Source organism: Osmerus mordax, chromosome 10, assembly GCF_038355195.1.
Source record: "Osmerus mordax isolate fOsmMor3 chromosome 10, fOsmMor3.pri, whole genome shotgun sequence".
NCBI classification, from domain to species: domain Eukaryota; kingdom Metazoa; phylum Chordata; class Actinopteri; order Osmeriformes; family Osmeridae; genus Osmerus; species Osmerus mordax.
This window is the reverse complement of record NC_090059.1, coordinates 752,470-803,263: the sequence shown is the minus strand read 5'-3', so window position 1 is coordinate 803,263 and position 50,794 is coordinate 752,470. Positions and strand designations below refer to the sequence as shown.

General features: G+C 42.0%; 1 protein-coding gene across 1 annotated transcript; it reads left to right on the top strand.

The window, feature by feature from the left end:
- The first annotated feature begins 1,091 nt into the window (after positions 1-1,091).
- On the top strand, positions 1,092-50,051 carry LOC136950532 (G protein-activated inward rectifier potassium channel 1-like). Its single transcript, XM_067244927.1, has 3 exons — positions 1,092-1,751; positions 49,008-49,224; positions 49,423-50,051. The coding sequence occupies exons 1-3, from the start codon at positions 1,092-1,094 to the stop codon at positions 50,049-50,051; spliced, it is 1,506 nt and encodes a 501-aa protein (XP_067101028.1).
- The last annotated feature ends 743 nt before the right edge of the window (positions 50,052-50,794 follow it).

Below are 50,794 nucleotides of genomic sequence, written 5' to 3'. Positions count from 1 at the left end.
AACATCAGCAACAAAGTCAAACATCGAAGGATCTCAGCCTGTTCAGGAAGTAGCCTCCATTTAGCTAGTTCCTTCCAGCCTGTTGTCCAGGTGGACTCCCAGGTGTTTGTATGACTGGACCACCTCTAAATCAGGTTCCTGACACATCCCCCCACATCAGCACACCTGTGACACGTCGCCCCACATCAGCACACCTGTAACATGAAGATGGCAAAATTCCTGATGTGAAATAATGTTTCAGTCTTGAATGAAGTCAAAGGAGTGGCTGTTATTTTACATAGAGATTAAGAAGGCCTAACCTTTTTCATTGGTTTACAGCGTAAAGAAACGTTGTAGTTCAAAAACTCGAAAATTCTAAATTCAACTTTTTGTAGTTAACATATGGATATGGAACAAATGAATAAAGGATCTTATGTTTGATCACATGCTGTTTCATGAGTCTGGCTAAAGTATGCCTCGTTTGTTGAGCTGTCTATCTAACATATATACTGTTGAATATAACAAATACTTTTGTCAGTGTTCAGCTGTACTTTGACAGTGTTTTCACTAGAGGGAACTAAAACACAAAATCGCTGGTCACTGGAATACACCTTAACATGAATGAATTGTATATATTGTTCACTTCAGATCTATTAATGCGTGTTTAAAACCAGTGTATTTTAACGTATTAATTCTATTCAATTTTTTCACTTGAAGGACTTGAAGAGTGAGATAATATTGTTGAACAAAACAGTTAGGTGTTTTAATTAGAAACCTAACTGTTTTGAGCAACATCGCTGGCCATTGAGTGTCGCAGTTTCCCTCACGTCTTTTATCTGAACATTATGCTTGTTCAGGCAGAAATCCATAGTTCTTGCTCTATGCACACCATTTGCACGGGGAATCGAAAAAGATGGCATTTTGTCTTAAACTCATGTGGATAGGACAGGTTTTCCGTCTTCAGAGAGCCGTTTTAACAGGCAACAAATATTGCTTTTGATGGGACACTACAAAATAAAACTAATTGGAAACGGATACATCACGGAGTGCGCAAAACTATTTTTGAAGCCTTAGGTGAAGTCAATTTGGTTTGGTGCAATTATTCTGTAGAAATGTCTATGATACGAAGGAAATTTGGCGATGATTACCAGGTAGTGAACACCAACATGACTTTCTCAGCGCCCGTGAGGAAAAAACGGCAACGATTTGTAGACAAGAACGGGCGGTGCAACGTCCAGCATGGTAACCTTGGTGGGGAAACTAGCCGATATATCTCCGACATTTTCACCACACTAGTGGACCTAAAGTGGCGATGGAACTTACTCATATTTATCTTAACCTACACTATCGCATGGCTTGTTATGGCATCTATGTGGTGGATAATTGCCTATATACGCGGTGACCTAAACCACGGCCACGACTCATCCTACACCCCGTGCGTCGCTAATGTCTACAACTTTCCTTCTGCTTTTCTGTTCTTTATTGAAACCGAGGCAACAATCGGATATGGCTACCGCTACATCACTGAAAAGTGTCCAGAGGGCATTATTCTTTTTCTTTTTCAGTCGCTACTCGGTTCCATCGTGGATGCGTTTCTCATTGGCTGCATGTTTATTAAGATGTCCCAGCCAAAGAAGCGTGCGGAGACGCTCATGTTTAGCCAAGATGCAGTCATATCGCAAAGGGACGGGAAATTGTGCCTCATGTTTCGAGTGGGAAATCTACGGAACAGCCACATGGTATCAGCCCAGATAAGGTGCAAACTCATTAAGGTAAATGTTTAGACAGTTGTGAGATACCCACATATAATCTCACAAGCAAAGCGAAAGCAATTAACAAAATAATAACAATGATATGAAAACTTGTTGATGAAATGAAATTGTTGGCAAATCCCAGCCATTGTCTCAAAGCCTAGTGTATGGGTTTGGATTTGGTTCCTAATGGAAATCAGTAAAATGCTGGCTGAAGAATTCCACAAAACATTTTTTCAATTTTGTCAATGGTTTGTTGAGTCAGACAAAAGATGCAGTGGAGGTCATCACTAAGGTAACCCCTTTATCCCTCAGTCAGAACTGTGGTGTTCAGTGGGCCATATATCCTCAGGAAACTGTTGTCAGGAAACCACACTTATTGATTTGAAGTTAAACTGTCATTGATCTCACTGAATTGCAACCTATTGAGAAGTCAACAGTAAGGCATCATTTCTTTGGGAGTTATTCTTTAGGGGACCAAATCAAATATATAAGTCTATGCTCTCCAAATTTAATTTGTTAGATTGCAGAACCTGCTGAAAGTTCTGTAACACCAACACAAAGAGAACATCCACATTTGAGTGCATTAAATGACAGAATCTTCCACAGATTACATGGATGTTTGGAGCGTTTGGACAGTCTAATAAATATCTTCATAGTCACCGTCATGCAAGTTGCCAGAGCTGACTCCAGAGATTAGGATACTTCTAAATACAATTACATACTTACACTTTACAAAAAATATACTGCAACACGGCAACCCACACCTGGGAAAAAGTTCTGTATGGTCGTAATGATTTCCTATACATACAATAATACAAAATTACAGATATTTCTGCAGCCATTAAATACATTCATTGAAATAGTAGAGTATGTGTTTCATGTGAAACATAATCCTTTGTGGATACATTGAAGATTTGAGTGAGTTAGGTGAACAAAAAGCACATATATTGTTTGTGGCCAAACTGATAAGCAGGTCATTGGATTGTATTTACACCTTGCTCCAAATTTGTTCTTTGCCAAATAATGCAAGTTGTCACAAGGTATATGGATATACCACATTATGATAAACAGTATATTAAAACATTGAGACTATGTAGGCATGTATGCATGGAAAAGAAAAACACAAGCGCTTCTCAGCAGGGCAGACGCAATGCAGAGAGAAATCCACGAAAGATGGCCAGGCACACTGTCAGTTACTCATGCCCCCTCACTGGTGTCTTTTATACAGGTAATGAGCTGAGATTAGGAGTACATTCTTAAAGGGGTGATTGACTGTTTTTTGAGGGGTATTTCACACTGTTCCTTAAGGTCTCCGAATAGGGTATGTAACATTGGCTGGGCTGAAAATGGCCCAAGTGCTGTTCTATGCCCCCTGATACATCCAGTGACATTTTCCCAGGAAAAAACGCTAGGTTTTCTCCTTTTATGGTATGCTCATGAATATATAGATGAGCTGCGCGCTGATTGGTTGGTTTACAACGAGTGAAGCTGCAGAGCAAAGACGCAACACGGCCACAGCACTCACTGTCTAGTTTAGTACTACTGTTGCACCAATGTTGCCTTGTCTGTTTCTCACCTGCCTGTATCCTCTGTTCATTCCTGCCAGTCAGTCTATGTCTTGATTGTGGTTGTTGTCTGGTGTAAATAGTCTGTCTTGCTTTGTGTTCTTGTGCTTTTACATTTTTTATCCTCTCTGATTCCCTATGTACAAATGCCCTGCTTGTTTTTCTTCTGTATGTTGTACTGCTGGGGTTGTGTGCCGTTATGCTTTTAACCAGATTTTTATTCCATAGCCCCCTTCCCCTCTCCCTCAAAAAGCTTTTGCTTTTTGCCAGGCCATCTTTGTAAATAAGAATTAGTTTTTAAATGATTCTGCCTGGTTAAATAAAAAATAAACTGAAACAACGAAGGTGGAGACTTGAAATAAAAACGTACAAATAAATCTATTGTGTCTACACAACACTGTTTTCAACAGGTTGACTAGATATCATTTCAAACGATTACGTTAGTTGTTTCCACTTCTGTTGTTGAAGCCAACAGGATCGCCTTAGGTGGGTAACGTTAGCACTAGGGATGCACGATATTGAACTTTAGCCGATATGCCGATATTTACAAGCTCATTTTGGCCGATTGTCGATGCCGATATATACACTTCTGCTTTTTAATTATTGAAAAGTCTCTCCGGTACTAGAATTAATCTGTTATTATGATAGGGTACTTGCTGTAGATAAGGGGCATTAAAAACTTGATTTGTATCATTTTAGAAATAGACATTCACTCATGAAAACTATTGAAATGATTTCAAATATGGCAGATTTATTTATATTTTCACATCACAATTCTCATACTTGAACAGTACCTCATTGAACTTGAACAACTACAGTTTCCTTAAAACTGTGTTGTTGACAATGACACATTCTTGACACAAATGCACAGAAATGCAGCTGTAACTCTGTAAACTTAAAATGTACAGTAAAGTTAATGAAAATTAATGAGACCTTCAAAAACTTCAGCTAGGCCTTAAAACTGTAAAAAAAAAAAAAAAACTTCAGCTGGGTAGGCCTAACTTAGAATTTTCTAAACCTAAAAATCAAATCAAACAGAGTTATGCAGTGGTTTCATTATTAGTGGGAACTTTAGTCACCACCCCTGTGGGACAAGTGAACAAGGCAGACATACTTGTTATGGTCTAGCATTCAGATAGATTTAACATCAGAGGTAGGTTTTTCTGAACAAATAGAAGCATCTCTGCCTTTTCACAGGCTATTCTATTCCTCTTTTCATCTATCACGTGGGAGGCAACGTTAAATAACCGTTCGCTGTCAACACTTGTGCTGGGTGCACACAGGTACTTGCGTGCAGCACACGCAAGAGCAGGGAATTGGGCCTGGTTGCTTCTCTAGTATTCCAAAGGGCTGGCAGTCCTAGGAATTGTGGGTTCAGCTAGGTACATGTGTACCTACAAAATAAAATAAATAGCAGACTGAGTTTTGGCAATGATAAAGCCTAAATTAAATTCATAAATGTACAGCCCAATAGTTTAATAGCCTAGTGTATAAGTTAAGGCCTTAAGCCTACCTGTGACGTGATTTCGGTTTTGGCTTCTGAATCAGAATCAGAATCAGAAAGGGATTTATTCGCCATGAAAGTTTGCACAGACAAGGAATTTGCTTTGGCAGGAAGGTGCATACAATAAACATATACCTAAAATTTAAATATGTGGACTAACTATACTAAGGGTACATAAACTAGCAGTACTAAGTGGGATAAATATAAGTTGCCGTAAATTACAATATAAAAATACAAAAATACAAATATTACAAAAAATACAAATGTACAAGATACCATGTTGTGGTGCAGTGCAAAAGCAGTGTGTTTTAAGCAATAAGTCATTTGAGTCAGTGTGGTCCCTTGGCCTTGTTGAAGAGGCCAACAGCGGAAGGGAAGAAACTGTTTTTGTGGCGTGAGGTATTGGTCCTGATAGACCGCAGCCTTCTGCCGGAGGGGAGTGACTGAAACAGGGAGTGTCCAGGGTGGGAGGAGTCGGCCACAATCTTCCTCGCTCGCCTCAGGGTCCTCGAGGTGTGCAGGTCCTCGAGGGTAGGCAGATTGCAGCCAATCACCTTCTCAGCAGTACGGATGATACGCTGCAGTCTGCTCTTGTCCTTGGCAGTGGCAGCAGCGTACCAGACGGTGATGGAGGAGGTGAGGATGGACTCAATGATGGCTGAGTAGAAGTGCACCATCATTGTCTTTGGCAGGTTGAACTTCTTCAGCTGCCGAAGGAAGTACATCCTCTGTTGTGCTTTCTTGATGAGGGAGCTGATGTTCAATTCCCACTTGAGGTCCTGGGAGAGGATAGTGCCCAGGAAGCGGAAGGACTCCACAGTGTTGACTGGGGAGTCACACAGGGTGATGGGGGTGAGTGGGGCTGTGTTCCTCCTGAAGTCCACAACCATCTCCACTGTCTTAAGAGCATTGAGCTCTAAGTTGTTCTGGCTGCACCAGGTCACCAGGTTGGCCGCTTCCCACCTATAATCAGACTCGTCTCCACCAGAGATGAGCCCAATAAGGGTGGTGTCGTCCGCAAACTTCAGGAGTTTGACGGACGGATGACTGGAGGTGCAACTGTTGGTGTACAGGGAGAAGAGCAGAGGAGAAAGGACGCAGCCCTGAGGTGATCCGGTGCTGATGGACCGGGAGTCAGAGACTTGTGTTCCCAGCTTAACGCACTGCTTCCTGTCAGACAGGAAGTCTGTGATCCACCTGCAGGTGGAATCAGGCACGTTCAGCTGGGAGAGCTTGTCCTGAAGCAGGGCAGGGATGATGGTGTTGAAGGCAGAGCTGAAGTCCACAAACAGGATCCTGGCATAGGATGCTGGGGAGTCCAGGTGCTGTAGGGTGAAGTGGAGGGCCATGTTAACTGCATCGTCCACAGACCTGTTGGCTCTGTAGGCAAACTGCAGGGGGTCCAGTAGAGGGTCAGTGATGGATTTAAGGTGTGCCAGCACCAGGCGCTCGAAAGACTTCATTACCACAGAGGTCAGGGCGACCTTGCCCTTCAAACACCATGTTCTCCAGAATTTCGTCATATACATCCAGCAGCGATCCTGTTCGGGTCTTCTTCTCTGGAGGATTCCCTGTACCGCTATCTCCACTGCTATCCATTTCATTCAAGACTTTCAGAAGCAGGTCGCGAACACTGCTCTTCTCCTCCAAATCGAAGTAGCGATCTTTGTAACGAGCGTCAAGCATTGTTGCAACCGAATAAAGTGCTTCACGTTGCACACTGTTAAAGCGCTTACTGAGAGCTTCCAACAGGGTACGTTTGTCTGTCTGTACGCCCCTGTCTGTGTCACTGGGCCGGCGAAGTAGTCACGTAAAGGCCGATTTATACTTCTCCGTTTTTACGGAGACGGACACAGGGAACGCCCCCTCCGACGAGGAACTCCCTCTCCGTGCCCTCTCCGAGCCCCTCGGAAAGCTCTACGTGCACCTCCTGATTTTCCTGACTATCCGTCCGTCATTTTACGGATACCCCTTGGCTGTGATTGGTCTGTATTAAGAACCGCTTGCGTCAGGGGCGGGGTTGCCGTGACCAACAAGACGGAACAGAATCCTTTGACCGCCATTGCTGTAAGTTTACAATTCATATTTCAGCTACACAGTACATGTAAATCAGCATCTGAATTAAAATGTGACGAGAAATGGGCAGTGTAGTTTCTGAAAATGTGCTTATTTTATTGATGAAACGGCTAATTTGTCAATTTGCTCCGACTTTTCGATAACCTAGCAAGCATTGCCGTGCAGCACCACCTACTCTTCTGGCAGTGAAGTGTTTTCAGCACCCACAGCCTTTGGAGTACTATAAATTCAACCAACCCGTCCGACTCTGTCCGTCCGTCTGTCCGTAACGGAGTCGGAGAAGTAGAATTCGGCCTTAAGGGCCACAACAGCGGGGATCACACCAGCAGCAGAGGCCTCTGCAGAACATATCTCTCTGGTCAGCTGCTCAAAGGGAGCGAGAAGAGTGATCATGTTTTCAAGAATTCCCCACTGATTTTTTCGTCAAAGTTGCAGGGAGCTCGAAATCCGCGGCATATGCACCCAATGCCCTCTTCTGTTTGACTAGGCTCTGCATCATGTAGTATGTAAGGGAGTCAGATGGCTGAGCGGTGAGGGAGTCGGGCTAGTAATCTGAAGGTTGCCAGTTCGATTCCCGGCCGTGCCAAATGACGTTGTGTCCTTGGGCAAGGCACTTCACCCTACTTGCTTCGGGGGGAATGTCCCTGTACTTACTGTAAGTCGCTCTGGATAAGAGCGTCTGCTAAATGACTAAATGTAAATGTATGTCAAATTCCATCTAGTCACAACATCCTGTTGAAGTCGTTTTATTGGCATTCCGAGCTCCCTCTGTACATCTTCTAAGCGACTGAATGCAACCTGAGAGTGCTTAAAATGTCCCACTATTCTCCTTCCCACGGCCACAACATCCGCAATGCTACGCTGAGACAGGACACCTTCATGCACAACCAACTGCAGCGTGTTAGCCATGCATGGGAGACTTGCCACACCATGATCCACCATTGCTTTTGCCATGTTGCGCACATTGTCACGTAGCACTACATGCAGTCTCTTTAGCTATTTTCCATTTCCCAAACATGTCGTCAAAAGCGGATGCTATTGCAGCTGCTGTGTGAGAACCTGAGCACTCCTGAGATTGTAGTACAGCCTTTTTAAGTATGAAGTCTTCATCGAACCATTGAGCTGTGAGACTCAACATGCTGACAGGGCTCACACTAGATGTACAGATGTCCGTAGTAAAACTAATATGGGTGGCATCAGTGAGGAGCTTCTCTATGTAATTGGAGACCGCACTTTGGAGTTCGGGTAAGGCCACATCAGAAAAATAACGACGGCTAGGCATGGCGTAATGTGGCTTCAAGTGTATCAATAACCTGCTGAAGCCAACATTTTCCACCACACTGAACGGTTGATTGTCAAGAGCAATAAACTCAAAGATTTTTTTGTTCAGCGCTTTCACCTTTGTATATGTTACTTTTAAGATGCATGTTTAAAGTTGTTTTCTCTCTTGAACAGAGATCTTATTGGGATTTTTATTTTTGTTTATCACTTGTATTATTGTTTTTATTGATTTTATGTAAAGCACCTTGAGCTACAATTCTTGTATGAAATGTGCTATATAAATAAAGTCTTACTTACTTACTTACCTTTGGGTGGTCGTTGCTAAATTTCTTAGCTTTGTCAAATGACTAAATTAGAGGCTGCTGGCAGGTCTTAGCTGGCGCCGGTTTTTCTGGCTTAGCTTTCAGAAAAGCTTCGTGTAGGTCAGCATGATGGGCTTTGAGATGTGAAATTAAGTTGGTAGTGTTAAGCGAGTGTCGTCTCGCCCCTCCTTGCATCACTGAGACTTTACAAACTCTGCAAATAGCCATTTTGTCATCATCCTTTCATACTGTGAAGTACTGCCACACAGCCGACATTGAACGTTGAATTACGTTGTTGGCGCTCATAGTAACTTAAACATTTGCTTCGCGTGCGCATAATTTGCACGTCACCTTATCGGCCAAGTACATCGGCAGAAAGTTTCATATCTGCAGATGCCAATAATTAAGTTTTGAAGCTTTTATCTGCCGATACCGATGTCGTGCAGATATTATCGTGCATCCCTAGTTAGCACTACAGCTTAGCAAACAAACTATCGTGATTCAACTCAGCTTCATCTAGCTCTAGCTATCTTGCTGAAAAATAGATCTGGACAAACATGCATCTTGAATTGTAGATTTACATGACCACGGGTTATTAGTGATGTGTCGTTCGTGAATGATTCGTTCATTTTGAACGAATCCTTACAAGGACTCGGGAGTAAACCGTCCTCTCAAAGAGAGATTCGTTAATTTTCTTGTGGCCGTGCATCGGGAGAGGTAACTGTTTCCTCTACTAAACCAATGCAGGTCACGTGAAAAGGATCCAAAGACTCGTACAAAGACCCAGTCGGGAAATGAACGAATCATTTCTGTTTCCTCTAGCTACCAGTACTGAGCCTATGCAGGTTACGTGAAAAAGGATCCAAAGACTCGTACCCGGCAGAGGAACGAAACATTAGGTGCGTTCGACATCGACTGCGGCTGCATGAAACGACCGGCGAGAGTTGCCGCTTGCAGTCGGGGAGGAGTTAAAAACGCCTCCTTAAAGTCGGAAATTCCTGCTTCTCGTGGTTTGCTGCGTTGACGTCAGTCATGGCCAATCAAGCGCTTTTTGCTTACTTTACTTTGTTTATAATTAAACTTAGTATTTCCGTTAATGAAGAGGAAGACTAAAACCATTTTTTCAACAAATATTTTATTCAATTAAACTGTTTGGTCCGGATTTGAGCATTGGTGAAACTGAAGGTGTCAGAATAATTACAAAACACGCGTCAAAATTGTCGTGTGTGAGTCTGGCCAATCATGAAATAGCTGTGTCGTCATTAGAACCCGTGCAGTTGCTCTTGAGAAAATGCGCTCGGCTACACAGCCGGCAGTTCTCGAATCGATCTCACAGTACTTTGATGGCTACGTCACAGTGACCTAGAAGGCACCTATTGATCCGAGGACTCGGTTGGCAGAGGAACGAAACATTAGGTGCGTTCGACATGGACTGACTTCATGCAGCGCCGCAGCCGGCGCACTTGAAACAGTGAATTCTGGTTAGACTTTTTGTCCGACTTGAGACGGCGCAGAGGCTAGGTCAAAATCGGTACGTAACTGAGATCCTGGGCCAGAACACCAGAGGGCTGGTCTGTATAAATGTTGGGGCGTGACAAAGGTGTAGTCTGGTTAGGACCAGGCTAGCGACCATGGTCACCAAGAAAACAATCGGTAACACACTACGCCATGAAATACTGAAATCCTGCAGCGCCCGCAAGGTCCCCCTACTCAAGAAAGCACATGTACAGGCCCGTCTGAAGTTTGTCAATGAACATCTGAATGATTCAGAGGAGAACTGGGTGAAAGTGTTGTGGACAGATGAGACCAAAATCGAGCTCTTTGGCATCAACTCCACTCACTGTGTTTGGAGGAGGAGGAATAATGCCTATGATCCCAAGAACACCATCCCCACCGTCAAACACGGAGGTGGAAACATTATGCTTTGGGGTGTTTTTCTGTTCAGGGGACAGGACAACTTCACCGCATCAAAGGGTATATAGAAAATCTGTGGAGGGAGCAGAAGGTTCGAGTTGCCAAACAACAGCATCGAAACCTTAATGACTGAGAAGACCTGTGGGACAAAATTCCTCCTGAGATGTGTGCAAACCTGGTGGCCAACTACAAGAAACGTCTGACCTCTGTGATTGCCAACAAGGGTTTTGCCACCAAGTACAAAGTCATATTTTTCAGTGGGTCAAACACTTATTTCACTACTTAAAATGCAAATCAATTTATGTAACAATTTTGAAATGCTTTTGTTGTTGTTATTCTGTCTCTCACTACTCACTGTTCAAATAAACCTACCATTTAAATGATAGACTGATCATTTCATGTCAGTGGGCAAGCGTACAAAATCAGCAGGGGATCACCAAAAAAATTCCCTCACTGTAGGTAAAATGTTTGTGCATTGTCTGTGATTGTGTTTTATGTCTTAATGAGTGTGTTTTAATTATTTGGTATTGTACAGCACTTTGGCTAACAGCTGTTACTTTTAAATGTGCTTCATAAATAAATATGACTGACTGACAAAAAATAGCCAAAGTAAAATGTAATTAGTTTTAATTAGTCCCATTTTCACATTGATGTTTAAAAAGAAAAAAACGTTGCTTTTTAGCTTATCTACTATTACTACTACTACTGGACTACTGTCAGTTGGAAGGAAAAACCGACCCAGAGATTTGAGGTTTTGGAGCTATAAATATGTCGGTCTGTACTGGGCTTTAATTTGGGCCATAGAGGGACATTGTTGAATACTTACTAGAAATAAGGATATGTCTCATTTATCAATTTGTTTTGCTTAATGGTCCACATTTTTCTTACAACCAATCCTGCTTTATCAATCATTCAAACTCCAATCTTTCACATATCACTTAGGCTCCGTCTCCAAAACTGTCATTTCCCTCCTTATTTTACTGGACAATTTTTTTATCCAGTCCACTTTCCTAACCTTCTAAATATACATAACCATAACCACCATATCCAAATACAAATTATTTTACCTTTTCCAATTAAAGCAGCATGGCTGCCTTGGTGCTTGTATCAAACCAATATGCGTAGAGAGTGGAAAACTGATCCAATACAGTCTCCTTCTTGTGAAATGTCACACCCCTGTGTCCTTGACACCACTATGAATATCAATGTCAATCTGCTCACCATCTGTGGTATTACTGGCAGCCCAGTCTAAGGCAATCATTAGCAGAGCATGAGGAGACTAGAAGTATGGTAGAGGTTGTTATCACAAATAATTGTTACATTCCTACCTAATTGAGTGGATAGGAAATGTAACCCAGTGTCATGAGTTCCAACCCACATCTCTATATCCCTGTTGGTATTTTCAGAGAGTTGATGCCTGAGTCAGTACATGTTATGAACCCTACTGCCAGGGGAGTGACAGGTTAACCCAAGTGCAGGACTCAGATGCTGATGTGATGTTAAGCAGGTTTATTACAGACACAGAGGGTGATGATGGTAAGGTCCGTGGGTGCCAGACAGGAGGGAGTGAGCTGTAGATAACAGATTATGGAATTAGGTAGTCGTTGATGTCTGTAGTACACAGGGGCAGAGGCGGATTAGTAAATTTGAAGGCAAGGCAACGACCAACTACCGTCAAAGTAGCGTCGAACTGGCAACGAGTCTGTGGGAAGCCAGGGTAGATGAACTGTGCAGGTAATGATAAATGGGTAACAGGTGTGTCTGGTTTGGAGGTGAACTGGAATATGTGGACCGGAGTATTGGGGTATGTGACCTGGAACACAGACTGGACAGACACACACAAAACCAGGACTGAACAAGACAGAAACGTAACAGTACACTCAGTTCCCACAGCATTTTAATTACCAATTAACAACAATTACAACGTTTGTTGTCCAATTTGACATACAGTCATGGCCAAAAGTATTGGCAGTGACAAATTTTGTGTTTTGCAAAGTTTGCTGGTTTAGTATTTGTGGATTCTTTTGGGGAAAACAATAATACACATTTCATAGATTTTAATAGCATTTATGGGCGAAAACATTCAATATATGCAAATAGTCCAATCTTTCACAGCAATCAATCTGCTCTTAAAATGCAATCAGAATGATAGTGGTTTCACCTGAGTAGAACTAGTTCACACTTTGAATGTAAAGATGTACACTTCAGACCTAAGACCCCTTGATTACGCGCACTTTTACATACTTCCTTGCTTAACTTTCTAATATCTACAGCAAACTTTATTTCATTAACAGATATGGCAAAAATCTCCACATAGTTGACATTGCACTTAAGCCCAAACTAACCAACCCAGTTAAAACTACAAGATTGCGACTGACTGCTCCGGATCTCTTTGGTGGCCAAATGTAATTGGGTGTGCTTTGCCTTCGGCAAGGGCACAACCTTTGTTCTCTCACATATATATTATTGGGTGTGCTCAAGCCTTCGGCGAGAGCACAACCTTTGTTCTCTCACATATATATTTATTATTTTTATTATTATTTATTTTTGCCCCCCTAAAACTCAGTCAATATTTGGCCTACATAGACAACTTAGGTGTCAAAAGTTTCGTCTTGGTAGCGATTGAGTTTGTAGGTTAAAGAGGATATCGTAAGGCCGGAGACGCTTGGTGTTTGTCCCCGGCTTGGGAAACACAATTCAATTCTGGTTAGATGTTCAGGGAGATAATTGACTCCAATTTTAGAAATGTGCACAAGTGCGTTACCTGTGACCTTGAGCGCTAAACAGTTAATGACATGAAACTCTGGCGTAGGTAAAAATAGTCTGCTTGATCAGAGCATCGACCCTAAAGTATGCGTGTTCACTAATCAGTCGTTTATCATTACTATAATATGGATTTTAACCATAGTAGACCTAGTATGTAAACCAATCACTCAGAGGCTCCGGTAAATTCTTTTGGAGCGTGGAGATCCACCGTAAGTGACTCAGAGGCCTTAAGTTAAAACCTACTTCTAAAGTCTATGTTTATAATCAGTATTAGCCGCATCAACCAGACTAGATCAAAGTTTTCACCGCCGTAGCGTGATAGATACGTTTCAAGGAGAACAAGTAACTTCAAATGCACAATAATAGTATCTAAATAGTAAGATAATCAATACAATGATAATGAAATATCATCAAATACAAAACATACCTTCAGAGCAATGGTTAACAAAGGTATTCACAATGAAGACTAGGCGCCTAATGCACCAGAGCTGTATCGTAAACAGAACTCAAAGTTAGTGGTAAAAACTTCTTCCTATATACACCCAAACCTGACTAAAATGGGGACACCGGTCATATGACTGAAAAGTTGTCTAACGCATACAAATTCAAATTGGATCATTAATCAAGGCTGCAGTAGACCAAGTGGTGCCCTTGCAAGACAAGAGAACATGTTAAACACATGTTGGTCTGCTGCAAGCCCAAACTCTGTAAACCCTGTACATGTACATGTTACAGTATTAAAATTATGACTAGAATGTAATACGTAAAATAAGAAACAAAATCATATCAAACATGACATTAAAAGCTGTTTAGAACTATATTTACAAGAACACAACTTTTAATGATAATTTCAGAGTCTTCCTCGGTCCACCTTCGTCTTCAACTGTTGAGAGGTGTGTCATTAAGGTGTGATTGTCATTTTAGCATTCATGCAAATCAACGACTGTCCCAGACGAGTGTCTGGGTGACCAGTGACAAAGGGGCTGCCAAAACAGCCCTACAAGTTGCTTGTATTTTTATTTACACTCCCTTGCACAGTTTAGGAGGTTACAACGTTTTTGTGGCAAAAAGTGTCTTCTGTCAACGAAGGGTACCAGTGCTAACCTACGTCACTACGTCAGCACACGTTAGCAACGACGCATGGATACAACGTGAAAGAGACGCTATAGCACGCAAATTGGAGCTTGGATTCTGAGTGAAAAATGCCAACCCCCAAAAGTACCAACCATTGGGTTTTGTTGAGAAAGCAATTTCGAGTGGAACTGCCATCTCGGATTTTTTATGTAGGTCGTGAAAGTCTTTGTAATTTGAGCGAGTGCGGGTCGCCCGTGAGACTGCCTAGGCGGCAGCCATGCAAGCGTCATAGTAGTTTAGTATTTTCGTAATTTTATAGTTCGGTCAATTCTACACAAAAAAAACAGAAGGAGGGCAATGTTATGACGATATGACTATTGTGAAGGCAGACAGGTTGCTGTAAAAACGTTGATTGGTTTGCTACGTGAGAGCCCCGTCAGCCTCCGTTGACGATTGCGTCAGCTGTTGTCGATCTCTGATGAGTATTTTCTTAATTTCGTACCAGGGTCAATTCTACATCAAAAATCAGAAGGAGGGCAAATATATGGAGATTGCGAAGATAGCCAGCGGGTCATCATATTTTTGTGATTTGTGTCAAACTTGGAATTAGAGTGACACCGCGGCTGGTTTTGACGTTAACCTCAGTCAGACTCGGCTCGCCCACTGGCAGTGTGTAGTACTGTCTTCAATGCCACAGCTAAACTTTACGTCAAAAGAAACGTTCTCATTTCCGACGCTTTCAAACAATCAGTGAAATGTGGAGCAACAGCAGCTAGCTTGCCTCTAGCAAACTTATTTTGAATTAGCCATTTCCCCCTACATTAATGTCAAACTTATTTACGTTTTGGGGGGCATATTTTCAGTTAGCAGACGGTACTGTTTGAATCGCGATTCCATACTGCCAGTGACAACGTTGTTACAGTAGCTTGTTTCAAAGGGGGTTCGCAGCTGTTTCAAAGGGTGTTCTTAATGAAATATGCAATATGAGTAGGCTAAATGCTTGAAAATATCACTAGAAGGGAAAAACTTAGAGGACGGACACACCTGCAACCGACGCAAGCAAGCACACCCTACAATTTCCCCAGAAATTGTACCCTCTCTAGTTATTGTGAGATTGCTGTTAAGCATTCTCACTATTGTTTTCCTGTTTCTCTTTATTATTATTATTATTGTTGGAATGCTGCTTCAGCATTCCAAGTATTATTCTTTGAATCTTTATTCAACTTCTTCATTAGCCTGGCTGCCAGCCCAACTTCGTCCCGCCCACAAAAGAATTTGGTCGGGAAGTTGGGTCTGGAGGGTCTCGTATTGGGGACAACTACAGAAAACCAGAATCTGGGCGGACCAATGAAATTGCCAGAGCGGGCTTTATACGATGATGGACAGATGATCAACAGTAACGTAATCACCCACGTCACAAAAGACCGCTTAAGTTGAATTCGTTTTGAACAAACATGGCTACCGCTGGAGATCTGGGATGTTATGATTCTGCCATCGAGTCTGTTTTAGAAGACATCGACAGCGCATTAATTTTGAAAGAGGAACAGAGAAACGCAATCAAGGCATTTGTCGATGGAAAATATGTTTTTGCCGTCCTTCCTACGGGATTCGGTAAAAGTTTAATTTATCAGCTGGCCCCGATGGTCGCGAAGAAGATGGGACACAATGAAAACCCCGTGGCCATTGTGGTTTCTCCTTTGGTTGCTCTCATGGAGGACCAAGTGAAAGAGGCGACCGAATTGGGAATCACGGCGATGCAACTCGGCGTGCACGACGAGGTGGATATTACCAGTGGTCGTTGCCAGCTCCTTTTCGGAAGCCCGGAATCCTGGCTGCTGAACAAGAAGTGGAGGGACATGCTAGGCTCCGATGTTTTTCAAGCCAACGTAATGGGTATCGTCGTGGATGAAGTTCATCTAACTTACAAATGGTAATAGATAGTCTGAGTGAATGTGAATCAAATGTTGTAAACATTGTACCATAGGTGTCAATGTACGTTCGCTAACTCAGACTTAGTACAATCATAACGTTAGTCTCATTGTAGCTCAATAACTAACAGTTCAAAAAATTTAATGTGCGCTTTTATTTCTATCAGGGGTCAGGTTGCAAAAGGGCAGACGGCATTTCGCGAGAGCTTTCGCAAGTACTCCCCGTACCCTTAAATTATTTTTACAACACCGGAAAGAATCGTTTGTATTCATTCTTCAAGCATACTTCTTCAAGTCTGCTTGCAGTTTAGTTCTGTTGACAACAACTATGCGGCGCTTAACATTCATTTCATTTATTTTCATTTACATTTTTTAGCAGACGCTCTTATCCAGAGCGACTTACAGTAAGTACAGGGACATTCCCCCCGAGGCAAGTAGGGTGAAGTGCCTTGCCCAAGGACACAACGTCATTTGGCACGGCCGGGAAGCGAACTGACAACCTTCAGATTACTAGCCTGATTCCCTAACCGCTCAGCCACCTGACTCCCAACATACGTCACATACTACGTTGCTCTGATTGGTTGTAGATCTATCCAATTGAGCAAAGAGGCATTTGTTTTCCAGGTTCGTTTGAAACACGCCCAATAGTCACAGCCCAACGGAGAGTTCTCAGACTCATATTATGACTAGAATTATGAGTATGACAACGTCAGGCTACTTCTTCATATTCTTCTTATTCTTTTTCTTCCGTGGCATGTTTCAGCGCCTTCAAATCTTCAGCTATTAAAACCGTTCAGCTATCAAAACATTCAGCAGTTTCAGGCCATTCCTGCTATGACTTTTCAGCTTTGTACCTCTTATGCTTGAATTAATATAAATCAATATTCATAATCTTTTTTACATGGGTTTCCACAGACATATAAAGGACATCTCTAGTTTCGACAGAGTCTTGCTTCTCGGAAAATATCCTTATTTGTTGGATTGGACGTATAGTTGTGCGTCTAGGTTAACTTGTTTGAGGTGTGGATTCTAGCTACATTTGTTATTCTCTGTCCATAGCACGTTAGCAATCATAGCAGCACCATCACCGTGGCAACGACAGACACGCACCACTCAGTCTCTCACGCAGGTGATTGGTATTGGCTGATTAGCGGAGTCACAAGACAGAGTTTGATAGTATTTCAACCTAATACAATTTACAAGAGGTGACTGCAAAGTGCTGCTAATATCTCTTTTACTACTATTGCTAATGGAACTGTTTTATTCTATTATTTACGCCACTGAGTGCGTTTACCTGACCATGAGAAACCTGATTACTAGCAATTGTCGGTTTATGCCAATAATACGATTACTCTGTTTACATGTGTAATTAGTCGTGGTGGGCCGTTATCGGCGTTAACACGCTGCGACTCTTATCGGCGATAAAAAAAATATAGCCGTTAATCTATTCTCAAAGTTGGGTTGGGAGCTGGGTCTATACTACGCAAGCTATGATGACTTTCACCTTGATATTTTAGCGCGGATGTATACCTAGCCGAATTGCACTGTAGGGGGCGAGAACGAGTCTTCGAACCTGTGTGTATGCCTTGTGTATGAAATTATCACATCAAACGTGACGTGCTAACATGGATGCAGCTATGAAGCCACCTGGTTTGCTTCAGGGAAAATGGATTTTTAAGAAGCTTCCCAATGGAAACCTCGACAAGACTAAGGTTGTTTGCACCTTGTGCTATGCGGGATTAGTTTACTGTAGGAGTTCTTCCAGTCTCAAATACCACCTAAACGCAAAGCATCCCTTAGCTAATGCGGAAGATGCCGGGCCAAGCACTGATGTAGCGCAGGGGAAGAGTCGTCGTCAAACTACGATGTTTGAGTGCAACCGAGGCAAGCCCGTCAGCACAGCTCTATCAGCCAAGCTAACTAATCTAATAAACAATTAATAAACATAAGTACATCTTATTGGACATAATTTATTTTCATCACCAATTATCATAGTAGAACAACTTTCTCAAGCAGTTTGTGATGCATTTTGGAAACAGGAGATGAGCTCCTGGTCTAATGCGCCACCTGGCTTGAGAAACCCGTTCTCAAAGACTTACTTTTAGTCATTATTTGGGTAGCACACATATTCTGAATGCTTTCGGCGGAATTCAAATGAGCCATTTTAATCTAAATTAATCTAGATTAACGCCAAGATTACAGTGAGATTAATCTAGATAAAATAAAAAAAAATCTATGCCCACCACTAGTAATTAGTTATGCGATTACTCAATAAACGTGTCTACAAGATTATTTTTATCGTTGTATGCTCCACGGACAAAACTTGCACCATCATCCTTCTGCAACAAAGTGCCGCCGTGTCTTCCTGTATCGGCCCTACTGCTGTATGTTTCATTCAATCAACACATTGAATCCTACTAAGAAAGCCGAGTAAACGCACTCAATGATAGGCTACATCTGCTACTGCTCTTACTATCCCAACTATAATTTCAGCTGTTAAGACTATAATATTCTTTTTATGACTAGCTAGCCTAGGCCTACTTCTTCTTCTGTTTAACAGTTAAGCTTTAAGCTTCTCCCGCATTGTATTTCAGCTCTTAGCATTGTTAGATGATGCAGTTCAGTTTCCACACTGCCTCTTTTGTGTGACTCACACATTTTTGAAATTCATTTCAGCTTGCGGGTATTTTCTCATTTCTGTATTTTCTGCAATAAAAAAAAAACTAGAAACGGCTGTTCCTGCGAAACAGCAGTGAGAATGCTGAAAACCTGAATGGGGATAGCTGACCATGCAAAAAAAGCAGAAAATTGTGAAAATTTAGTAGAAAGTTATAAGCCGAAGCGCCTGAAAGGTATTTTTGAAAGGGGCTGGAGCTGGACGAAGGTATAAAACTACAGAAAAGAGAAGAAAAATGCAAAAAGAGAAATTATTCTGAAGAATTTGAAAATTTTGCTGAAAGTTTTTGCTGGAGTTTCAAAAGGCCTGAAATGTATGTTAGAAAGGACCTGCAGCAAGATGAAGGCAGAAAAGTACAGAAAAGAGAAGAAAAATGCAAAAGTACTGGCAGTTGGAAGGTACTGCTGTGAAAGGTGTATTTTTGAAAGGACCTGGAGCAAGATGAAGGCAGAAAACAGAAGAAAAGAGAAGAAAAGAAGAAGAAAAATACAAAACGATAAGGGCAAAAATTCAGAAAGACGAGCTGCAGGAAAATGTGAATATTTAGCAGAAAATCCAGTTGCTGAAGTCTGGGTTGAACGAATTTGAAGATAAAAGGACAACACTGGAATGACTTGAACTTGCTGGAAAAAACGTAGCAACCGTTGGTCATTGGCAACAGACTGGAAACATTTCTAACCTAGAATCTGAAGGATTCATATATCTTTGTGTCTATTCCAAGATGTAATGATGTCGCAGAGGTCCGATAATATCAGCTTTAATGCAGCAGTTGGAAATCAACAAGTACAGAGCTCTGGGGCTGTCTACGTTTCCCTACCCGCAACAGAGTTTTGGGCTGGTTCACGAAGTCCAACTGGCTATGTTTCCCTGCCCCAGCATATCATATACAATGCAATTGAAAACACAAGTATCAAAAAAGGGTTGAGCTTGTTCTCTCGTGCATCAGGGAGTTGTTCTTGCCTACGGGTCCCACCTGCTCGGGTGCCATCTCCACCCAGTTTCAAGGTTGTTTCTGAAAATGAAGAGATAGAGACACAAAGAACAGCCTGCTTCCCACACTCAGTGTGAGACCCAATGTTTAAGCCTGAGCACACTTCTAAGTTCATAACTTTAATAAGCACAATGCATAACTTTAATAAGCACAATATATTCTTTAAATCTAGCTTTCAGGTTCAAGAACTCAGGATAAACTAATCATGTGTGCCTGCACACCCAGTCCTGTTCAGACACTTAATTTAAGATGACATCAAAATAATAATTCATAGTGTAGGGTTGCCAATGTTGTCGTTGTCCCTGGTGAGTGTTTTATACTTAAATAATAAGATTATGCTACATCTAACCAGCGGATCATTTCTTGCAAGTGTGTCAAAGTGGTATTTTTACAGACTGTATTAACACCGTCGGCTTGAATAATAACTGAAGGCGTGAAGCTAGAGAGAGGATGCAATGGAAAATTTCCTACATAAGCTAGCGTCACTGTGTCCAATCCCGACCGGTTTTTAGCTAACATTCTGATAAAATGCCACTTCAAATATGGATAAAAATAATTGTATCACGTTTTCAGCTGATTTACTGATTTCACGTTAAGCTTTAACTTCTTACCTTTCGAGCTAAATATTGTTTAAAAATTTAGACTTAGCTTAGCCTTTACTAGAGCCGGTCAAAAGACGCTGGCGCCGGTAATTTATTGTATATTGAATTCTATTCTAATCCCACTTAGTACTGCTAGTTTATGTACCCTTAGTATAGTTAGTCCACATATTTAAATTTTAGGTATATGTTTATTGTATGCACCTTCCTGCCAAAGCAAATTCCTTGTCTGTGCAAACTTTCATGGCGAATAAATCTGATTCTGAAATTAGCCGTGCGCTACCCTTGTCCAAACCCGACCGCACTTCTAAACACTGGCCGCTGCTGTTTTTCTGGGGATATTAACTTGATCCAGGGTCACCAAACTGACCATCAATGCTGTCAACATATCCGGGGACGCAGGCCCGTAACGGAAACACATGAGGCCCCCCCGCAGAATAAGCCTGAGAGCCCCCCCCCCCCCCCCCCCACCACCACATATGTAACGGATAATGTAATACAAATACCGATGAGCTGACAGGACGCCGACGCGAAGGTCATCAACTGAACTTTTTGGAATATTCTGAAGAGCCGTGTAATAAATGCAAGATATCAAAACTCAAGCTTGTCTTGTGAGGGAAATGTATTCAATAAGAAAAAAACGCTTAAACGGTTTGCAGGTGAATAGCCTACACAGGTGCGCGTCTTTTAGCAAATATGTGTGCAAAGTCTTTTACCAGACTCTTTACATCTAAACTGCGCGCACATTCATTTTCTATGCTAAGGATGGCCAGACCTGACAGCCTCTCTTCTGAGATATGTTTTGATCAGTTTCAGCTTGGAAAATGACCTTTCAGCGCTTGCGACAGTCACGGGTATTGTCAGAAATAATTTGATGGCCGTGGCTACATCAGGCACACTTGATAGTATAGTTTATTATTAGCGTGTTCGCTAAATCATAAATGGAGCAATTTTTTGACTGTACGTTTTACATGATCATAATATGTATATAACTGAAATACAATGACTTATTGTAACTTTGATTATGTTTTTTGTATGTTTAAATAGTCAAACGCAATCTCTGCAACTGCACGATACTACTGTCGCATACGTTATCATGTTTGCTAATAATGTCAGTTATGTAATATATTTTATAATGAAGCACTTTTTCTACTTTCTCTTTTTTTTGTAGTTTCACTCCATTTCAATGTTGTCAGCTTGATAGGAAGTCAATAAAGGAGAAAGGCTAATTTTCCTGGCTCTTGGAAAGGAGGCTCTGTTAACGCTAGGAAGCACAACACAGACAGCAGTACAGCTGTCAAAGTATAGGCTAACGTTAGCTACGTGGTACAGTAATGTTAGCTATAGCAAACAGTACAATACCTGTCTCTTCTGGCAGATGAGTGCATCCTTCACCGGCTGGTCGAAAAAGAAATATGTAATTTTGGGAAGTTTGGCATTTAATTCCGAAATTTTCTGTTTTGAATGCCGCTTTTGGGCACCTCTTTTAAATGTGCGTTTCATTTTTCCTACGCTACGCTACAATTAGCTACCTATTTGCAGCGGGCTCGCCGGTCTGTGTGACCATCTGACCTACTTTGTCACTTACCTAGCTAACAAAGAAAGCACAATTAAATATACTTTACTTTATTTTCATATCAACTCTGGAAACACAGACAAGACAATATGACATCCCATGTAATTCAAATTGGATAAAAAAAAAAAAAAAAACGAGGCCCCCCCGCGGTGCGGGGGCTGCGAGGGTATTCTTTACGGGCCTGCGGGGACGTAGTTATGTCCTCCACAATAAGATATCACGCTTCAACATCTCCAAACTATGCGATAAAATCTAAATTTGACTGTATACCACCACCTTCTGGATGTTTTGTTGAACTCTTCTCAAAGTTTGCTAACCCCCATCGCTTCCTCCCCTCGACTACAGATCACGTCATACATGATCGTGTATTTTCATTGGCAAGACAAAGTAGTGTTAAGCTAGCATTGAAATACACTCATATGCTAACCCATAGTAGCAGTACGATGACAACACAGACACACTTGTCAGAGTAAAGATCGTCGCCCAAGCGTCGCCGAGTGGTCTTTCGGCCAAAGTAACTTTCCTATATTATTTAGACATGTAAACGTCCATATATGTTCATGAAATTTTACACGTAGATTGTTTGGTATGCCTAAAATAATACTACTTACACTTTGCTGGCGATAGCAAAAGGAAATGCTGGCAAAAGACCGGAAACTAAGTGTCCAAACCCCGTTCGGGTTTGGACAATAGTAGTTTACAGCGGTCGGGATTGGACACAGTGACGTTAGATCTACTGCTTCAAATTGAAAACGGAGACCATCTCTTGATTAAAGACAAGTTCCTTAACCTCTATTGTCAATATCGCAAATAAAAAGTAAATACTCTTCAGTTACGAAGCATTTGTTTGTAGCTAGGTAATGAATGATAGTTATTAGACCGTATGTGACCTGGTTTCACCGTTCTATTAGCAGCCTCACTAGAATGGCCATAACTAACAAAAGATAAAATATCGAATCTGTCCGCTTTTCTACATTGCCCACATAATTACATATATTTCATTCCAAGACTGCCGAAACCATAGTGTCTGTGCGGTCAGAAATACAACTCCTTTGGCAGTTTCAAAAACGTTCATGGTGCGTGTCTGATTGGTTGCCACGGTGATGGCGCAGCTGTGATAGCTAACGATCTAGGCAGAGAGAAAAACGAACATTTACCTAGCATCCACATCTCAAACAAGTTGACCTAGACGCAAAACTACACGTCCAATCAATACAATGAGGATATTTTCCCAGACCAAAGACTCTGCCGAAACTAGAAATGTCCTTTATATGTCTGTGCGGTCAGAAATATGTCTCTACCGGCAGTTTCGAAATCGTCTTCCTTCTTGCTTTCTCTGACGGTGAGCTCTTTAGTAGTTATATTGTCCGAAAGAGGACAATCTTTCCTACATTTTAAGGTATAACTTGTTTCTGTAAATTATACCATATGAAAGTTAGAGGAATGTGTTTGACAATTTAGTTGAATATCAGAAAGAGCAGGCAGCTTGCTGCTCATTCATAAAAATCAAGAAGGAGCAAACATTTGAATGTATTTCAAACTGTCAAAATTCAAAATTGGCTGTACATTTGAAAAAGCTGAATCATTTGGGAATAGCTGAATGTCTTGTGAACATTTTAAATGTTGAATGGTGTCTCTAGCTGAAAGTATGCTGAAGTAGTTATGTAAGAAAGGCTGGCGGGTATCAGCCAATAAGAGACCGTCTTAGTAAATGTATCAGTTAGAATCAGTTGGAATCAGAGAATGACGGTTGGGTTTATTTCTTGCACTCGTTGGCTGGGTTGCACCAACAAGGATTAACTCTTAAACTAGGTTTAAACCAGGTTTGTCTTTTAATCCAGTTGCACCAAACTTTAAACCTAGTTTAACCTTAGTTTACAATTAATCCTGGGTAAATCTAACCCTTTGGCAATCTCTGTTTAATTTCCATTTAAATCTAGATTAAATTTAAATCTGTTGCACCAGTCATTTTAAACCTAGTCTAAACCTGGATTAGCAGTTATATTTAAACCACCCCTGGAGGACGTTTATCTCAGTTTTATTGACAACATGGCTGCATATCTTCGCTGGATGGGGTTAGAGGAAAGAGTTCCTCGCAGGAAAATTAGAGATAGGTTAAACCCAATTGAATTCTATGACAACAGCGAGTTTTCACAGCGGTACAGATTTACAAAGGAGTCTGTCATATACCTGAATGGGAAGGTTGGACCAGCAATCAAGCATGGAAGTGAGAGGAATTTTGCTGTGCCACCGCTTCTCCCAGTAGCTTTGCGATTTTATGCTACAGGGTGTTTTCAGATGGTTGATGGGGATTTTTTTCGGAGTTCATAAATCCAGAGTCTGCAGAATTGTCAGCAGAGTGTCCAAGGCAATTGCAAGTTTAAAGGCTCAGTACATTCACTTTGAACCAAGGAGAGAGACAACAGCTGGATTTTATGGGAGAGCAGGTTTTCCAGGAGTAATTGGGGCTATCGACTGCACCCACATTCCCATTACCAACCCAGGTGGTGAGAATGGGGAACTGTTTCGGAATCGAAAGGGCTACTGCTCAATTAATGTCCAAGTTGTGTGTGATGACCAGGCCCAGATCACACACGTTGCAAGATGGCCAGAATCCACACATGACAGCCGAATCTTTGACAACAGTCAACTTTGTGCACTGCTGGAGAGAGGGGAGATCCGTGGACACCTAGTGGGGGACAATGGCTATGCATGTCGCCCATACCTGATGACTCCACTTTTGAACCCTCAGACCCAGGCAGAAAAAAACTACAACTACTCTCACATTCAAACAAGAGGGGTAATAGAGAGAGTGTTTGGGGTGTGGAAGCGGAGATTCCCATGTATACAGGAGGGACTCCGCACAAAATTGGACACTACCCTGACCATTGTTGCAGTAGCTGTTTTGTACAACTTTGGGAAGAGAGTAGGAGATGAGCTACCCGAGGAGGATGAACATCCACTTGAGGATGATCTGGAAGATGCTCAAGTGCAGAATGCTGAAAACGCAAATGGCAATGCTGTCAGGAGAACACTGATTGAAAACCACTTTGCAGCGTAATGAAGGTCAGTATTGGCAGAATATTGTTATATTTTGATTGATATGTGCACTTATACAATAGATGACCTTAACCCATACTTATTAACTAATATGCTTCTTACTTTCTTATCCATACAGGGAGGAACTAATAAGAACAGCAAGACAAGGGGACTGCCAATTTGATTGAAAGAAACATTTTACTCCAATAAATTACACAATTTCAGTTTCAGAATTCATTCAAAAATCTTTCTATTTCTTGTGACTGGCTTAGATCCAGTAGCCTCTGCTTCTGAAGAGTTAGGACCTCTTTCTGTAGCAACAGGACATCTTTTTTTGTTGTTGAATTTTTGCATTTTCAATGTCGAGCATGCATCTCTCCTTCTCTAATGTGAGAAGCTCCTGGTGAGAGCTAAGCTTAGGGTGCTTAGCAGGTGGTTTCACAGGTGATGCTGCTGCTTTGATGTTTCCATGAGGCTCCACTTGCTCCAGTACGATGATAGTGTCAGCTAGACAAAACAAAAAAACATATAAAACAGTAGGAGGCTACCTACAACTGTATATGCACAATGCTCTTTACTCTTGAGGTCTCTTGAGGTCCAATGACATAGGAAATAACTAATTTAATAAATTACCATAGGCTACTAAAGAAAACATGGAACTGTTATTTCTGTAGTATGATGTGCTATTCAATTTGAAAATGATTAACATCTGAGGGGTATGTACAGTAATACATAGGCTCTAACAAATGCTTTGTAGGCAAAATTATAGCCTATTTTCGTAATTTTTGTCACGTTATTGCTGCAACCAACGGCGTTGAAGTTTGTAGTTACTTACTTGCAGCTTCTGTGGCTGTACTGTCATCTAATGCGCCGTCATCGTCGTAGGGGTTGGGGAGGGGGGAAATCTTATGCAGGATCATGTCAATTATCTTCTTTGACAGAAGATCCTTAGCATTGATTGGTGGTCCTCCGCCGGTTTGAAATTGGCTACACCTCTCTTCCGCCGCATCTTTTTTGGCTTTAGACTTGAGGTTTTTCCAGCAGGCTTTAAGTTGCGCCCTGTCCCTTGTCTCTTTAATACCGGTAGAGCCATTGAAGCGCTCAGCTAACCGGACCCAGTTCCGCTCCTTCGTTTCTAGAGTACTGCTGTCAGTCCTCTTGTCCTCAATTATTACCCCAAACTCCTCCATCAATTCAGTCAGCAACATCTTTTCAAATGTTGAAAAGTTTGACCCTCTTTGACGTGCCATAGCTAGCTAGCTCGCTATTTGTAACAGAGTTTATTATAGCCGCTGTAGTGGTAGCCTAGGCTATAAACTGTAACTAACGGTATCAGTAACGGCATTTATTCAAAAAGCAGCTAGTTTAGGAAAGAGCGCATGCATTCATTAAGGGCTATTTAGTTCCGTAGGCTATTTGTTAAACATACGTTGTGAATTTGTTTACATTTCATCGGAATCCATCATGGCGGACATTGAACATAAACTAATCCTGTTTTAACCCTTGTTTAAACTAGTTTAACTAATCCAGGGTTAAAATTAAGATGTGCAACACATCTCTGATGAATTATAAACCAGTTTAAACATAGATTTACTAACCCTAGATTAACTCTAAACCAGGATTAATTTAATCCATGTTGGTGCAACCCAGCCGTAGTTTATAATCTTTGGTTCGGTAGAGTGCGTTCATGATGAAAGTAAGTTGTTTGTTTTGTTGTTTGTTTGTTGTCCTCTGATTGTTTAAACATATTTCAATCTGTATAGTTTATAAATAGTCTCGGTAATTCGGATCATTGTATGTGGAATGTTTAGTTTTGTTTTCAACAGCGATCGGAATTCATTGATATAATGTCAATAGACTATAATATTTGTTTAATAATAATAGGTAACGTATTAGTCTTTATATTTTGTCATATGCTGTGTCGGGAGCATGATGGTAATTGTTTTACGTTCTGTGTTGTTTCAGCACCACTCTCATTTCACTGTCATGTAAGAAACTCCGCTAGCAATAAATCAGCAAAAGGAAAGCCGTTTGAAGAGTTGTGTTCTGACAGACACACCGGGAGCTAACACAACGCACCCACCAGCTGCACATACACCCTATCTTAGTTTCTCACCTACAATTTTGGTCCTTCGAGCCGGATAAGGTGTTTACTCCCGGATTAATATGTGGAATAGCGAGCAGAACGACCCAGTCGTCAGACCGAAGCGCCAGACACGTCTGCCTCAACGACTAGCGGATTTCCAGGTGGAGCATACGAACCTGAGACGTCCTGACCCAACACCTCTGCTTACGGAACATAATCAAGAAGGAAAGTGTCTTTCTACCATGGAGGGAGCTGCCAAGATGACACCCCTCACCCCTCTATGTGACTCTCACACCAGTCAGATAAGATGGGATGCTACGTTAGATGAGTGGAATCATTTCTATGAAGAAACATCTGACCTCCATTCGGGCCCCAGTCAGAAATCCCCAGAACCCGAACCACAGCTAGCTCACAGTCTACAGCTGGAGAGAGAGCCCTTGAAGACTGCATACAGACAGTTCACTCCAACCAACCCACATAGAGAGCCTGCAGTGCAGCTATATGCAGAAATGGATGCTATTCGTTGGGAGAACGAACAGCTGCGCCGGGCCCAAAGAGCTATCCATGCAGACTTCACAGAGCTACGGGAGGTCAAGGAGGAGATGCAGAAGCTGGTTAAAACCATCCATAGCCTTCAGAAACCTACGCTACCTGCTACCTCCTTAGCCAACCAAGTTCCTGTCCTTCCACCAAACCCTACGCCTGTGCTACAAGCATGCGCCTTCTCTCCCCCTCTGTCAGGAACCAGAGGAGGAGGACATTGAGGAGGATTTGGATTCACAGCCCTCAGGTCCTGATCCAGATGAGGTGGAGCAACCCACCCCACCTCACGATCCAGTTGCAGACTTCGTAGAGAGGATGATAAAGGAACTTCAAACCTTAAAAGGGCACACAAAATCTGCAGCCGACTCTAGAAAACCACCCTCAGTGAGGTCAGCTACCTCACCCCCAGATCCATCACCACTGAGGACCACCAGTGCGCCCTTCGAACCTTCGTGCAAGCAACCAGGCTCTCTCACTCCACAACGTATCACTGAGATGCCTGCATACGGCTACCCCAGCCCAGTGCAAGCCTATCAGTCTAGAGCAGTCACTGGTCATGCCCAGCCAGAGAATCGGCCAGTTGACAGTGGTTGGTTCTCACAGCAGCAACCATGAAAGCCTGCACTCAGCGTTCCTATGCTTCAGCAGAACAGTACTACAGGGGGCCGAGACCATCCATCCCCAAATTCAGCCATTGCGACCCTGAAGTTTGCCAGATTGAAAATGGCTTTGGATAATCTCCTGCCAGCCAATGGTTCAGAGCTCTTCAAGTACCAGATCCTAGTGGACCACTTGCAGTTGGAGAAGGCCAAGCTGATGGCGGACTCATACCTCAACTCACCCACACCCTACTCTGACACCATGGCAGCCCTCAATGGACGATTCGGTCAGCCACACCAGATTGCTCTTTCAAGGATAGCCAGTGCAATGGACTCGCCTGATATAAGACGGGGAGATACAGTTGCTTTCGACAGATCATTGGTAGGCATGCTCCAAACTTTAGGACCAGAGGGAGAAGCAGAGTTGAACTGCGGATCACATGTAGCCCGCCTGCTGAGCAAATTACCTCAGGAGAAGAGAGCAGATTTCAGGCGAGCTATGTTCCAGAAACCAGGCTCTATCCACACACTCCTGGACTTTTCACAGTGGCTGCAGTATGAGTCCTGGTGCCAAGATGTGGGTGGTCAAGTTGAGTTCAAGATTAAGAAAGAGGGACCACAGAAGAAAAGGGCCACCACCATTCTTCATTGGGCCAAAGACAGCTCAGAGGCCAAGATGCAAAGCAGTGCTGCGCTAAGTAATATCATAGAGAAGAAGGGAAAGCCTACGCCTTACTGTCCCTACTGTAATAAGGCTGAACACTACCTCAGCCAGTGCGTAGCCATTAAGGAACTGACCAAAGACCAGGTCGTAGATTGGATTAGATCCAACAGAAGGTGCTGGCGTTGTGCCAGGACCCACCAAGCAGCACAGTGTAACCTGAAGAAGCCCTGTGGTCTTTGCCAGGGTAAGCACTTAAGCATTCTTCACGAGGTCAACACAAGGTTTCCAAAGGAAACAACAAGAACAGAGAACAGTCCGGTCAGCCCAACAACAGAGGTGCTGTACCTGGACAAACCATCTTCCAGTGACCGCGTCCTGCTGAAGGTTGTTCAAGTCACTCTGACCCATGGGGAACGCAGCCTTGATACTTATGCCATACTGGATGATGGTTCAGAACGAACAATGCTTCTGCCAGCAGCTGCTCGTAAACTTGGACTGCAGGGAAGACCAGAAGACATGGCACTGAGGACTATCCGCCATGACGTTCAGACTCTACATGGTGCCTCTGTGTCATTTCACGTATGCCCAGCCTTCAATAATAGAAGGTACATCATTAATGAGGCCTTCGCTGCAGCTCGCCTAGGGCTAGCTGACCATACCTACCCCATTGACAGTCTACAGAAAAGGTGCAAGCATCTGTCTGGACTCCCTCTGCAACAGTTTGTTGGCATTAGACCTCTGCTTCTCATTGGTGCTGATCATCCACACCTGATCACTCCTGTCGAACCTGTACGCTTAGGTCCTCCAGGGGGTCCCGCAGCTGTCAGGACCAGGTTGGGTTGGACTTTACAGGGCCCTACGCGGTTAGTTAAGCAGTGTCTGCGGCCACAACAGTGTCTCTACACATCAGTGACCGCGCCCAGGGGGAAGAGCTAAGGCGAAATGTCGAAAAGCTCTGGCAGATGGACATCTTGCCCTATCGGAGTGAAAAGTTGGTGACCCGCTCTCGGCAGGACCAATACGCCATTGACCTGCTGGAGACTAAAACCACCCGAGTCGAAGTAGATGGTGTCCTCCGGTACGCTACCCCCTTACTATGCAAGAAGGACATCTTCTTCTTTGGCTCTCGACGAAGGCGGTCGCATTTTTCTCTCCTCCCCTCCCTGACCTTCCCTGCTTGGCTGTGTCTTGTGTCTTGTCTTGTCTCAAAATACTCTCTCATCATCACTCTCCGAAACTAGAAGCATTGAATTAATTAGCTGGTCTCTCAATGCTATTGACACCATCTTCTCGAAGAGAAGCTCGGGTGCGGGGGAACCCAACTGTCCGGACGGGACGTTCGCAGCTGGCTACACGATGGACGTGTGGGAGAATTGGCGTGTCGTGTGTCTAGCGGCGCTTTCCGTGGAGGACGTTGAAGACATCTTCATATTCGGAACCATGATTACAGCGGCGCTGGCTTTGTATATCGGAAAATCAAGGAAACAGCTGCAGCCATCAAAAGCTGCCCGATATGATTGATGCGGTGGGCAGAGTTGTTGGAGCTCAGACTGTGAACTTACAACGCAGCATTGATTACAACAGGGATAAGTTTGCGGCTCTGCAAAGGAAGATGGAGGACATGGAGACCTTCCTGAAGGGTGGACGTGAAAATTGAGTTGCGGCTACTCGTCAAAACAAATACCCCAATCTTATCCACTTTCGGCCCCGTAACCAGCACAGGCCCTGGCCAAGGTCGTCGCTGGAAAACAACTCCCCTGGAGAGCGCTGAAGCGAGACTATCTTGCTCCTCCCTTCCCCCCCCCCCCCCCCCCCCCCACCGACATCTGTGGTTTGGTCTCTTCCCGGGTCATGACCAAGGATGTCTCCTGGCCAACACAATCTGCATAGGGAGAATCGGACTGATTGTGGCCTAGGTCGAGGGCGCCAACCCAGACCTACTCACACATTAACTTTCACCTACTACAGATATCACCACCCCCCCACCCCCATCCAACGCTTTCGCCTGCTTGTTTCCCCAGGGTGGCTGGCGGGTCTGTGTCCAGCGCCTACCATGGCTGCAGGTCCAGATGCTGCTTGTCTACCCCCCCCCACTCCCCGTTGCAAGTCACATGTTTTTGTAAATGTTGTTGTGCTTATGTGCTGAGGTTTTTGTCCCCACACTGTACTCCTCTAGGAGCATTGTCTGGGTGTTGCCTTTTTCTCTCCTCCTCTCTCCTCATGTTATGCTGTAACTTTCTAGTTGGCGCCGAAAATGGCTGCCTAGGTAGGCTCTCCTGCCAAAGTAAATTCCTTGTCTGTGCAAACTTTCATGGCGAATAAAAACCCATTCTGATTCTGATTCTGATGCCCTCCTTCCATGCCTCAAAAGAGTCGGTCATGCCAAACCTGAGGAGCATTGAGAGAAGACTCAATAAAGACCCTGAGCGTGCCACGGCTTAATGTGAGGAGATCCAGAAGTTCCAAGCCGGTTCCGTGGCCCGGTTCAACCCAGATGAACGTGACGATGACACCAAATCGTGGTTTATTCCTCACCATATGGTACACCACAATGGAAAGAACAGAATTGTCTTCAATTTTTCTCACCAGTATCAAGGCCTGAACTTGAATGAGTCTTTGCTGCCCGGACCTACCCTTGGTGCTTCACTCCTGGGAGTGCTACTGCGGTTCCGGGAGCACGCTGTGGCCATAAGTGGGGATATCAAGGGAATGTTCCATCACTCAGGCACTCATCAACTTGCTCACTATGATTGCCTCAATGCACTTCATTAAAACGTACAACAGAGCTGAAAGCAGTAATTTAGGTGGGGGGAGGGAGAGTTGGGGAGGGTTTCTTGCACGGGTGTGATTGTCTTTTTCAACTGATACCGTCTGGCACTTTTGGCCTTGTTTGAACACAGAAAAGAGAAGCAGAAAAGTGCAACACCCTCCCATTACCATTATCTCTAATTCACTCTCCTGAGTCTCATCTGTGTTGTATGTCTACAAACTGCTATAGTATGGGCCTACACGAAAGTTATTAAGTCATTGGACTTGTGTGGGGAGGGTTTGACAAGTGTGATGACTGTATTCCTCCACAGATACCATGGGCTTGGACATGGAGTTGGACCAGTTACTATTCACTTTGACTTGATGGGTGTGACCTGTGAAGAATGAATAGCACCATGCAATGGTGAAGGGCTATAACCCAGGGTTGATTGCAACTGGTGTTGGAAAACACATGTAGTAGGGCAGAATAGAGGAACTGGGCACAAGTTACTGGTTTGGTCCCTGGTTAGTCCCCAAAAACGTGGCAGAAACAGCAGAAACTATTTGATGGCATTGCATCAAGGCCCAATTGGAGCAGAAGTCATAGGATATTTACAATTGTAGTAGGCCAAGAGATCTGTTTTAAAAGTTCAGGGGTGTAATTTGTTGGATATAAAAGGTGAAGCACAGACAAAAGGGAAATCAGATTTTCCTGGGAACCCTCTCGTTGCTGCTCCGTGCTGTTTTTGGACTTTGAAGAAGTTGAATTTGGAATATGATCAGAACTTTGAAAAAAGTATCCACAACAGTGCCTCTGTCAGTTGTGTGTCTATGTAAACTGCAAAGGTATCCCACATGACCTCAACTTTCTTACTATGATTGCCTCAATGCACTTCATTAAGACGTACAACAGAACTGAATGCGTCATTTAGGTGGGGGGAGGGAGGGTTACTTGCACGGGTGTGATTGATACCGTCTGGCACTTTTGGCCTTGTTTGAACACACACTGGAGCCCCGTCTTGTAATGTTTCTAATATATATTAAAGAAACTTAATATATATTAAAGAAACTGGGGTTCATCAAAGAGTTATTAACTAAGTAGCAACTAGCAAACGCGGTCAACATGTGCCTTCAGTTTGGTGTGTGTGTCTTCTACTAAAGAACCTGCTGCTGAAGGATTTAAAATCTTTGTGTCTATTCCAATAAGTAATGATGGTATTCTATGACACAAATCTGTGTTCTAGAAAGAGTGGTCTGGAGTCGCAGAGGTCCGATAATATCAGCTTTAATGCAGCAGTTGGAAATCAACAAGTACAGAGCTCTGGGGCTGTCTACGTTTCCCTACCCGCAACAGAGTTTGGGCTGGTTCACGAAGTCCAACTGGCTATCTGTCCCTCCCCAGCATATAATATACAGTGCAATTAAAACAGAAAGATGAAAAGAGGGTTGAGCTTGTTCTCTCGTGCATCAGGGAGTTGTTCTTGCCTCCGCGTCCCACCTGCTCGGGTGCCATCTCCACCCAGATTCAAGGTTGTTTCTGAAAATGAAAAGATAGAGACACAAAGAACAGCCTGCTTCCCACACTCAGTGTGAGACCCAATGTTTAAGCCTGAGCACACTTCTAAGTTCATAACTTTAATAAGCACAATGCATAACTTTAATAAGCACAATATATTCTTTAAGACATGCCTCCTTCATAAATCCTGTTGTTATATTCACTCGTGCACAGTGCCCGTGATGCATTCAGTGATTAAAATGCCACACATATTAATAACTGGGATCATAGTTAGTGTCGTGCCTGATATGCAGCTGGTGATTACAGTTCTAGAATATGTGTTGTAATGTATTATACATTCTTTAATCCCTCTTTTGATCTCTGAAAACACCAGAGATCAATCAACATAGCCCGGACCAACCACCGTCTCCTCGTCCTGGTCAGCCAGCCCCAGCAACGGCATTTGGAACCCCGTCTTTGGGTTCTCCACAGCCGAGACAATGATTCGGTTTCACAGGGATCTGATACACGGGATACAGCAACAATCATGTTGATATTGATATAGCACACTCTTAAGTAAAATAGCGGAAACCTTCTTAGTCCAGTACAATTCTAGTGTGGTCAAGCAGTATCACTCTTGACCTAGTCGTAACCCTCTTTTCCGGACTCTCACATTCGTAGCAATAGCAAACGGTTCACTGGCCCTCCTGGCCCTTCTCCACCAACTCCTGCAACGTACAACTGGATTCTGGAGCAGCACAACACATGCTCCAGTGGTACCACGTACTTCCTTTCCCCAGCACCCTTAGGGCGTGCGAGGTTCTCTCGATGACCTTGAATGGTCCTGTCCATAAACGTACAACAGGCTTCCCCGAACATCTGATGATATATTGGGGCAGGTGGGACAGGGTCTTCAAGGGGAAGGGGTATATCATCCAGTGAGAAAGGGGGGGACATGGTCTCCAGGGGAATGGGGCCTTAGAACAGGGGTTAGGTAGTCAGACCCGCCGGTCTGACTCATCCTGAAGCAGAAAAGAGTTACAGTCCCAGCATCACCTTATCTCCCATGATCAAGCAGTAACTGAGTCAAATGAGATGCGAACAGTCGAACACCAATGATTAAACACAGATATTGAAATCAAGAACCCATTTAAGGATTTAAAGTGGATATTTTTAAAGTTCAAATAAATCCCTCCTTTCACACCCTTTTAGGGTGTGACAACAAACACAAATTTAAAAATATCCCATTACTGATTACACAATGTTGGCATACAAATCAACAATAATGATGAGACTATGCAGCGTTATGGCCAAGTGGTGAGGACACACTGGACACAGTGGGAAAACCCTAATGATGTTATAGGGGAAAACCCACCGTCACTCCACAGAGTGGACATTCGACATCCATGTATCCACGGCAGACCTGGACATGCTCACAGGCCCCCTTCACCACATACATACAACTTCAGCCAAGCTTTTAGAATTGTAATAAAATAAAATAAATTCGAAACAAATAGAAAAACCAGAAATTAGACAGGATATTTTAAAGATTTCATAAGATCCCTCCTTTCATTGATAACTTTAATCAATACCCAATCTCCTCGTTTGACTCCTCCACTCTTTGGTTTACTGCTTCACCTGGAACAGAATTTAGCAGAAGACATCTCTTTTCTAGTTAGCATTTTTTATAAAATTGGTTAACCATTTGATTCGCCTCTTCATCATGCTATGTGAAAGGTTTAAGTTGTGGTATTACATATGATCTCCAATAAATCAATTCAAATGGTGTTATGCATCTGGTATAGGACTGGGAAATATTTCAATTCACATAGTAAACATACTGTATCTATAATTACCAGGCAGTATTGACCCTTCAGTTTTCTTATTGTTGAGCAAACACATGTAACAGCATCTAATAAGACCATACATCATCATTTGATATTCAACTCCTATTAGTCATGCCTAGAAATGACAATCTGTTTCTTTGTTCCCTTCTTTAGAAAATCAACTGTTAGTCTAATTTCTTTCACTTCAAAAAACCTTTTCTGTCTTTTAAAACAGCTAAGTTTAAGACCAATATTGTTTTAGATTCTCTGTTTTACCAAATCACAGCTCTTTTTATCAAAGATATGATCAAAGCAATTTTCATTATGCCAAACCAGAATCCGTATGCTTCTTAAATGAAATATAAACCAAATCATGTTCTTAATGTAGCTATTAACCAAACATTTTTCCCAACTATATTTTCTATAAAGGTCAGATAGGTAGAACTTCATAACTCGTTTTGCTGCAGTTCAAAACGAGCCAATTAGCTCAAACCATCATAACCACAATTTATCAGACTTGATGAGTCTTCCCAAATTATTTCAGAACTTAATGTTATAATAACCCTCTTCATAATACAACATTATCACAGCCTAACTGTTTATCCCAAACAGTATGCCAGGCTCTGATAAAACTCTCAAATAAAACTTAAAACCAAATTACAATTAAACTCCAAATAAAAGTACATTTAGTTATTTTCTCTTTCTCATTTTTAACCAAATTATATCTAATACCTTTATCAAAACTCTTAAAAACCCTAGATTTTACTATTTTGACTTAAAATGTTATCCATATACCTTTCCAATTGCTTCCTCATAATTTTTCACATACATTTCCTCAAACCATTCTTTGACCAACACAGCTGGTTTGCTCTAGTATAACTCTTCCAATTGTATTAGGACCAATTTATAAACCAGGGGTTCAATTTCTGCATTTTTACTGAATACCATCACACATCACAGATTTTCCGCCTATAAATGCAAGTTCTGGTCGGAAAGGCTTCAAAAAACCTCCCTGTTTGGCTAGGAATTATAACAAATGTTTATCACGCATTTGTTAACCACCAAACTTGGGATTCATCTAAACGAACACATCTATCAGCATTAATACTCACATAATTATGCAGAACCATACCCTCTGGGATCACCTTTGTAAGATCTAAAGTGACAGGGCTCTTTTAGCCCCCACCTTTCTCCAACTCTCCTCTGGATTTCTTTAACTTCTTGGTCAAAGAAAAAAAGCACGAGATTGATAAAAGTGAGTGATCTCACAATTTGACAACTTGTTAGATTTTGCACTGAAGGCAATTATGGTCCTTGGAGGACACCTAGTGGATCTTTTTTTTGTTTTGTTTTTTTTTTTTTTTTTTTTTAAGAACGACAGATCTGTTTAAAATACCGTTCAACTCAACCCGACTCCACACAAATATTACTTTTTCACATCAATTCAATTCTGTAACCCTCTTGTACCGGAGAGGACAAAAAAAAGACACACCACACTCCTCTCTATTTTTATTACACTCAATCTGACTCCACACAAATAGACAGTATTCAGAGATTCTAACCCTTGGAGAGGACTCTAACCTCCCTCTGGACAAAGACAACGAATTTAGGGACTCTAACCCCTGGAGAGGACTCCAACCTCCCCTTGGACAAGACAACGAGTTTAGGGACTCTAACCCCTGGAGAGGACTCTAACCTCCCCTTGGACAAGACAACGAATTTAGGGACTCTAACCCCTGGAGAGGACTCTAACCTCCCCTTGGACAAGACAACGAATTTAGGGACTCTAACCCCTGGAGAGGACTCTAACCTCCCCTTGGACAAGACAACGAATTTAGGGACTCTAACCCCTGGAGAGGACTCTAACCTCCCCTTGGACAAGACAACGAATTTAGGGACTCTAACCCCTGGAGAGGACTCTAACCTCCCCTTGGACAAGACAACAAGTTTAGGGACTCTAACCCCTGGAGAGGACTCTAACCTCCCCTTGGACAAGACAACGAATTTAGGGACTCTAACCCCTGGAGAGGACTCTAACCTCCCCTTGGACAAGACAACGAATTTAGGGACTCTAACCCCTGGAGAGGACTCTAACCTCCCCTTGGACAAGACAACGAATTTAGGGACTCTAACCCCTGGAGAGGACTCTAACCTCCCCTTGGACAAGACAACGAATTTAGGGACTCTAACCCCTGGAGAGGACTCTAACCTCCCCTTGGACAAGACAACAAGTTTAGGGACTCTAACCCCTGGAGAGGACTCTAACCTCCCCTTGGACAAGACAACGAATTTAGGGACTCTAACCCCTGGAGAGGACTCTAACCTCCCCTTGGACAAGACAACGAATTTAGGGACTCTAACCCCTGGAGAGGACTCTAACCTCCCCTTGGACAAGACAACGAATTTAGGGACTCTAACCCCTGGAGAGGACTCTAACCTCCCCTTGGACAAGACAACGAGTTTAGGGACTCTAACCCCTGGAGAGGACTCTAACCTCCCCTTGGACAAGACAACGAATTTAGGGACTCTAACCCCTGGAGAGGACTCTAACCTCCCCTTGGACAAGGACAACGAATTTAGGGACTCTAACCCCTGGAGAGGACTCTAACCTCCCCTTGGACAAGACAACGAATTTAGGGACTCTAACCCCTGGAGAGGACTCTAACCTCCCCTTGGACAAGGACAATGAATTTAGGGACTCTAACCCCTGGAGAGGACTCTAACCTCCCCTTGGACAAGACAACGAATTTAGGGACTCTAACCCCTGGAGAGGACTCTAACCTCCCCTTGGACAAGGACAACGAATTTAGGGACTCTAACCCCTGGAGAGGACTCTAACCTCCCCTTGGACAAGACAACGAATTTAGGGACTCTAACCCCTGGAGAGGACTCTAACCTCCCCTTGGACAAGGACAACGAGTTTAGGGACTCTAACCCCTGGAGAGGACTCTAACCTCCCCTTGGACAAGACAACGAATTTAGGGACTCTAACCCCTGGAGAGGACTCTAACCTCCCCTTGGACAAGGACAACGAATTTAGGGACTCTAACCCCTGGAGAGGACTCTAACCTCCCCTTGGACAAGACAAAACACAAAAACGGTTGATTTCCCACCACTGTTGGTTTGACTAGGTACGATGAAACATAGTAATCGTCTAAATTTGGTTCTCAGTTCCGAATAGCAGTACTTTGAATTAACAGGTGTCTGCTTACCTTTTTTTTTATGTGGAGGCCTCTGACGATTACGTCTGTCTCCTCGCACCGGTGTATGGGTCTCTCCCCCGATCCGTCGGTCGGGCCGGAACCCTCTGGACTCCCTCTTTTCAGCGTCGGGGTCACCAGTTGAAGGATTTAAAATCTTTGTGTCTATTCCAATAAGTAATGATGGTATTCTATGACACAAATCTGTGTTCTAGAAAGAGTGGTCTGGAGTCGCAGAGGTCCGATAATATCAGCTTTAATGCAGCAGTTGGAAATCAACAAGTACAGAGCTCTGGGGCTGTCTACGTTTCCCTACCCGCAACAGAGTTTGGGCTGGTTCACGAAGTCCAACTGGCTATCTGTCCCTCCCCAGCATATAATATACAGTGCAATTAAAACAGAAAGATGAAAAGAGGGTTGAGCTTGTTCTCTCGTGCATCAGGGAGTTGTTCTTGCCTCCGCGTCCCACCTGCTCGGGTGCCATCTCCACCCAGATTCAAGGTTGTTTCTGAAAATGAAAAGATAGAGACACAAAGAACAGCCTGCTTCCCACACTCAGTGTGAGACCCAATGTTTAAGCCTGAGCACACTTCTAAGTTCATAACTTTAATAAGCACAATGCATAACTTTAATAAGCACAATATATTCTTTAAGACATGCCTCCTTCATAAATCCTGTTGTTATATTCACTCGTGCACAGTGCCCGTGATGCATTCAGTGATTAAAATGCCACACATATTAATAACTGGGATCATAGTTAGTGTCGTGCCTGATATGCAGCTGGTGATTACAGTTCTAGAATATGTGTTGTAATGTATTATACATTCTTTACTGCCATGTCGTCAAGATTGTAGGCTTGCAGATCACAGGAACATTTTTTTTAAAGCTAGTCGTTGCTGCCCTCTGGTGTTCGCAAGTAATAACACCCCCAATAGTTTCACATTTCTCCCCCTCTCTCTCTTTTTCACTTGTGCCAGTATGCATAATACGGCCGATCAAACAAATGAGTAAATGGCTCGTTATACCGTTTGTGTTATATGGATATTCCGTAATTCCAAAATGAAACAAAACAACGGAAACCAAGCCTTTCCCCATAATCTGGTTCTGACATCCAAAATGGACAAAACGATATTACGAGGCTATTTTTCATTTTTTGCAGATACCAGCATAAAGGATATGGAATAATCAAAACAACGATTAATGGCTTGTTATACCATTTGTGCTATATGGTTATTTCATTAGCTATTCCAAAAAAGGTCCGTGTACAGTGGTCTATGATGCATCTGTTTTCAATCGTTAAAATAAACATTCCTCACAAATACATTTTCGTTGTAGGATTTATTATGACATTAGATTACAAGTAAACGATTTGTGGGTGAAATTATCATTACCTGGTTTCAAACCAGTGTAGCTCACTGCAACGCTGTACGCGAGACACACTAGTCTAGTAGCTAGGCTAACAAAAACATCTCCGCACAGCTGTTTAGGAAGTCAAACGGCGACAGAACATGTTCGGCACTACCCTTACTTAAATCAAATAGTCTTTCAATAGGTGAAACTATCTGACTAGTGACTACTAATCTGACCTCCATTGCCACAGCCTAAACTTTGTCAATCTGTTCATGAAAATAGTTAATTTCAGCCTAAACCGTACAACGGAACGTTAAGTCGAATTCAACCAACGCAATCGCTACCAAGACAACACAGTCTAGTACTGCAGCTTCTCCACACAGGGCTATATCGCATTTTGCGTTGTTACTGACAATGATCGCTACCACTGAGATTTTTAAGAATGAGGGATTTTCCCCTAAATAAATGTCAAGCTTATTTACGTTTTTGGGGGCATATTTTCAGTTAGCAGATGGTACTATTTGAATCGCGATTCCATCTGAGATAGCTACTGCCGGTAACGTCGTTGTTAGAATAAGCTTCAAAGGGGGTTCTTTATTAACGAATGAATGCAATGAGTAGGCTAAATGCCTGAAAATATCACGAGAAGGGAACAACTTAAAATGACGTTTAAGTCATTTTTACATCGGTCTGCCAAATGTATTCGTTTTGTTTCAACTACACTCTTAAAACAGATGTGTTAATATCAACACAAGTTGTGTCAATTCCCAACACACTAATGTGTCTATATAGGGACCACACATATTGTGTTACTATTAACACACCTACTGTGTTAAAAACACTCACACATGATATGTGTTAAGATTTTCACACAGTAATTGTGTCAAATCTAACACAATATGTGTGGTCCCTATATAGACACATTAGTGTGTTAATAAATGTGTTAATAAATGTTCATAATAATGATACACCCAATACACCCGATGTAGCAAAATGTTAATTTATTTTACAATCATGGTAATAAATACATTTCCATACAATCAATACATTTCCATACAATCAATCAATACTTTTTAAGAATATAACTTAAATGAATATAAGAATATATTCATTTAAACTTACACAATCTTGTACCTGGGATTTAAGTAAACCATATCTCCCCTGAAAATTGACATCAATGGTCTGACATCTGCGAGGTCATTAATGCTAACCACTTCAAACACATCTTTTTTTTTCACCACATAAGCATAGTAATGATGGTCAAAAAACTGAACTGATAAAATTCGGACAAACATTAATGATTCTTTGTCAGATTCTGGAAGGATGTGAATTATTTCACCAAACTGGCATTCACCTCTTGTATCATATTTAAGAGGGACTACACTGCCTGTTCTATATGTCTGACCAAACACACTAACTGTGTGTGCAACATGAACCGTGCTTAAAATGACAAGATTTTCATCCTTTGTATGCAGTTTTTCAAGGAGCAGCTCACTGAGTTCTAAAGAGCCTACAATGACAGGAAAAGCATTAAGAACTGATATTTCTCTCTCAAGTGGCTTCCCAAATTTCCAGCTGTACATACTCTGTATTTGGTTCTTGTAAGCCAGTGTTTTGGATATGTTTTTAAAGTTACAGACTACATGAGCCTGACGTTTCATTGGACAGTGTTTACTTTCAAACCTCATGCACCATAACTTGACAAGCGGTCCAAACATTACAATCATTCTACCATAGTGAATCATGAAATGGTGCTTAGGGATAAGTCGCCTGTCTGGATAGAGTGTCTTAAACATGTTATGATGGTCTATAATCAATTGCTTCAAAAACACACCTAGTCCGTTTGTGACTACAGGTGCAAATATTATACTGCATATTTCTCTCAGAAGAAGGAACAGTTTCCAATGTGAACTCTGCCTACTAACTAGGTCTCCTATAATTAGTGGCAAAAATAGTAAGAGACACCACATTTGGCTGTCTGTCTGCCTGACAGCATTTTCATTTGTTCTAAGATTCAGAATTACAGATGGCTTGTTCTTTTCGTTCATGTAACCGTAATCAAAGCTTGATATTCTATTGTTAAGCTGCTCCAATGTAAACATATTATCTTCATATATTAACTGTCGGAGCAAAAGCTTCACTTCCAAAGGAGCAACACCTTCTAATACATCATGCATGATGTCAACACAAACACCCTCTGTTACATGGAAGTATTTAAGTGTATTCAAACAAGAGTCTTGCTTGATGCCTGTTGAAGTGGAATCGTTCAGCATTACATGTTGTTGATAATTGTCTTTAGTACGCTTTTCAAACTCATCTTCTTCAAAAACATGTTGAACATTTTCTTTGTCAGCTAAGCAGAAGTGACAAAACACATTAGCTGAGAAACTCTCCAAATACCCACAAAGGGAATGACAAGCAAGGTTGTCAGCTGTCTAAAGGCAAATGGTACCATAAAGCAAATGGGTTTGACCTTTGATGTCAACTGCAATACCATGACTTTCCAGATATTTAATGTCTTCTAACAACGGCTCTAGTATTTTTGTAAACCCATATGTTTCTTTGTCTATAGAGTTAAAAAGGAGACACAAATGAATGTTTGCCAGAGATGAGTTGTACTCTGCAGGCAAGTTCCTCAAGGAAAAATACACAGCTCCCATTTTGTGTATTTTGGTTTTAGAACCTAACGGATTAGTGGTCTCTACATCGTCAAAATAAAGTTGTATTTGTAAGGCATCTGGATATCTACTGTACAGAGGATGAGTAGCAAACTGTGCACCATCGCTATAGTCTCGCATTTTACCATCTATACTTTTATTAGACTCCATGTAAAGGCTCTGCATTTTCTCACTACTAAAAAGAAATCTGATTGTGTCAATAATATTAATGTACTGACATGTGTCTGAGATCAGCACTTGTGTCATTTGTCCATTCTTTCTGGCAGTATCTGCCCTATGCCCCAAGAATATGTCTGTTGGTTTCACAAGACACTTTTTATCAGAGAAATATTTGCCCATTTTATAGGGAGTGTCAACATCCTCAAACATTTTCCTCCCATTTTCCAATTCTTGCATCAAAGTTGTAAAAGCATCATCATCATGAGGTATAGAATGGGTATCTATAAAGGAGAGCATTTTCTCTTCAACAATGTCCATAGTTCGGTCTAGGACTTCTTTTGCACATGTAACGCTCCTCTGCACATCAGTGAGAGTTGTATTAGGTGAAGAATACATTTGGGCTACAAATGCAGATGCGCAATCATTAAGAGTTGCTGAATCCACGGTCATATTTGTAGTTCTGATATCTACTGTGGCTCCTACTGGAATTGGTTCATTATCAATGTCATCATCATTCAACATATTACAACATTCCAAGTGTCCTGGGACATAGTCAATTTGTTCATTTGATATCCTTTTTGAATGGTCTTTCTTAAGATGTTTTCTATAGGAGTTTAAATTGTGATATGTTCTTTGGCAGTTGTTCTGGCAACATACAATTTGAAAGTCTTGGGAATCTGATAAAGCATGAAAAGTTCTAAGATGCCGGATAAGCTTCCTGACTTCTCCTCCAATGACACGCTTGCACCTTGGGCACACATACATGGCTTACTTATGATATAGCCTGGAGCTTGGAGATAAGCTCAACAACTTTGGATCTTTTGTTAACAGAAATGGGTATTTCATAAATATGCTCCAGGAAGGAGAAGACAGACTGCAGTTGGACAGGGTACTTAAGATTGCAAACCCAATACATCTTGAAGAGCTTGTCAATTGCACAGGTCAGCCCTTCATCTCCAAGTGGCACAGCAATCTTGTCACTTCTTGCGACGATCAGATACTGCTGGGCAGCTCCACTTGGGTGTCCAATGCACACGATGCAAGGCTGGTGGGCTCTAGATGAATCAGGATTCTCAAGCAATGATGAGATGCTTGTTCCAGGCTGTAACAGAAAACGTTTGAAATACTACATTAGTAGTATTTACTAGTATTTAGTAGAGGAGACCACAACACAACATCAGGAGGTTCAGTGAACAGTGATGCAACCAAAAAGTCATAATACACAAACATACTTTCACAAAGTCCATGAGGTAGGAAATGGCTGATTTCACACTGCAGCGACTCCATCCAGCCCCTCGTCCAGATGCAGTTGGTGGAAGGAGATGCGTGAGCACCTGAAGTGCTTTGAAGCAAAGCATGTCTACATGAAAATATTAGAATCCAAATTAGATATCTACCCTTACCTAAGGTTAAGTCATCTTGAACAATTAAATTGGCTTAAGTAATTATCCATTGCATAAAAGTTATAAGTGCATGTTGCCCACATCTTCCTGAATGCGACCCAACATACCATCATTGTTGTTCCCGGTGGTTGAAGGATTTTCCTGATCCTCAGACATCTCCAACGCAGCAACCTTCATTAGCTTAGGGATGATGTTCGTCTCCCATTTGCGAAGGAAAAGATCAACCTTCCCCTCGAACTGTTTATCAAAGTCTAAATCAAACTAAGATGTACAAAGATAAATATTCAATCCAATTTATTCATTTGAATTAACAGGCTATATTTACTGAGGTATGCAGGGTTGCTTCAAAGGACAGATAAACTGTAACTATAAACAAATTATAGTATTAAGAATTTGCTTACCAGGTGTGGCATGTCAATGAATCGTGGATACTGATTAAATATCTCAGCTAATGTTGGAGATTGTGTTGTAATCCATATTCTTCTGTGAGCGTAGGTCTGGTCCATAGCATGCTTGATTGTTGAGAGGTTTTCAGGTGAGGGCTTAATTCTCTTTGCCAGGGTTACCCACTCACTCACATCCTCATCTGTATTTGCCACAGACGAGGTCAGAGTCAGAGTTACAGTGCCCCCTGATTTGTTCTTCCGCCGATACCTTCTCTGGCTTTCTTCCATATCCCTTCTAAGGTTTCGTAGTTTCATTTCAATGAAGCCGCTGTGTGAAGCTGGATCGTAGTAGTGTTCCTTTGCATGGGTTGAAGGTAGAGAGTGGACATGAGGCATCAGTCAATAATACCAACAATACAATGGCCCTCATTTCTGAAACCACTAACATTTGGTACATCAGTAAAATGTGGAGTGGGAAGGCAAACATTATTTTATTTTTTAACTTACATATCCTTCATTGTGTTCCTGGATTTTGACACTCAATTTAGGAAACGTGGTGACAACATTCTTGGCAAGACGCACCTTGTCATCACTGGATGGGTAACTGAAAATAAGACAGCAACAATTCAAACTATTTTTGTGGTAAATTGGCAAAAACACAGCTGACATTTAAAGGGTTTCCACCAATAACTCTAGTTTTGTAATGGTGTGAGCGTGGGATTTAAGCCTATTTGATTATCGTATAGTAGGCACTGAGACCTTTCCCTTTATATCATTATCTCATTTTTCACAGAAGTGGTTTTTAGAGGTTTTTGCATCTAAACTCTTCAATTAGTAACATCGATTTCCATCAGTTATACTCACACTTCACATTTACTGACTAAAATACTAATTTCAAGTATGATATGAGAACAAATTTCACTCCATTGTCAATACTTTTGCATCTCACACTTAATACAGTGTCAACTTACAATCCTTGTCTCTCCACAAGATTGCTGACAGCAACCCTCACAAGTAGCATCCTGTTTTTTGTGCATAAGGTGCCAGATTCCTCATATTCTGTGAGTATGTTTGGAGCTTTTGTTTGAATTAGTAATTTGAGTGCCTCCAATCCACTGTCATCCAGCCTGTCATGGGCAGGTAGAGATTGGGCAGGTAGAGATTGTGTCTGTCCTGGCAGGGGAGCAGGCTGGAGTAAAACACAAGCAAAAGCAAAAATGTATGAGCCATCGGTGCAGTTTAAAATCCCCAAACAAACATTTAAAACACAATATTATCAACAGGACTGCACAATTACTTGAAAAATTAGGAACAACTACTTGCATTAATTCTCACAACCTTACCGGACATATCAGTTCAATTTCTGCATCCGCTAGCTCAGAACCCGACCGGAAAAATAACTGGAATTTATCCAGTTCCTTGATGTCTGTGTTGCGATCTGTATCAATAAACTCATTGAAGTCTGCATTATACTTGAGAAATCGATCTAAATCTACTGCAAAAGGTAGGCCATCTTGAGATTTGCTTTCATCGATTAATTCCCTAGCATTGCTTAGGTGGTAAACTTTCTTGCAGATCTCTCTGCCATCTAGGTAGATCGATGCCAGTATTTGTTTTGAGTTAGCCTCCATTTTCTGATAAAGAAAAGACAAAAAGGTTTTAGTCATTATTCACTACAGTAAAATAACACAAAACCACTCCTACCACTTACCATTTGTTTTGCTAGCTAATCAAACCATATAGCACAGGTCAAAATGTAAGATTATATTTATAGATAATACCGTATTTGAGTAATGAAACTTACCGAATGTGTTTTATTTAAACCTTTCAAGGCCCATTACTCTATTGTAGCACTGAACAGAAAAATAAAATTATACAGGTGAGGAACAGACAATACAATGACCAATTACAGTACTCCTATGCATTCAAGTTCACACGCGATTGCTCTGTCCCGATTCCATTGTGCCTCGTCTGTGGGGGAAAAAACTCTCTAAAATAGCTCAACTGAAAAGGCATTACACAACAAAACAACTCAATTCACAGAAATAAAATGTCATGCTGGTTTGCTGTGAGATTTTTTCCTACAATACATAGCCTATATTGTGCTGCGAGAGAAAAAGGATGGCGGAAAAACTGATTTACACCACTAGGGCTGCACCTGCTCTATGGTTATAGTTAGACTAATACGAAAGGGCGCGAACTAGCCAACACCACATGCAAAATTAAGCTATGACAAAAGAGTACGTGCTTAAAATAGACTTCATCGTTAGAAAACGCAAGCTGTTACTAGCCAGGTTTTCACGTTCTCTCACTCTCCATGTTTCAATAGCGAATACAAAATGCTAACCAATTTTACATATTAAATTATCCAGGTTGACTAGCTAGGTACTTGAACCGTTAACGTTAGCTACCTTAGCTAGCTAGCTACTAGCAAGTAGCTTACATTAGCTAACGACATTAGCTACCAACTGAAGGTTGTCAGTGCAAGCTAGTAAATGTTAGCCAGAGCCTCATTACAGTATGGCTCTGATGTTAGCTACACTCACATAACGGTTCCCATTCAGCACACCAGCATGACAGTCACAACCTATAGACAACGAGCCTCTCATCGTCAAATAAAATCCCAGGGTATTTACTTTTTTATATTTGCGAACTCAAGTAAAGTAAAAAAAGACATTTACCTTTAGTCTTCAACTCCGTGGTTACCAGTGCTTCTTTCAAAAAGGAATTTTCTTTTTGGGCGCGCAAAGATGAAGTAGTGATGTAATTGGTCAATGTTTTAACACATGTTGTGTGTGTCCAATCGTAAGATCAAACAACACACAATTTGTAGAAAACAACACAATATGTGTCTGATTGGTAATAACGCAGAAATTGTGTCAGCTAACAACACATCTGTTTTAAGAGTGTATGAGGCTGCTGATCACCATTCCCTCTTGCAGGGGAAAGACAACTATTTCATTCTACTCTTCACTCTTAGTATTTTGAGTGGTAAATAAGCAGAAAAAATATGCTTTTAAATCTATGTAATCTTTATAAATAATAAGTAGGCTATGCATTTTTTATATAAAATATACAGAAATATCAGTTGTAAAAATGTCATTAAAAAACGGACCCATCTGCAACCGACGCAAGCAAGCACACCCTACAATTTCCCCAGAAATTGTACCCTCTCTAGTATATTGTTGTTTTAATTAAGTTAAGCCATTCACACTGGTGGTTTAATACAATACAATATTATAAAACAAACTGTCTTTGTATTGGAATATCTCGGTCAAGAGAAATCAAAACTGCATTTGTATGTGAATCAAATTTTTATTGAGTATACAACTTTTACTATGATCCTCTTATTCCATCCTATTAATCAATTTACATTAATCTCTGGTATGAAAGTGGCAGGTAGCTTAAATTAAATAGATGTCAGAACTCCTGACTCAATGCAAACATATTATGCCTTTCTCAAGGGAGTCAGGTGGCTGAGCGGTTAGGGAATCGGGCTAGTAATCTGAAGGTTGCCAGTTAGATTCCCGGCCGTGCCAAATGAGCAGTGTTGCCACAGTTACTTTGAAAAAGTAATCTGATTACTCCTTTAAAAAGTAACGTTATTACTTTACAGATTACTAGATTCTAAAAGTAACGCGTTAGATTACTCGTTACTGAAAAAAGTGGTCAGATTAGAGTGCATCACTGTGTATTTCCAACTCGAATATGCGCATTTCTCTCTCTCCTCCATTGTTGTTTGTGTCGCTGCGTGGTACTTCATTGTCTCCAAACATCTCCACTGTAACTTAGCCGATGAGAGGCAAGACACAAGTGTAATGTTGATTTATAGACAAGAGTTTCTTTTGAAATGTTGACCTAAGAACGCACTTGGAAAAACGACTCAAGTCGTGTGCCTACTTGGGGAAAAAAACAAACCATAAAAAACACCCCGAGTAAAGTAAATCTGAGATCATTTGCGAACCATTACTTTTAGAAAAAACATGGATTAAGTTGCGGTTCGTTGCATTTGTTCATGTAATAGTTTATTTATCTTATTTGTCTTTATTATTTGTCACATATAATCAAATCGAGATGGCACCGGAGCAAAGGGGCTTGAGGAAAGTGGCGACTCAGAGTCACTGGGAGGGAGTGGTAGGTCTATGTATATACATATGACGTGACCCTCATGCTGAAAATGTGATTTAATTGTTGCATAGGCTACATGGCTTCACTCCCAGAGACGCAAGAAGAAATCAAATATATATTTTACTATTAATGACAAAATAGTAACGCACAGTGACTTGGACAAGTAACTTTAATCTGATTACTGGTTTGGAAATAGTAACGTGTTAGATTACTCGTTACTGAAAAAAGTGGTCAGATTAGAGTAACGCGTTACTTGGTAAGTACAGTACACAACGTAATTTGCAGTGATGCCGTAAGTAACGCGTTACCGGCATCACTGCAAATGACGTTGTGTCCTTGGGCAAGACACGTCACCCTACTTGCCTCGGGGGAATGTCCCTGTACTTACTGTAAGAGCGTCTGCTAAATGACTAAATGTAAATGTTTTCTCCTTGGCTTTCAGAAAATACTCCTTCTCAAGACATCAACATTCAGAATTTTGTTCAATGGAATCACAAGCATCAGGGAATTGGTTACATTTGTTTACATTTGTTCTATTCAACATTAATTAAAACAAAAATAATTGGTATACACCTCATCCAAAAACCACGTTCCCCTTTTGTAGATGAGATTTGTTTATGCTACCTTATTATAAGGTATAAGCATAAACAAATAAGTATAAGTCTCATGCAAAACATACAATAGCATCTTACATGTTGCTTGATTGTGTGTCCTTAGTCTCGCCACACCCCGGAGGGAGAGTTCCTGCCCCTGGACCAGTGTGAGCTGGATGTTGGGTTTGGGACAGGCTCTGACCAGCTTTTTCTGGTGTCTCCTCTGACTATCTGTCATGAAATCAACACCAAGAGCCCTTTCTTTGATCTTTCTCAGCGCTCACTCAGTAATGAGCAGTTTGAGATAGTTGTTATTCTAGAGGGCATTGTGGAAACCACTGGTAAGAGTTCATTAAATTCATTTTTTATGATGATTTAATGTTTGTTAATTCACAACCTGTCCATTATTTAAATTTCCAGAAGTGGTTTAGGCTTGTAAAATTCAGTCATTTGTCTCCTTTTTTATTTACCTTTTTTCTCTCTCTCCGACACACTGTGTCTTATGTAACCCATGTCTGTGCACCACTCCATGGTTCCAGGTATGACATGCCAGGCCCGGACGTCTTACACAGAGGATGAAGTTTTGTGGGGCCACCGTTTCCTGCCTGTCATGTCCTTGGAGGAAGGTTTTTTTAGAGTTGACTACTCCCAGTTCCACAACACGTTTGAAGTCACCACTCCCCCCTACAGCATGAAGGAGCATGAGGAGCAGGCCTCCCTTACTTGGCCCAACTCCACTTTCTCCGTGCCCTCGCCTATCTCCCCCACCCTGGGGAATGGGGGCTGCCGTGGTCGTATAGAGAGACTGCTGTCAGTGGACCCCGGTGAGGACCAAGCATGGAGGCTCCCAGGTAGGAGCTCAGGTAAAGAGGAGCGTGTCCACTGGAGCCTGGCGGCTGGCAAGACCCAGCCAGGGGAGAAGGCCTCCAAATCAGAAGCGTCCAGCTTCATTATTGCATCTGGGTGGCAGGGAGGGATGGAGGAACACCTAGTGACCTTGGAGGGTGGGCCTAAGGAGCCAATCGTCCGTTCAGTAGGTGAGATGGAGAAGCATGTCTTGAGCCCCATCCCTGCCCCTGCTCCAACCCAAGTTCAGATGTCTTTGGCTGGGGCTAGGCTGGAGAATAATTTGCCTGCAAAATTGCGCAGGATGAATGCAGACCATTGAATGATCGACTACAACTAGCAGGTGGTTTGATACAAACTCTGTAAGAGATGATAATCTGTTATGACTGTGGTAAATGGACAGTACTGTGAAAACCTTTCCTATTTTAGCTATTTTGATTCATAAGTATTCTGCTTTGAAGTGGTTCACTGCCTTAACCCTTGTGCTGCCTTCGGGTCACATGACCCAAAGGTTCATAACGAACCACCGTTGTGTTTACCCAATTTGACCCAATACAAAAACATTTTTTTTTTTTCTTCTTTCTTTTAACCATTGCAATGTGGGGGATCTGAGACAGCCTGACAGTTAAAAGAAAATGCTTCACTTTGTTTTTGTAGGAGGTAAATTTGTCGCAATACGACGGTGGGTCACAATGACTGATGGGTCAGAATGACCCGAAGATAACACAAGGGTTAAATACAAGAATAATGCAAATAAGCCATTCTAATACCTATTATACAATATTTTCCTTTTGTACTCCCCCCCCCCCCCCCCCCCCCAAAAAAAAAAAAAAAGACTACTGAGTACTGTCTAAAAGCTACTGTCGTGTTGCAAAGGATACTTGTAAAATATAATACATTTGATATCTTGCTGGTGCAACTTACCTGGAGGTTGGTGGGACAATGTCATTTTTATGGGTGTAATAATAGAATAACTGAATGGTTAGGCATGTCCCTGTGACATCAGGTTCCTGACAGTACAACCAGGGATTATGTGAAAACGAATCAGTGTAACTATGGAGAAAA

Coding starts and splice junctions, on each gene's coding strand:
- LOC136950532 (XM_067244927.1), top strand. CDS start 1,092: ATGTCTATGATACGAAGGAAATTTGGCGATGATTACCAGGTAGTGAAC. Junction 1,752..49,007: donor TAAGGTGCAAACTCATTAAG/GTAAATGTTTAG, acceptor GTGTGTCCTTAG/TCTCGCCACACCCCGGAGGG. Junction 49,225..49,422: donor GGGCATTGTGGAAACCACTG/GTAAGAGTTCAT, acceptor CCATGGTTCCAG/GTATGACATGCCAGGCCCGG.